The following is a 72089-nucleotide window of genomic DNA, read 5'->3' on the forward strand; positions in this document are numbered from 1 at the left end:
CTGCAATTTTCTAGGCTCCAGTGTGCCAAGTCACCAGCTGGGATGATAAAGTCAAAAGAGAAAAATATCCAAGGACAATGGCAACTTCATGGCACAAGAAGAGATCTAAGAAAACAGGCTCTTTGGAGATGTAGGTTGATGGCTCTCAATATTGCCATGACTCTTCAATTAATTCTTCTGTTGAGTTACAAGCTTTATGAGCTACACACACTACAAGTGGCAAGTAAACATCACAGCAGTGGAGTCTGGGATCATCTACCAAGACATTATTCCTGTGACTTGGATGGAACTCCCAGGGTTATGTATGTTCTTACGTGAGGCTGGGCCTTCTTTAGTCACTGTCTTGTTCTGTGCCCTCCTCTGTTCTTTCACTACTGCATCCAAAAATAGTTACGGTCCTACACTGAGTGACACTGGCCAGTGTCAGCCAGGTCACTTCTTGCTTCTGCTGCTGCTGATAATGACAATAGTTAATGCTGTTATGGTGCTTGCAATGTCCCAGACGGTATTCTTAAGCACGTTAGATAAATAACACATATCACATCTTGCGTATTATGAAAGGCATTCTAACTCTCTGCGTATATAATAGCTCAAAGGTTAGCCTTTATAACGACGTCTTCATCAAGTACATCTCTGCTACTGCAAGTATTTGTGTTTCTATCTGCAACTACACAGCTATGCCTCCTAAGGTTTTGGCAATTACATACTTTAGGAAGTGTGTCCTCCTTTTCTGTTATCAAAACCAGGTAAACCCATGCATTTAACTAGGGTCCCTGTGACTATGTCTATATTATATGCATTACAGGAGTTTGAAAACTTGTTTAAAAAGCTATTAAGCAGCTAAGAGTTTTGCTAGTCTGCTACAGGTTGCTATAAGATTATTATTTAAGAGTACATCCCAATACCCAACATTATCCCTGTCTTTTGCTTTTTTCTATGGATGATTTCTAATATGTATGAACGTAGAGAAACTAGTATAACAAAGCCCCATCTACCTGTCACCTGGCTTCAATAATTATCATCACCAGTTTTGTTTTATCTATATAGTACATAGTTTTTATTGTAATCCTATACTTAGAAAATTAGTGACTTAAGATGTTTCCAGATGACATAAGTCTTCCAGATGACCTAAGAAGACGAGGGGACATGTCTGGACTGCTAATGTAGAAGGAGAGCCTGCATAGAAAGAGCTTGGTAAACCTAGAAAAAGCACCCACAAGAAAACAACATTTGAAGGTTTGAGTGTATTAAAGAGGGCTAAAAATTCTCACCAATAGGTGGAGTTGTGATGGCGTAAGCCTTAACCTGTAGAGCATGGTGAAAGGGATGCTTTGCTAGTTCTGGATATGGTAGGTTAGAACATTGAGTCTTCCACTTTCTGCCTCTTAGAACACTCATTCCTGGGTTAATTCCTCTTGGAACCCAGCCCAAAGGCCATAAGAATCCCAAGCCATATGGAAAGGCCACCTCTAGGTGTCCCAGCACACAGTCCCAATTGAGTTCCTGACTGACAATCAGCATCACCTGCCAGCTCTGGGAGGGGCCATCTTGGAGTTTCTAGCCCAATCAAACTAGTGTATGAGATACATGGAATGACAGAACCACCTAGCTGAATCTAGTCAACCCACAGATTTGTGAGAGAGAATTTAAAAAGTAGCTGTTTTAAGCATCCAAATTTTAGGGCTATTTGATCTATAGCAATAAATAATTGAAACAGAGTTGATATTGGAAGTGCAGTCCTGCCATGACAAAAAATAAACAGGTAGCATTGGCTTTGGGACTGGAGGCAAGTAGAAGCTGGAAGAGCCTTGGGGAAGGTACGAACAGCAAGAAAATTGTTTTGGAAGTTGGAGAAAAGAGGATCCAAGTTATGTACTCGGAGAATAAATAGTGAAACTGTTGCCTCTGGTAACATGGAAGAAAGAAAAGGTATTTAATGAATTGTGGATCTGGCTAAGGCTGTTTCCAGAAAGACTGTTGAAAGTGCCTCATTCTATTGGCCAAAGCAAGTCAGAAAGCCTGCCCAGATTCAAGGACAGGACATTGGACTTCACTTCTTGTGAGGAGAGTGGCAAAGAATTTATGGCCTTTGTTAATCTATATTAAGGGAGGATTAATATCTGAAAGGTGTATATAATCCTAGTAGGTAGTGTGAGAGAGCTCAAAAATAACTGAATTCTGACTTAAGCAACATATGAGAAAGAAAAGGTAAGTGTATAAAACCCTTACCCCTTGAATAGAGTAATGGGTTGATTTAATTTTTAATGAGCAGGGTTTGCCAATTCTACAAACCTGCCCTTTGCTGCTGCTATTATCCTCGAAAGTAATCAAGTGGACCAGCCAGAATAATCACAGATATAAATAGAAAATTTGCTTCCACTAAGAGAGAAACAAACCAGTTTCATTGTTTTCTTGATGTTAAATTAAGCAGCTAGTCTGGTTTTCCCATTTAACAGGACTAAAATCCACATCCAAGTGAATTACTCGGCTCTGCTTTAAACAAAAGACCATCATTGTCAAGATATAGGCCGTTTCATTTTTATCACAGGAAGAGATGTTAAGGTAGGTTAATGTCTTTAGAAATTATTTATCCCAGAAAATCTCCTGTGCATTACGCTGAGGTAGCCTGGGAATTAGGAGACATTAATCTGAAAGAAAAAGTAACTGCTGTCTCCCTCAATAACAAGACACCATGGTTATAGCCAAATACCTAAATACTTAGGTCTTTTGGTCTTTACAGATACTGATACTCAACAGCTGTGTTCTATTACGTTGCTTGTGTGTGCCCCAAAGCTGGTCAACACACCTTTGCACACAGTTTTTATTTGCTCATGATCATTTGAAGGTTAATGAGGAGGTCCTGGGAAAAAAAATTGAAATGCCAGTGAAACCTACATTTAGACATGGCCTCCTTTTCCCATCTCCTCCCTGGTTTCCTAACAACCCCCTCTGCAGAGGGAAAGGTGAGGCTCTGGAAGCTAATGCTGGAGACCAAATTCAAACAGTCAGGGAAGGGAGGATAGGAAGGGAAGAGACGGTGAGATGGGAGAATAAGAATAAGGGGTGAACGCTGATTGCATAAACAGCTGTGTGCCCCTGCATTAATGTTCTAAGGGAAAAGGACAGAAAACCCTGACTTGACTTCATCAGATCCATTAATTCAGGGATGGTGAAGGTCTTTAACAGATACTCCAAGAACTTCCAATTTGCTACCTCAATTTTAAAAAACAGTGAAACTGCGGAGTAACAGAGGTCTTCAGGCAGCCTGTGTGTTCAGAAAAGCAAGCTTAGAAAGGACACAGATTGCTGTAAAATTTGGTAGAAAAGCTGTTAATTAACTTAGCTGGTTTTCCTGACCCACATTCCTCGCTCCACATGAAGACAAACCCGTGGCCCTCCCCTAGCACATGCTGTTATGTCCCGAGGTCACCAGGGATCTGGGGTTGCCATCTTGTCTCAGCCACACCCAGGCTCAGAACCTGGCAGTGAATGTGCCTAAGCACTGGTCTTTCCAGATACTTGGCTCCCTTTATCCTCTGCACCCTCCATGGCTTTCTCTTCTTTGCACATTTCTCTTTTAGTGTTAAGATTTCCAGAGTGCAGGAAATCTTGATTGTAGCCGTGGTGCTCCCTCTAACTCACTTATAATAGTAATCCCTTCTGCCATCATTTCATCGTTCCATCCCGTTTTCCCATCTATAAGTTGTGGAATTAGGCCTTACCTCTAGAGTTAATTTCCTATGATGCTACTATACATGGTCTGAGGACCCCCCAAACCCCCAATTTTCCTTAACCATAGCTCAAAGGCCTTGTGCAGAAAGTCAATATGACTTCTTTTCTCTTTTCCACAATGTGTTCTTTGTTTTGTTTTGAACACGGAATTAATTAGTCCAGATGAACAAAGGAACACAGTTTATGGAGAAAAATTATCTTGAGCATCTTACACAGGAGCTAGCCGGTATTTCTACAATATGTTTTCTCTCTCAGGTCAAAATACTACCAACAGCACACAACACAGTTGGAGGTGGGAGTACAACAGCCACTGAGTATGACTTTCCCCCCATATACCACAGCCATGCAAATATCTATTACCAAGGGGTAGGAATGATCTGTGGCAAGTGTTATTTGACCGGTTTAAAATATTTTGCTTGTTATCTGGGGATGGGGGGGTTATTGTTTGGCTAGGGAGAAATGTGGGAGAATTTGCTTTTTCGTTTACAGAGCGTGGTTATCTCTCCTTGTGAGGAACTGTGCTCATTGATGACTTTTCCCAGGGGCAATATTATCAGAATAGAACAAAAACAGAGCTCAAAAGAGTGAATGTTGAAGCTGAGGTGGATAAGAAACAACTATGATGCCATATTTACATGGTCTTGCGAGGGAAGAATTCAGCCAAGGCAGTTCAGTGTAGAGTGGGCTCATAAATGTTTGGTCCAGGGCCCATCTGGATGAGTAAGCATCATTTTTCTTCCCAAACAAGCTTTCCCTGCTTTGTTATTATTGTTATTATTTTCTGTTACCCTTTGCCTAGATTTCCAGGCTCAAAACGTGGGAATTGTTCTCTACATTTCCTCTATTCTCCTGTGCAAAGGATCTGTGACTCTGTCTCTGAAATGCCTTTTCCATCCACCTCTTTCTTCCTGCTGAGCCGCTCTCACCACCCTGATTTGGACCTGCATGTACAAACAGCGCCCCCACTGAAAGTGTTCTGTCTTCCTTAGGGCTCGTAGCCCTTGCTTTGCATCTCGCCTATGATATTTGTGAAATGCTGCCTTGCTTTGGCTTGGTTTGTATTTCTGCATGTCTTACATACCCTACTGGATCATAAATAGATGTCAGGCGATGTTTCTTCGTGTTCAATTTTCCACGACATTTAGCTCTCTACCTTGTACACAATAGAGCCTCCGTACAGTTCATAAATTGAATTAAAAAGCTAATAAATTCTTTCTCCAGATCCAGGAAGCCTATGGGATCTGATGAGAGTAACAGCAGGATTAAGAGTACACATTTGAGCCGTGGTAATAATATATTACAATAGGGTGCTATTTGTTGCTATTTTTACAGATTTTTTACATCATGTTACAGACTGGAAAACCGAAGCCCAGAGAAATTAAGAACCTGTTCAAAGTCATATAGCCCAGAAATGTTAGTATTATATTTCAGAGAGCCTGACTGCAGAGCCTCCGATAAAACAGGTTATTCTGTGCCTTAGTCTCTCTGAGTGTCTCCTCCAGATCATAAAGGGCAAGCTTTTCCTGAGGTATCCTCATGCTCTGTCTTCTTCTTGCTCCTGCAAAAGCCGTTGGACTCCCTGACCCTTGGAGTAACTGCCCTGGAACTATCATAAGAGTCTAAGGCTGGAGGGTCCATGGGTAGCCAGGACCTCTCTTCCTTCCGTTATGCCTGCTATTCCAAATGCATGGCCCTGGAGGAGAGTTGGAATAGCTTTGAGTGTCCCAGGAGGTGCCAACACAGCTCCTCGTGGCACAGGGCTGCCCTGTAGAACTCACATTCTGAGAGTAGGACTCACCTTCAGGTGGGCAGAGACTAGCAATACGCAATCAAACCAAGATCCAAATACCAAGCGGTGACAATGAATACTGAAGAGTGAAGCAGGATAGCGGAGAGGGAGTGAGGGGGCTGTTTTAGGTAGGGAGGTCAGGAAGGGACTCTCTCATAAAAGGCCAGTTAATGCGAAGTAAATGTTTTTAAGAGAACCCCCTGAATTTCTTCCTAGCCACTGATGACAAAGTTTTCATTTCATTTGGTGTTCGCCATCATAATAAGAAGGGTCAACCCACCAAAAATAGAAACTTAGGAAGTGGCATTTCAAGAGTCTGAAAGACCCTGTTAGGGTTAATAGGAGCAAACTCAGAAAGTGGGAGATGCTGTTTGGGACACAGCTCCTAGAGCCCCATATTATGAAAACATTGCCCCCATTAGAGGCCCTCTTTCTTCCTCACCCACATCCTAGTGCCAGGGTCCCCAAGCTCCCCTCATCTGGTGTCTGAAAACTGCGCCTCAATAAGGGACTAACGCACGCAACACACAGACGTGGCGCATACACACACATACATCCACGTAGAGACACAGACATCTATATACACACACAGGCACACCAGCATACACACACAGATACACATGCACACAGACATAGAGATACACACACAGATGCACAGACATACCGCATACACAGGCACGCCAGCATACACACACAGATACACATATGTACATGTACACACACAGACACACCAATATACAGACACACTCATATACCATACACAGAGACACATCAGCATGCACACACTTACACAGACGTATATATACTTGCACACATATACACATGTGCACATACACACACACACATACAGACACAACACGAACGTAGACTTCAAAGTCTTCAAGGCCTTCTCCTCTGGTTTCCAGAAGTCAAAAACTCATCCTAGAAAAGGGACAGATACACATACACGCACAAAATACACACACAGGCACATAGATGGACACATAGACACATATCACACAAACATACACAGTGAATGAAAATTATCTGGTTAGGGATATTTTTTTTTTTTTTAAAGATTTTATTTTTTCCTTTTTCTCCCCAAAGCCCCCCAGTACATAGTTGTGTATTCTTCATTGTGGGTTCTTCTAGTTGGGGCATGTGGGACGTTCCCTCAGCGTGGTCTGATGAGCAGTGCCATGTCCGCGCCCAGGACTCGAACTAACGAAACACTGGGCCGCCTGCAGCGAAGCGTGCGAACTTAACCACTCGGCCACGGGGCCAGCCCCCAGGGATATTTTTAAAATATTAAACCAAAGGAAAATCTCCTGGTACTAAATCTGAGGTAATTTGAGGCTTGACTAAGCCAGGTGGGGGAGGGAGTGGGGACTGGAGAGCCTCCTCACCAGCGCTCCTGTGATCGAGGCCCTGGCTGTCACCTGCTCCGTCCGTTCCCACAGACAGGGCTTCGCTAGTCAGCAGCTTTTCAGTTTGATGTTCTTATAACGTGGGTCTTAGCCTTAAGCTTCTCAAAAAGCCATTTCAGGGATATATTTTAAAGCAAATTCCAGTCTATTATTAAAACACCTGTTCAATTGGGAGACCATTCCTGACATATGAGAGATTATAAACTGGAGAAAGAAATGACAATACAATTTATTAGCCATCTCACAATTCAGTTTTGAGCAAACCAATCCCCTGCATTTCCTGTCAAATTATTATTAATAAAATTAATGAAAGTCTTTCCCTTTATACTTATAAAATTACACCAAATGCAATAGACTAATTTTTTACATGTCACCATTTTGGAAGAAAGCAGGAAGACAGGATAAAATAGATCATTTGTCTAGCCATTTTCTTGCATTGTAGCCTCTGACAATCAAATTTCGATGACATTCACAGATGCGTCCACTTCAGAAAAGCTCAGTGATTACAGCTCTGCTCATGTGACACGAGGAAATTCAAACAAGCCTTGTTATTTACCTAAACAGGTCTTAGTCCTGCTCCATATTAATTGTCTACAAGCCCCTGTAATGAAACAGAGGGATCAAGCCCAGTAACATGAGAGTTTTCATAATTCTTCCCTGTGTACATTAAGTCCATTAACAGAAACAGCCCAACAGCATCAGCTTCAGGTCAATGGCTTTTAAAACACGGAGTCCACACCACAGAGGGACTTATCCAAGAGGGGTGGAGAGATCACACAGAAAGTTGAAAAGGGGAGGCATATGTTGAAAAATAAGGGGGACAAATCTGGTTTAATGTGCATCTAAAGCTGAGAACCAATGATCCGAGGAATTATATTTTAATTGGTATGGGGCAAGGCCTGGCCATTAGGATTTTAGAAATCTCTTCTAGGTTTTTAAAAAATTTTTTATTTTAGTAAAATAAACATAACATAAAAAGTTACTATTTGCATGGGATATCTTTTTCTATCCTTTTACTTTTGATCTATTTGTGTCTTTGGATCTAAAGTGAGTCTCTTATAGACAGCATATGTTTGGATCATGTGTTTTATCCCAGTCTGCCAATCTCTATCTTTCAACTGGCGAGTTTAATCCACTTACATTTAAAGTAATTACTGATAAATAGGGATTTACTTCTGTCATTTTGCTATTTGTTTTCTAGATGCCTTATATCTTTTTTGTTCCTTATTTCATATATTATTGTCTCCGTTTGTGTTTTGCTGTTTTGTCATAGTGAAATGTTTGAATTCCTTTCTCATTTCTTTTTGTGTATATTCTATAGCTATTTCTTTGTGGTTACCATGGTGATTACATTTGACACCCTAAAGTCATGACACTCTAATTTGAATTTGTACCAGCTTATCCTCAATAGGATACAAAAACTCTGTTCCTTTACAGCTCCATCTGCACCCTTTTCTGTTGGCAGTGCCACAAAATTACATCTTTATATGTTATGTGCCCCAAAACATAGGCTAACTCTCGTAAATGCATTTAGTCTCTTAAATTATATAAAAAATATTTGGAACTACAAACTAAAGTTACAATAGCTTTTAGAATAGCAACTGGTTTCGGGTTTTTTCTTTAAATGTAACAGTCTCTTAAATCATGTAGAAAACAATGTGCAGTTGCAAACCATTGTTACAGTAATACTGGATTTTATAATTGCCCAAGTATTTACCTCTATTGAGATCTTTAATCTCCACGTGGCTTCAAGTTATTGTCCAGTATCTTCTCATTTCACTCTGCTGGACTCTCTTGAGCATTTCTTTCAGGGCGGGTCTACTGGTCATGAACTTCCTTAGCTTTTGTTTATAGGGGAACATCTTAATTTCACCCTCACTTTTGAAGGCAGTTTGTCTGATCTAGGGTTCTTGGTTGGCAATTTTTTCTTCTAGCACTTTGAATATATCAGCTCACTGTCTTCTGGCCTCTGAAGTTTCTGATGAGAAATTTGCTAATTATCTTATTGAGGAGCCCTCATCTGTGACAATTTGCTTCTCACTTAATGCTTTCAAGATTCCCTCTTCTTCTTTACCTTTTAAGAGTTTGATTATAATGTGTCTCTGTGTGGGTGTCTTTGAATTCATGTTACTTCTAAGTTCATTGAGCTTCTCGATATTTATACTTATGTCTTTAATCAAATTTGGGAGGTTTTTGGCTATTATTTCTTCAAATATTCTCCTTTCCCTTTTCCTCTTCTTCTTCTAGGACTCCCACTGTGTATGGTGTGTATGTTGATCTGCTTGATGGTGTCCCACAGGTCTCTTAGGCTCTGTTCACTTTTCTTCAATTTTTTTCTCTGTTCTTCAGACTCACTAATTTCTGTTGTCCTGTCTTCAAGTTTGCTGGTTCTTTCTGCCTGCTGAAATCTGCCTTTGAATCTCTCTAGTGAATTTACGTTTCAGTTATTGTACTTTTCAGCTACAGAACGTCTTTGTGGTTTCTTTTTAGATTTTCTATATCTTTATTGATATTTCTATTTTGTTCATATGCAATTTACTTGACTTTCTTCACATCTTCCTTTAGTATTCTGAGCATTTAAAAGATACTTGTTTTAAAGTCTTTGTCTGGCGTATGCGACATCAGATCTTTTTCAGGGACAGCTCCTGGTGGTTTATTTTTCTTCTTTGAATAGGCCATACTCTTCTATTTCTTTACATGCCTTGTGATTTTTGTTGTTTTTGTTGAAAACTAAGTATTCGAACCTACTACTTTGGTAACTATGGAAATCAGATTCTCTCCCTTCCCTAAGTTTGCTGTTTTTTATTTTGATGATTGTAGGCTGTCTCTGCACCAAGGATCAGCCTGACATGTCAAGTTAACATCATCTTTTCAAGTCTTTTCTGAGCCTTTCCCTGGGCAAGCACAGTCACTCTCTAACTTTTCCCATGTATGCAGTTGTTTTTGAATGTCCTAGTCTTTGATGTCTGGTTCCCAAAAGCGGGGAAAAAAGAAGGGAGCAGGGGGCAAAAGGCGCTGGCCCTTTAAATTCCCTGGAAGTCACTTCATCCTCTGGGAGAGGGGCTTGCAACAGTGAGTGGAGGAACAATGGCTGCCAGCCTCCTCATCTGCACCTCTGTGGTCAAAAGCAGCCATCAGAGCACAGATCCCTGATATTTGGAGGACAGGATCCTTTTTGCTCACCCTGGCTCCTGCAAACTGCGTGCAAGCTGGTCCAGGAACGTGCTGGGGGTAGGGGATAGTTGCTACTGTGCAAAGAGCTGAAATTAGCCTCAGTGCACCCTCCAAGTCTTACCCTGGAAGTGGCAAACCTTCAATAGACTCCAGAGTTCCAAAGTAGTTACATCAGGTAAGTTCTGCCAGTGCAATCATTGTCTAGGTGTGAAGACAGATTCCTGGTACTTCCTACTCTACCATGTTCCCAGGATGCTCTTTTCTTCCAGGTTATTTTTAACATAAAACAACATTTGAAAAGCATCTGGAGGGCCTGTTAAAACACAGATTCCTGGCCCTACCTGCAGAATTTCTGATTTACCAGGTTTGGGTGGTGTTAGGTGATGCTACTGGTCCATAGACCAGGCTTTAAGAATCAGTGATCTAAACTAGAAACCTTGGGAGTAGATAGGTGAAATGAGTAATCCTTCTCAAATTTTATTTTATTTTATTTTAATTAATTAATTAATTATTTTTTTGAGGAAGATTAGCCCTGAGCTAACATGTGCTGCCAATCCTCCTCTTTTTGCTGAGGAAGTCTGGCCCTGAGCTAACATTCGTGCCCATCTTCCGCTACTTTATACATAGAACACCTGCCACAGCATGGCTTGACCCAGCAGTGCGTAGATCCACTCCCAGGATCCAAACCGGCGAACCCCTGGCCACCAACGCAGAATGTGCAAACTTAACTGCTGTGCCACTGGGCTGGCCCCAACCCTTCTCAAATTTTAATGTGCATGTGAATCATCTGAGATTTGTTAAAAAGCAGATTTTGATTCAGTAGAAAGGGGGTGGAGTCTGAGATTCTGTATTTATAATAAATGGCCCCATGATGCTGATGCTGCTGGTCTGCACATCATACTTGGAGCAGCTAAGGATAGAGTGTAAGATCGTAGGTGAACTAAGGAGTAAGAGCTTTTGATGGAAGAGGCAACAGATATTTATTCAGCCCCTTCTCTCTATGTCAAGCATTGCAGTGCTTTCTGCCCGCAATTTAAATATGAAAGGGCAGGAACTTACTAAATATATTCTAGGCCTCATTAAACAACCTTCCTTGATTATCAAAATAACATATTAGTGATATTAGTAATATAGTGCTTAGTCCTCAAACTTATTCTGAGTAGGATTTCCATATGCAGAGAAGATGGGTACTCACCCCACTTGCCTGTGAGGTGAGCTGAAGCAGTTCCCCTCATGCTAAATGTTATTTAAAGCTTGGTGTTTCAGCTTAAAATGCTATCATAAACTTTACCCGTTCAGCTATATTGCCTATGTTAATAGAAAAAACATTTTCCCCAGCATGTTTAAGAAAAATCAACATTGAAAGAAGGCCCATTCTTGTCCTCTGGTCTTGTTTTTCTCTTGGAGTGTGTGTAGCCAGCAAAAGAATCACCATTTTAGTAAAAAAAAAAACACAAAAAACATTATTTGTAGCCACTGTTATGAAGAGGTTCAGCCAGGAAGCTCCAGACCCTCCCTGACTGAGCTCAAATTGGGGGTCCACGACTGTCAGCTCTGTAGCTGGCTTCTGGAGAGTTGCTTAACCTCTGTAAACCTTGGTTTACTGATCTGAATAGGAAAATTCAGGTAATGTTTACCTAATAGGGTGTTTATGGTATCTGTGTTCAATACTGAGCCCCGGGTTCTGACATAAGAGGGGCTTATTCAATGTTAGCTATTACGATTATTGTTACTATTTGGGGTAATAAGTAGATCTGGATTCAGGTCTTGCCCCAAGAGTAGCATGTTTTCTGGACATGTCACATCTCTTTTTAGGACATCAGTTTTCTTCTCCGAAAAAATGAGAAGAGAGTCAAGAGCGGTGGTTCTCAAAGTTTATCCGCATTGAAATCACCTAACGTTCTGATTCAGCAGCTCTGGAGTGGAGTTTGAGAAGTGGCATTTCTAATGAGTTCATTCTACTTCTATTGATATTTAGCAGAGGGTCAAGAACTTGTGTAATCATGTCTAAGAATTAGTGAAATGAAAGAATTTGAAGAACTCTGTGGCTGATTGGAGTCTTGGTGTTTCCACCCCACCCCCACATTTATAGATGAGATAAGAGGCTCAGAGAAGAGCAGCTGCTTGTCCACGTTAACGCACATCCAGGACCAACACCTTGATTTGGACTCTCTGTTCCTGTTAGCCCCACTGCTGCTGTTAGCTCGCACAGCACCTGGAAAGCAGTTCTTATGAACTTAGACCTAGTTTAACTAGTGTTTGAGCAAATTTCCCTAGCCACAGGGTGCAAATGGAATAACATTGAAAATAATACTTAACATTCATTGAGTGTTTACAGTATGCCAGGCGCACAGAAATAAACTGGCGGCTGTCACCAGCAATTGCCATTTGAGTACCAATAATTTTTTCCAATGACTTCTAAAAATCCTCAGAGATGTCTGACATGTGATCACAGACAAGTTGACTTCTTTGCCAAGTTTTTCCTCTCTTGCTTCAGGCCCCTTCAGTCTTACTGGCTGTTGAAGTTGTCTATGGAGGCTTGGCTGCCTGAGTTCTCTACCCTGGAAGTCTGATGTGCTGGGCACCCCACCATCACAGGTGCAGCCACGACTCTAAGCCTTCAGCTTGCTTGAGCCTTGTCATGTTTCAGGTGGATAGTGGAGTATCCCAGGGGCACCTGCCCAAACTAAACAGCTCCTGCTGCTTCAGAAAGGCACACCTTCAAGGAGATATGGCTGTCCAGCTTTCTGATGCAAACAGACCTTGGGTTTCCGAGCCAGATGCAGACGGTGGAGAAAATGATGAAGAGTCTTCCTCCTTTCTTTCAGCCCTATTGGTTTATTTGCTCTCTTTTTAGCGGGTAAACATTTGTTGGCTACCAGCTGAGTTTCTCAATTTAGTATCCTCAGCCTGATTTAGAGGGAATTCCTTTAAGAATCTGGCACTCCTAGAGCCAGAGTCAATTTTTGGTGGTTTCATGATTGTCTTTGTGATTTATAAATATGTTAGTGAGAACTGAAAGGCACTGAATCAAAGGACTGCTTAGCAATTATTTTTTAAATTTTTATTCAAATGAATTTTAAAGTTCCAGAAAAGCTGCAAAGACTAGTATGGAATTCATTTATATCCCTCACCCAGCTTCCACTAACATTAACATATTACATAACCATTGGACCTGGAAATTAACCTTGGTCAGTACTCTTAACTAAATTGCCTTTATTTGAATGTCACTAGATTCTCCACTAATGTGCTCCTTCTCTTCCAGGAATATCTCCAAGTTTCCATCTTTCTTTGAGTTATTTTTCGTCGGTCTCCTCCATTCTCTGATGCTCCTTGGTCTTTCCTTGCCTTTCATGACCTTGATACTTTCGAAGAGTAATGGTTACTTACTTTGTCCCACAATTTAGGTCTCTCTGATGTGTTCTTGTGTAATAATGAGGTTACAGGTTTTAGGGCAAGAATGATGTTGTGTCCTTCTCAGTGCATGGTATCAAGGAGTTCATGATGTCAAATTTCCTCATTCCTGGTGATGTTAACCTTGATTTCTTGGTTAAGGTAGTATTTGCCAGTTTCTGCATAGTTATAAATTTCCCTTTGTAATTAATACATATCTTGGGGAAGATACTTTGAGATGAGGCAAACACTTTTTCGTTCCCCCCTCAAACTTTTATCCATCAATTTTAGCTCCACTAGTTGATCTTATCTGCAATAATTACTGTAGCATTTGTCTTATGATGATTTTCTATTTCTCTCTCTTTCTGTCTACATTTATTATTTGTAATTCTTCATTCAGTTCTTTAACTTTGTCAATATAGACTTACGGATACTCATGTTTTATTCTGTGGGTTAAAATCCGGTGCTACTGTTATTTATATTGTTGTTCTCATTGTTCTACTTTGGCCACTGGAAGCTCCTTCAGGATGGCTCCTGTAGCAGAAACAATTCTTACTGGAAATTGGCATTAATATTATTCCTTTTTAATTGTAGAGTGCACATCTCGATAGCATAATAATCATTGAGAGGCTTGTTAAAATATAATCCTTGTTCCTTCCCACAGTGTTCTGATTCAAAGGAGGGGATTTGGACCCTGTAATTAGCATTTTAACAAAATCTTTGGTGGATGCTTAAACTAGTGGGCATCAGGACACGTGCGAGGAACAGTCTTAGAGACAGTGTTTCCATGTATATTCTTCAGACTTTTGTGTCCATATATCTTTATGTATTTCTACCTATCAATCTATGTACCTACCTTACGTGCGCGCGCACACACACACACATGCGCATATGATTTGTACTAGAAATAGTTTTATAATCTGCTTCATTTTCACTCAATAATTTCACGAAAGCCTTTGCATGATAATGAACATGCTTCTCCAGTACCATTTTCAATGATATTGTATCCAATGAGTATTATATATTTTATGTTTCATAGTTTGTTAGATTCTTTCATTATTATAAATAATACTATTCATATGTATCTCATATATAACTGATTATGTCTTTAGAGTAAATTTATAGAAAAATGTTGACTCAAAAGTTATACACAAGGTTAAATGTTTGGAAATATATTGACAATGTGGCCTCTATTGACAATACTTGATGGTGTCTTTTCCCCCACACTTTAACCAATGCTCAATCATGTTCTTTTTGTAAAATTGGTAGCCAAAAAGAAAAATGCATCTAATTATTATTTGAAGTTCTTTATTGTTAGTGAGGTTAACCTTTTTATATTTTTATTGGCCACTTATATTTCTTCTTAATGGAACACAAAGTTGAAGCTATACTTCTTGACCAAGGAAACTAAATGGGAAAGCAAAAGTTTGAGGAAGATTGACTTTGTGACAAAATCAAGGACTGATGGTGCCATTGACAGCTGGATAGAGAGGTTGTATGTCTGCTTAGCTACTGAAAAAGTATCACATACAGAAGTTGCATCCTGTGTACTCAACTTGGCATTTTTCACACTGCTTTATTTGTCTATTTATTTGTCTCCCAAGTTATGAATGGCGCATCTCTTAAGGACAGAACCTTATCTTGCTTGGTTTGTACCCCACCCCTCCAATGTCCATCTACTAGAGTCTTGGCCATCTAGTTGCATTCTCAGTACATTGTTAGCTGGAAGAATACAAGCATATCCCATTGATAGTCAAGCATCTAGTGTCATCCTTGCACCCAGATGCAAGTATCATTCACTCTGCCAACTCACTATTGGAAGATATATGGATACAAAAGTCTGTAACAGTATCTTTTTTTTCTACCAAAACCTCATTTATCCTGCTCCTGAGGGTAATTGTTGTCTGTTGGCTTAGTAACTTTTTCTGTTTTATCATTTATGCCCTGGCTGCTTCAGAAAAAAATCTTCAGTGGGTTAAATTAGTTAAAAATAATTAAATAAACTTTTAAAATTAAAGGAAAATTTCCAGGAACTTAGAATAAATCGGTTATTGCTGTTGGCAATAAAATTTAGTTATAAGATTTCTGGGAGCCAAGAAAAAAGGTAAACATGTTGAGTTGTATAATTTTTATTGCCTCTAAGAGGAAGCTGAGTGGGGAGAAAACTAGGGGAAAAAACATTTTATCACCAGGATCTTTATGTAGAAGACAAATTGGTAACATCAAGAACAATATCTCCTACTAAAGTTTTGTAAGAAAAAGAAAATAACACAAACACCCATGCTCTGCATATAGATTTAAACATTCTATCCTTGTCTGAGAGCACAGTAGTGTAGCCTAATTCAATGACCACATTTTAATAGAATATATAATCCAGGTAAATTTCTCTCAGTATCAAATTTATATGGGAACAGAGCTCTGAAAACCCAGATCCATGATAAACAAGGGAGCTGGGGCACAGATTATCTTTTGGGGTATTAACCTGTCAACCAGAGATGCATGGATTGGCTTCAAGATACCTGTGCATTCCCAAAATTCTTTTCAAAATATAGATACTCTCTGAGGAGAAGGGCTATATTTGGTTCATATTTTCAAAGAGGTCATTGATCCAACCTGCTTATGAACTACTTAATCACAGTAAAAGATAATCCTTAAATCATTTTCATTTGATTTAAATGTGATGCTTTCTGGATAATTTTAAATTCTCATTTCATAGTCTGAGAATCAGGAGGAAATATCATGGGATTTTTCTGGGGAGAGTCGTGGTGGGGGGAGTAAAAGCAGGATTGATGCTCTGGGCTTGCATATCCAAGAGAGCTGACAATGTCAGAGAGCTGATGGATATCCAGCACTGGCTTTTCAGGTGGGTCTCTGCTTATTGAATAACTCCAGGCCATAAATTACAATTGCTTCCCTTCTTTTCTAATTTCAAAATCTCTCATTAAAAATTTACAGTGGGCAGTCATCCAGCTATTTATGACTATGTCTAGACAACTGAAAAACAGCAGACAGTGGCAGGGTGGATTGGGGGTTCTCGCTCCTCTTGGTGACCAGTTCAGATCAGGCCAGAGCTGATCAGATCAATTAAGTGGAAATCAGATGTTAATGACACTGGTGAAATTGACCTAGGGGGAGAACCTAATCATCTCCTCTGGGGATGGCCGTGGCCATAGATGAACATCCATTCTTTTGTTCTAAGTATGCGTCAATAACCTCACTGTATTAATCTGCTTGGGCTGCCATGGCAAAATACCACAGAATGGATGATTTCAACAACAGAAATTTATTTTCTCACAGTTCTGGAGTCTGGAGGCCCAAGATCAAGGTGCTGTCAGGGTTAGTTTCTGGTAAGAGTTGTCTCCTTGGGTTGCAGACAGCTGCCTTCTCCCTGTATCTTCACATGAGTTTTTCCTATGAGAAGGTGTGGTGAGAGAGAGAGAGATCTCTGGTGTCTCTGGATCTTCTTATAAGGACACCTGTCCTATTGGATAAGGACCCCACACTTATGACCTTATTTAATCTTAATTACCTCTCTAAAGACACTCCCTCTAAATATAATCACATTGGTGGTTAAGGCTTCAAAATGTAAATTTCAGGGGGACACAATTTAGTCCACAACAGTCACTGATTAAATGAGACAAGGCCTGCGGAAAGCTTCTTGTGCAAGTTAGGTTACACCCTATTGCTTTTAGACAATATGCCTTAATTACCTCTGTGGCAGTGAGACCCATTGGTTAGCTGTCTTTGGGAAGGATTGTCAGTTAACATTCATAGATTGTTCAGAAATCAACTATGTTTTATGAACATTGTTACCAACAAAACACCTGGAGACAGGCAGAAAACACTTGGGATATTTGAGGGGAAAGATGGACAATGATGAACCTCATGGCTGCTGGAGGAGTCCTACTTTCAGAGATGGAAGCCTGGGGTAAAGAATGTCTTGTAAGCTGTGTCAGTGGAGTTGGGTTGAAGCAATGTGAGAATGTGTGTTCGGTGCCCAGATTCTTCCCATAACGGTATATGCGTCTGTGGCTCATGGGGTAACGGGCTATGTGTAATCTTAATGATGTGGCAAACTGGAGGACTGTGGAGACACAGGACATTCTCACACTGCATGTGGAACGATCATACGATCCTCAAATTTTGGGAATGGTACACTTACAGAATTGAGGAAGACTGATAGTCCCCTATGTTTGCTTGGAGCATCATGATTGAGGAAGCACTTCTGTACACTTACTGCCTGGTCAAGGCTGACATCAGGTGTGGACACCTGGACAGAGCCGGGCTGGCCAAATTCTCTCTGCTGTGGATTTGGAATTGGAACTGAAAGAAATTGGTTAATCTTTGCTGATGTCTGGAACTAAGGGCATATAAAACCCAGAAGCTATGAGAAAATTGTAGCTAAATGGACCCAGTGAAAGCTGTTTGGCAGAGATAGAAGAGTGAATTAGATATGCAGAGAGTAGCAGACATGGATTACGGAGAAGGGAGGGAGAAAGCACGCAAATGCTCGAGAGATGGGAGATAGGAAGGCAGACACTGAGAGAATAATGACTCAGTTCCTCATGGACACAGGCTAATGCTAATTGGCACGGCCATCTCTGTGGGTAGGGGGGTAGCAGCAGTTCACAGAGTAGCAGAAACGTCATTGTGAGTTTTGGAAACTCCCAAATGGTTTTTCTAGTTTTACAGTTCAGACTCTGGTCTAACACTTATTTCACTAAACAATACTGCCTTCCAGAACACATATGAAGCTATAAACCCTGTAGTTTAATCCTGAAGGTTTATCTCAGCGCTGAGAATCTATTAATCTATGCAGTAAAAAGCCTTTCAAAATGACTCCAGACATTTATATATAGATCCCAGAATCTGATCCTTTGATCCAGTGTTCCACACAGCTCGACTCTATCCGTGCATCTGTTCAAATGACTTGCTCCCAGGAAAACCCCTTTGCCTTCATCTAACAGCCTCTTGAGATTTCCTTCACCACATATTTTTTGGTTGCAAAGTCAAGAACTTTCTAGAAGGACGAAGAAGGAAAAGAGAATGAGAGAGTTAGGATAAAATTCTATTATGCAGAGGGAAAGCAAAGGCTGCAAATACTTTTATTATTTGTATCCCTGTAGACTTAAAATAACACATAAAAAGACAATAAAATCCTAGGATTTTGCATCCAAGAAGGACTTTTGAAATCATTAAATCTGGACAACAATTCTACAAGTGAGAACTCTCGGTCCTAGATTTGAGAAGCACCTTTAACAAGATTATGCCTTTAAATAATGGCAGCCTGATAAAGTGAATGTATTGGAAAGGAAAATTACTGAACTTCTCCTATAGTTGTCTAGTGCTAGAACTGGAAGAAACTTCGAGGTGATTTCTTGAGGCTCCTTACTTTGTGGATGAGTGCACTGAAGGTTAAGAGGATCAAGTGATTTACTCAAGGTCCGAGATCTGATTAGCACTGGAGTTAAAATTTTAACCTGGGTCTCAGAGTGCTTTGATGAATGTCTTTCTCCCCTTAGATCATTGACTTCCAAGCATTGTCTTATTTTAATTTAAGGAATAGAATTGTTGCTTAAATAATTAATATTGGCAACTGTAATTGGCAATACCTATAATCCCTTCAATGAAGTGGTGTTTGACAATTCTTCTCTCAACATAAGTACGTTATGTTGTGCACCCACACACACGCACACACAGAGTCATACCTGTTTACTACCATTCTACACCTTGTGGCCCCAAGGGACACTAAGAAACCTTTAAGACTCTACAAAGCAGAGCTTGGGAAGCCCTATAATGCACCTGTGCCAAGACAGTCCTCAACTCTATAACACATGGTTTGGGAAAATTCAGGCTTTAGAAGGAGAATGTGTCAGAGAGAATGCATTTTCTCCAAAAGGTTGCCCTGTAACTTACAGATTTCTAAAAAGCAGCATAGAACAAGGGGGAAGAAAAAGGATCAGAATGAAAAAGTGATAAAAACCAATTTGAGATCTGGCCTAGGTGACTGATTAAAAGTCATTATTTATCCTTCTAAAAAGGCAGAAGCGTATGGAGTTGGTCTGTCTGTTGGCCTGAGGATCCATCACTAATCCATAAACGTTTGGATGAGAAAACTGGTTGTCATCAGTCCCCAACATACGAGTCAGATGCAGACCACTTTATGGATTCCCAAGTTGCTTACTAATCTTCCAAACGTCCTTGCGTAGTAGGGGACCGGCTGACTTCATTCAGAAATGAAAATATCTTCTTTGCATGCGTATGTTTGTTCCCATAAAGGCATGCCAGCAACCCTAAAAAGGACTTTCCTGGACATTCTAAAAAATGGACGAACACAGACTTGGGTAATGAGGACTAGAATAAGGATTAACGGGAAATTTAACAATCTAATACAAACGAGAGGCAAATTGTAAGGAATGGAGTTAAAATGAAGGATAAGAGAATGACATTTCTTTTACGACTAGCGAGTGGAGGAGTTCCAAGCCTGGCTTCCCCCGTTCGTCTCCATCTGTCAGATGTTATACCAAAGGCCTATTCTAATGATGTTCTTAAGCTACTTTGAATTGAAATGTCACTAAGATAGGAAATAGAGATTTTTCTAAAATTAAGTTTTTGTATTTGTCCTTGTATACTGAAAACAAAAAGCCGAAAATTTTAAAAATTAGAAAAATTTTAAATGTCTTAAAATGCATTTTTTCTATGAATAAGAATGTGATCTTTCTGATCGAATTAATATAAAAGAAGAACACAAACACAAATATTTTTAAAAGTAATTAAAAAGGTTAAAGAAACACAGATAAAAAGAAATAAAAATAGTTTAAGTTTAAATCTGGAAGGGATTGACCCTAGTGTCAGACTGAAAAAGATGTAGAACCTATTTTCAATAAGACATTTGTACTTAAGATTTTAAGATTTTAAACCCTCCAAGTAGAAACTGGCCTATTTGGAGCTCAGACTAAAAAAATCTTGCTGTATAATTCTGGTTCTAATATGCTTTCATTTGGTCTACATTAACTTACTCTTACAGAGAAGAGAAAGCTATTATTGTGTTAATCTTGCCCCCTGCCCCCTCTTTTAGAGCTCCTAAGAATTCTGGTTATAGGCTCTATAGAAATTCTTGGACAAATAGATTTCTGTGTAGGAAAATTCAGAAGCAAAGGATAAATTCATATCATGCTTGTGAACAGTGTAATTAAAATTAATACACTGTATCGAAGTCACTCCCAAAAGGACTTTTATTTCAATATCTGCTTTTATAATTTCAAATAATTGCAAACTGAAGTAATAAATGTATTCATATCCAAATTCATTTGGCATGACTCTAAACTTAGAACGAAAATGAGGAAGGTTTTCAAATAAGCAATGTGATTATCTTTACTCTATCACAGGGAATTTTCATTCAGATTAGTTGGGATAACTAATTGTGTACCTGGGCAGAAGAATTAAGTGTAATAATATTGCTATTACATCTTAATAGGATGAACCAACAACAGTTTACATGTTACATCAGCATTTTTATTCTTCCAAAGAGGAGAAAGCATTTGGGAAATGTTTCAGAGTTAGTGTGCTGTGGTGAAATGAACTCGGGAAGTGGAACGAAGAAAAAACCATTTGGAGTCCCATATGTGTCATTTATTAAGTGTGTGACCTAAGTCAACTCAGTCATTTGGGGCTCAATTTTCTCATCTGTAAAATGAAGAGATTGTACCAGAGAATTACTCAAAGACTCTTCAGAGCTAATGTGTCTATGATGACAACTATGAATGCTCCTAAAATATATTTTAAAATCAAGATCATAAAATGGAAATTATGTATCAGTGAATAACTTAGCTACAACAAAGGGCTACAGATGGCATAAACTCTCTATATAATGAATATACAAATGGGAAAATATGATTTAATTCCCATATTTGAAAAAAATCAAGAGGAGACATAACTAAAAACCTGGGACATTAATACCAAATATATGAAGAGTGCAACTTAAAAAAACTTTTTGTCTTAACACACTAGAATTCCATATTAAGTATAACTTCTACTGGAAAAAAAAATGGAAAGAATTTGAACTTTTATTGTTTGGGGAATTTTAAAGAAGAAGTTAATTTTTTGTTCTTTTGATTTAAGCCTTTCATGTAATTATACAAGTTGAGTTGATAATTTACATAACATTACATTTTTAGATATTTGATAAAACATTGAATATTAATTTTTGCAGTTTTCCTCTACATCTTGGAGCCAAGAAATATATTTTTTCTGATCTCAAGCATTTTCTCATCCCTTTAATGTCTTCTAGCTACTGGGCAGTGGGCTTATACTGCCTAAATGATAAAAAAATGCCCTGCAGGATTTTCTCAATTAATATTTCTTTTTTTCCTTCTATTTTTGGTGAGGAAGATTGGCTCAGTGCTGAGCCAATCTTGTATATTGGATGCCACCATAGCATGGCTTGATGAGTGGTGTGCAGGTCCACACCTGGGATCTGAACTGGTGAATCCTGGGCTGCCGAAGTGGAGCACTCGAACCTAACCACCATGCCACCAAGCCGGACACCAACTAATATTTCTTGAATGAATAAATTCTAGTCCTATATGTCCTTCAACGTTTAGTCTCCGTCTTGTCACTGTTCCCCTCTATCTCCTTCCTTTGGAGGTGAGGGTAAGGTTTCTTAGGACAGATTGACTATAAGCCTCATTGTTACTTCATTTGGGTGACATAGACACTTTGTTGTCTTGTCAAAGCTTTATCCTTCCTCCAAATACCATGCCTGCCGCAGAGTAGATGCTCACTAAATTTTCCTCATGCAGCCAGAGTGGGGAGGGAGAAAGGGTCTTCTCTTCACTCTCTCCCACCCTCCATGTCAGGGCTGGGTTTGGGTTAGATCATTGCAAGCCTTCCAATCTCCTTTTCTTCCTTCCTAGAGTGTTTTAACTACAACTTACTCTTTGATCCCTTCCTTGGAAGGCAGGATCCAACTAATGGTGAGTTTAAGGGAAACAAAGCATTTATAACAATATTTGTGGTGGGAAGAGAGAAAAGAGTATGTACACCCAGTGAGCCTCTTCAGTCCAACAGCACCTCTCAGGGTAAACCCAGGAGACTCCAATGCAATGAGGACTCTAAGCAATGTGGAGGATGGGCGTGGGGGAGGAAATGGAAAATAGGCCCGAATCACTGACCAAGAGAGTAGGGTGGGAATATTGAATATAGTCTTTATGGGTCAAATTTATTGGAGTCAGGTCTTAGCTGCTTATCATATTTGATGAAGAGGACTTTTTGTTCCAATGAGGCTTGCTTCTGTCTGATTTGCTTGGCTTCAGTTTGGCTTCCGTGCAATCACTCTCTCCTCCCTTATAGCCCTTGTCTCATGGATAAGGTTGCCAAGTAAAATACAGGATGGCCATTTAAATTTGAATTTCAGGTAAATAATGAAAAAAAAATTAGTATAATTATGTGCCAAGTGGTCCACACATGCTTATACATCTTCTATTTTTATTTGAAAAATCTGGCATCACTACTCAGGGCTCAATCAACCTAGCTTGTCCTGTGATTCCATTTTCTGTTCTTTCTCCTGAAGGACTTTGTGTTCTCACTGTTAATTCCATTCTTAGTCTCCAGATCCATGTATTTACTACAGGCGAGCTAGCGCCACAAACTCAATTGATGGTTCACAAATGTCTTTTGTGCCAGACCCAGGCTGGCACGAAATTGAATTCAGTAGACCATTCTACCTCTCTCTGAGACCAGCTGTTTGTGGACCCTCCAAAGGTAAAACCAAGAGTATTCCCACATATGTCAAGCCATTAGCAGAAGCCCTGGCTCCATAGAGTGCAGTTAATTGTGATGAAATAGAGGCACAGTTCCTCCAGAGTTTGAAGCATGCAGAGGCCTGACTCTCCTCTAAGGAGGACACATTCCTGTCCTTGGTTTGAAGGAAACGGCTCAGTATAATTCCCTACCTTCTACTAGGTAGTAGCTGGTCCCCTTAAGTTATGGCACCATTTTAGGGATTGGAATTGAGGCCTCAGAATTGGCTAACATGAACTTCTCAGAGGTAGTGGCAGTTCCTAGTGTCATAAGGGATGCACATGTGAAGCTTCTGCTCTTGCCACCATGCCCATGGCAGTGTGCCTCAGAACCAGGCAAAGGGCCAGTGCGATGTTTTGCTTTATTTCCATTTTATGTGTGTTTTTCGGGCTCCTCTGAATAGAGCATCCCTAACAGAGGTGAAGGACACTGCATTTTCCACTTTTGGAAATACTTTGTAAAATGAAAGTAGGTGAAAGTTTACCTTAACAACACTCCCAAAGGGAAAAGAAGTCACAAACAGACCATTTCAATGTGAAAGATATGAGTAGAAAGGAGAAAGGGCAGTGCCCACCTTTAAACCGCAAAACGGTGTGAGCCCATTTCTTGGTAGGAAACTCAGGCCTTTTTATCTCCTGTGTTGGAAGTCAGCTTCTCCCACACTGTCGGCCTGGTGGAGTCATTGTGCCTCCTTCTCCAAGTACAGAGAGGGCATGTCCAAGATGCAGCGTTAGAGTCACTTTCCTTAGGGGTGTTTTGGTGCCAAGCATGCACAAGTCCCACTTGTCATCCTTCTGTCATCCTGGGGACACTCATTCTTCTTCCTCAGATATTTGTTTAATGGCCACTTCATTCCACAACAATTGGCTTCCTTTCTCTGTCACAGGACATAGGAGGCGTAAGTAACGTGGAAGGAGCTGGAGGGAACAGCTCAGAGGCCAACTTCCCCACGAAGCCTTCTTTGGTCCAACACTAGAAGTAACTACCTTCTGCCTCATTCTGTTCTGTCAGTCATTTACCACATTTTATTCCTCCCCACCCCACTTAGGTATAAAACTGGACTGTGTGATTCCAGAGAGCCAGATTCATTTCTTATTGACCTGAGACCTTGGTTTCTTCCCAAGAGGGACTGGAAGAGTGCCCTGTATATAGAAGTGATTCAAAATATTTATTTATCAAAAGTAAGCTGCTGGTAAATTTTGGTAGAAATAAATTATCCATTTACTATGCATATCAGATTAAAAATATTGCAAATCTTACAATGTAATCATATACGCCTTGTTCCATCAATTGTCCCCTCTCTTTGCATACTGAAGTATGCTCGTTGAAGATTACTACTTTTTGTCCCAGTTTCCCAAAGGGCCCACCGGTATCCACCCACCAGCAGCAGCAGCAGGACTTTTCCAGTGCCTAGGCATAGTTCAATGGAACATCACCAGGATTTTTGTGGGTTTTTTTAAACATAATCTGCAGTGGTCACTTGTCTCAAAAACTAGGAATTGTAAGAATGTTCCTCCCAATAAGGCTGGCATTAACTTAGAAGAATACATTGTTTCATGGATTGGGGTTGATATAATTCATTACAGAAGAGTTTGAAGTATTTGAAGGATCATACGTTTTTGGAGGGGAATTATTTCCCAAAAAGCCAACGGCTTGTGCTAAATGCAAACATATGAAATATTTTATGATGAACCGCCTGGCGTAAATCCAGGCCAGGTTAGTCATCATTAGACACAATTAAGTTTAAATGACCTCTGTCTGTACCCAGTAAAAATGTATCTCTTGACAGAAATTTCATGCAACACTGTACTTAAAAAACAACTTCTCACCTACCATCCATCAATTCTCCTTTACCGCTTCATTCCGAACTCTGCTCAAATCCAACTTTCTCTATGAAACCTTCTCTTTATTAAGCAGGTTGGAGGCAGGCTGGCCACTGCCAGTAACCACTCCCGTAGAACTTTGTTAACCACCTGTGTCATGCACTCCTCATGAGTTAAGGAACATGCCCTCCTCTTCCTTCCTCCCTTAGCGCTTCGGAACAGGAGATGCTGCAGCCAGAGCCACAGGGCTCGGGTGGCTCCCTCCATACAGCTCTTTGATCTACGTGGAATGGATCTACTGTCGCAGTGGACACTCTTCGGTTGAAAATAGCAGAAAGTGGATCTGCCTAACCTAAACCAAAAGGGATATTATTGGAAAAATGTGGGCAGCCTAACAGGATGACAGGGCAGCCCAATGAACGTGCTTGGGAGGACAGGGACCAAGGCAGCTGGAACTGCTTGACAGCCCCGTGGGGCTCCCACTGTTTTCAGACTTTGCATCCCTCTGCTCCTAATTCTGCTTCCATACAGAAAGCTTTATGTTGCTCCATATTGGGCAACCAGCCCTCCTACCTCCTTGTCATCGGGAGCACAGGGCACTTGAACAGTTCCATCAAGGAGCACCCTCACGTGACACAGGGATTTAGCCGAATAGAAATAACGGTGCTATTGACAAAAGACAAGGAACTGTTTGCTAGGTAAGTGAAAAATCAGCCAGTAATCACCACCCATTTACTGGAGATAGTGGTATAGGAAGTTCTGGAAGTCACTTAGGACACCTGTTGCAATAAGAGGCAACGTAATAAAGAAGAATGAGCATAGACGTTGGAGTCAGACCACCTAGCTTTGCTGCTTACTAGCTGGGTGACCAGGCCTTTCTGAGCCTCCATTTCCACCTCTGCAAAGTTATCTACCTCATGAGGTTATCGTGGGGATTGCATTAGGCAATACGTGAAGAGGACCTTGCCTGGTATCTGACATCCAGTGGGCATTCTAAATACTACTGCATTTGCTTTCTTTGGTCTATGGTGAGCCTTACTCCACAGCAATTCTAAAATCAACTCTGGAGATTCATGCTTGCTTTCAGGCAAGTATTCTCTCTTTAGAAAACTTCATCCACTTTATGATATTAACAGACCCCATCCCTATTTCGAGTCATTGGTGCTTTCTTTAATTTAATGGTGTGTTGTGTTCTTTTCCTAATTCTTCCACTTGAGTATTTTATCTTACATTTTGTTGTTTATCATCTTTGCCATGTATTTTCTTCATATTTTCCTTTTTATTTAACTCAATTCCACCACCACCACCACACCCCCACCTTCCCCACCATACACCTGCTCTTCTGTGTTCCCCATGTCAGCAAAGAGCATCCTCATCTATCCAATTGCTCACTAGGACTTTGTCATTTTCTTAGGTATCCTTGACATCTCTCTTTCACCATCTTGCCCCAGAGTCCATCAATCACCAGGTCCTATGGAGTCTATCTCCTAAATATTTCTTAATCCATCAACTTCTTTCCACATCTACCACCAGCATCCAAGCCACCATTGTTTCTTAAATGGACTACTGTAGAAACTTTTGAGTTAACCTCTTTCTATTTATTCCAGTTCTCCTTCCATCTTTTCTCCATATAACAGCCAGAATTGCTTTTCTAACCTGAAAACTGTTCACATGTTCCCCCTGCTTGGAACCCATCTGAGTTAGAAAAAAACCTCTCCTGTGTTTCTCCTTTTATAGCTCATAATACTTCTGACACTAGATATGTAGATGTTTTCCCCACATCAAGCAATTCTCTGTGACATTAGCTGGGTGTCCTGCAATTCAATTCAGTTCTGAAACTAATCAGAGTTTATGCAATTTAAGGTCTCAGTCCCACAAGACTTTCTCCCACTTCAGATGCTAATTGCAAGTACGTAGTGTGTCCCCTGGTTACCCACAACTTCTGCGCATCTTGGCTGCAAATTGGAGTCTCCTACGCTCCCCCTCCTTGCATTGGATCATTTGTCGGAACAGCTCACAGAACTCAGGGAAACATTTACGTATATTTATCAGTTTATTATATAGCAAAGACTTTGATAAAGTCTACAGATGAGCAGTCAGATGAAGAGACACATAAGGTGAGGTCTGGATGGGCCCTGAGTGCAGGAGTTTCTGTCCCTGTGGAGTTGGGTTTACCACCCTCCTGACATGTGGATGTGTTTTCTGAACCAGGAGCTCCCTAAACCCTGTATGTTGGGGATTTTTATGGAGGCTTCATCATATAGGCATGATAGGTCATTAACTCAATCTTCAGGCCCCTTCGCTTCCTGGACGATAGGGCATGGGACTGAAAGTTCCAAGCTTCTAACCATGGCTTGGTTTTTCTGTTGACCAGCTGCCATCCAGGAGCCCACGAAGAGTCACCTCATTAGAACAAAAGACATTCCTGTTACCCAGGAGATTCCGAGGGATTTAGGAGTTTGGTGTCAGATGCTCCTATGACTCAGGAAATCATAAAGGTCTTAGGAACTCTTTGGCAGAAACTGGGATCAAAGAGTAAATGTTCAAACAAAAGATTCTCCTAGCGTCCCTGTTTACAAGGGTTTTAGGAGCTCTGTGTTAGGAACCAGAACAGATATATATTTCTTCTTATTTCATATCATCCAATGGCTTTCCTTTACTCTTAGGATCATGACTAAGATCCTTAACACAGCCAGCCAGGCTCTGCATGTTCTGGATCCTGTCTACTTTGGTAACTTCATCCAGGACCCTTTCCCGATGCCCACAGTGCTGCAGCCAGGCCGCTCTTCTCTTGTTGCCTGGGAAGTTTCCCTACCCATACTTCCTACATACAGACTCCATGCTTCCAGCTGCTTCTGCCTCGAATGTTCATTCTCCAACTAACTTCTGCTCGTCCTTCAGGTCCCAGCTTAGATGTTAGGGTCCCAGGAATGCCCTGCATAACCCCCCGTCCAGATTAGGTTTGACAGCTAAAGGCATTCTTGGGCCTCTGTGCTTCATCATAGCTCTCATCCGATTCCAATAAAGAATAATTGGTGTGAGTTTTGGTTTGTTTATTGTGTTATCACACCCACCAGGCAACAGACTCCAAATGACCCACCAGCAAGGACTAGCTCTGTCCTATTAACCACTAGTTCATGCTCAAAAATATTTAGTAAATGAATGACTCACTGTATGAGTGAATGATTCCAGCTAGGCACACATATGGCATAATGGTTGTGAGCATGTATGAATAAAATAAATATAATTTAGGAAGAAATTTTTTCATCTAAAAATTGTTCTCTATATTCATCAGAGGCTTAAATAGGACTGTGTCTATTTTTGTTTATACCTTTATTTTCTTCTGGCTTCAGGTAATGCAATGGGATTGATTTCATTTCATTGCTTTATATATTTGGTATAGGACTACCACCAAAAATGTCAAACGTTTTTGTTTTAAAAATCAGTAAAGGGCCTGGCCCCGTGGCTCAGTGGTTAACATTTCACATACTCTGCATTGGCGGCCCAGGTTCATGGGTTCAGATCCTGGACATGGACCTACTCCACTCACCAGCCATGCTGTGGAGGTGTCCCACATACAGAAAAAAAAATAGAGGAGGATTGGCATAGATGTTAACTCAGGACGAATCTTCCTCAGCAAAAAAAAAAAAAAAGAAAAATCAGTAAAGACTTTTTTGGTTCTTTCATGTATGCAATTATTTTTATTAATTTATTAACAGCTAATATTTAACAGGGACTTGCCAGATACCAGTCACCATGCCACGCCCTTCGCAGGCATTTACTCCACCCAACCATCCTACAAGTAAGGAATTACTATTATCATCCTCATTTCACAGATGAAGAAAAAAAGACTTAGGGATGGTCAAAGTTGTAAAAGGTCACATGGCTCTATTTCATAACTGGCCCTTGAACCCAGCCCTCTTCAGATTATCTCAAGCTCTCAGCCACTCTGCTATACTGAAAGTGAAACTTACTGTATTCAGCTCGTTAGGAAGTTGTTCTCCCCAGTATTGTCCTTTCAAGATATCCCTGGGCATTGTGAGGGCCAGTAAGTGGGGGAGGTTACACACAGTGGTTCCAAATCTAAAATGATAATAGTGTCTACTCTTATAGAAGTCTTCAGATGTCCTGTGTACGGTCTTGAGCATTTCACATATATTATCTCATTTAGTCCTCGTAAAAGAAATCTGCTACGTCTCATTATCCCCTTTTAAGGACGAGAGAGAGCAGGTTTGTCAAGGCTAGTTAAATCTTCAGAAGTCCCACTGCTATTTAAAGGCATAAAGCGCAATTAGGATCCACGTCCTCTGACTTCCAGCCTCAAGGTCAAACTCCTAACTGGTCTGTAACCTGCCCTTCCATCTTCTCTAAAAATGCCTGCGATTTTCAGTCAGTCCTTCTGAAAAGTGATTCTTGTTTGAACACCCCTGTTCTCATTATTTGGTAACATTTTCCACTTAATTTTTGGAAAAATCCAAATTTCTAAATCTTGGATGCGTAGGTAGTCAACGAATGTCATTGTGTGTTATGGTTCTAAAATGTAATTGTGGGCTACCTATTGTTTACTCTGTTAAAGAACTGTGTCTCATTGTCTTTTAGTCTTAAAATCTAAAGCTTGTATATATATATATAGAGAGAGAGAGATCTATTTATCTGTCTATCTAACTACCTATCTATACTTTTTTACTGTTCCTTCAAAGCCAGTATCATATATCTATATGTGTATGTGTGTATGTGTATATCTATATATATACACACCTTTTTTCAAAGATCTTCCCTTTAAAGCTATTTTGCTTTATCCAAGTTTTTTTTAACAGATCACATTTAAAAGTTTTCTCTATAGTTGGCTGTCATTCAGTTCTCACCTGTCCTGTTATCCATGATGCCAAGTCACTAACACCAAAGGTTGCCAGTGAGTCCATGGGGCGGTTTGAGGTGGGGGAGATGAGGCAAAAGGCATTGCTGTTACTTAGAAGGAACCATAAAATATATGTTCCCCTAGAATTCAAAGCCACAGTGGAACTTTCCCCCTCCCCCTGTCATTTCAGGACCTTCCATTTACAGACCTCTGTTTTGGTTTTAAAAACTATATGAAATGTCGAGTGTGCCTCGCTTAATATAAGAGGCTTCATCCCTAATGCAGGAAATTCCCTAAACTTGCACTGTCTGTGACCTACATTATAATAATCACGCTATACTTTATTTACCACTCAGTCAACTTGCTTGTGTGGATGACTATATAACATAAATCCTTATTCAACTTTTATTGTGTTTCTTTCTGAAGTCTTGAAAGGACTTTAAAAGGACCCTAGATTGCAGTATTTATTCCAGTATTTGGGTTGAAGTAACAGAGCAAGTTTATTTTCCTTTTCTAAAAATGCCACCGTTTCGTTTCCATCCAGACTGCTCGGAAACAATATTTCCCAGCGGGACCTCAACAGGAGTCTACTGAAACTTGTGTTCCTAAGCAAAATTTTGCAAAATGTTCCCATTCATGCCGGGGATGTAGAGACAGGTCTCAGCCCACTAGGTTCTCAGGCCACCTCTCCTTGCAGAAGCCCGCGTGTGCGAGAGCTCCCTGCCTGGTGTCCTGTTCGCGCCTGACACCGGAGTCCCCTCCATCTTCTGAGGGGTTGTGGACTCCTTTCCTCTACCTACTGTGTGGAGCTGCACATATCTGTCCAACTTGCTCATTAGCACTTAGCCAGGTGGCACAGAAACACCGGGAGTCAGGTAGTAGCCATATTGAGACACGTTGACTGCCATGAACATTGGGGACCCTTTAGGTTGTGCTATTGACGTTCCGTAGATCAGCTAACCCTCCTTATAGAAACCTTGAGGAACTGCAGATGGGGAAGCAGTACCCACAGCAGGAGGAGGCTCCTCCCTCTAGGGATGGGAATGAAGACATTGATGGTAATAGGCACCATGTGTTGAATGTTTTACTAGCCAGGCCTTGTTCTAAGAACTTCCATCCATCACCTCATTTAATCCTCTCAGTAATCATGCTAACTAAATACTATTGTTACTATTATCCCCTGGCAGTCTGCTAAGTGATTTATATGCATCAATTCACTTAATTCTCACAAATACAATGGGAAGTATGTATGATAATGATTCACACTTTTATGTATGGGGGGGCTGCGAGTCAGAGAGATTTGGTCCCTTTCTGAGGTTGCACATTGTGTGAAGTCTGATTCAAACCTAAACGGTCTACACCAGAGCCCACACTCTGGGCTGCAATACGATAGCTCTGTAAAGCGAGTGCTTAAATCCAACAGCCTGGTGGTGGTAGGTTCTGAAGTGAGATCAAGATCTTCAGCCTGTCCGTGGAGTGTTTTCTCATCTTGCCCTGAGCTTTGACAGTTTCTAAGATGGTTCTCAATGCTCCCTGACTCCTGGCGTGCACATCCTTGGGTCCTTCCCTTCTCTGAGTATGGGTGGGACCTAGGGGCCTTCCTTCTAAGGAATAGAATATTCCCCAACAGGGACAGGATGTTACTTCCAAGATTAGACGAAAAAAGACTGTGACTCCCAGCTTGCTTGCACTTTTTCTGATGGGCAGCTCTTGCTTGCTTGCTTGAATGGGGCTAGCTGTCATGCTCTGCGCGCCCTATGAAGTGGCCCACGTGGAGGACAGTCTCCAGCCAACAGCCAGTGAGGGACTGAGGTGCTTTGTCCAATATGCAGCAAGGAATTGAACTGCCAACAACCGTATGAGTGAGCTTGGTTGTGGATGCTTCCCCAGCCCAGCCTTGAGATGTATTATGGACTGAATGTTTGTGTCCTTCCAAAATTCATATGTTGAAATCCTAATCCCCCTAGTGTGATAGTATTAGGAGGTGGGCCTTTGGGAGGTAATTAAGGCTTGAGAGTGGAGCCCTCATGAATGTGATCAGTGACCTCATAAGTAGAGACTCAGAGAGCTTTCTCCCTTTTGCTGCCATGTGAGGGGACAATGAGAAGTCAATTGTCTGCAACCAGAAGAGGGCTCTCACCAGAAGTGGACCCCGCTGGCACTTGATCTTGGACCTCCAGCCTCCAGAATTGTGAGAAATAATTGTTTATTGTTTATAAGCCTCCTGGTCTATAGCCCTTTGTTCCAGCAGCCGGACTGAGACAAGATGACTGCAGCCCACACCAATACCTGGGTCCCAGCTAAGCCATGTTGGGATTCTGGACCTACAGACATTATGAGATAATAAATTTTGTTGCTTTAAGCCAACAAGTTTTGGGGTAATTTGTTATGCAGTGAAAGATAACTAATACATGCCACTTTGGGTTACACAAAGAAATAACTCCTATTAAACTCAAGATTTTATTAAGAAGCCAAGGAGTCTGTTGAGAATCATCAAATTCCCATGTTGAAATAAAAACTGTGTTTAATATTTACCACTAACTGGGTACTTACTAGGTGCCAAGAACAATGCTAAGTCCGTTCCAAATTCAATATTCAATATGAACACTTAATCCTCATAACTTTGTGAGGCCATTTCTAGTTAGTCACAACTCTATTTGTCAAATTATATTTCATAACGGTGTTTTGATGTTTATTTTCAGCTGTCTCCCCAATCAATCGTTTAAGCTCTTCCTAGAGATGTCTTAACCCAGATCTTGCCTGGGTTCTTGGTCTCCCTGTACTAGCCGAGCTTGCTGAAGGTCTTCTTGGTGTTCCCACACTGTTCTGATCTTATCCGTTGAGATTTCTCTTATTTTGATAAGGACCAAAATCACACTAAGAAAATGAGCAGTCCTTACTTTTATGAATGCGCGTTGTGATTTAGATCCAGAATCCACAGCTTACTTTTTGTACTACAGAGGTCTGCAGCTTCAGACCACTTACTGCTGGAGGATGAGTTCCTCATTATTTTTATGACCATGCAAGGTTTTGACTATTTCCATTCTGAATCCTCTGTGTTTTGTTTATGGGGGACCAACACGGTTGGGTGTGTGCAAACTCCATCTTCTTGATGAGTCTGTAGACTAAAATTGGATTGCTCTCTCTACATCCCAATAGTGGGCATGTCATCGTTCATTATGGAACGCCCCTACACACACACACACACCAGTTATAATAGATGAGGGCATTCCTGTTTGAATGCTTGATGATCACTATAGACCCAATGTGAATCAGTTAAACTGAACATGTTAGTTCCATTAGTTGCTTCTTCGAGTTTTTCACACGTGCAGAGAGGCACCTGTTTTGAAGAAGCTACATCACTGTCAAGATCCTCATATGCTCAGCTTCCTGGATTCTTCAAGTCTCTACAAACGGTGTCCTCCGGATTTCACACCAAGAGCAGAATTGAATAAACCACATAGCAGATTCGTTATGTGGCAAAAATCAGTGTATTTTCAACACATATGCATTTCATTTGCCCAGTGCAATCTAGAGATAAACTTTCAGTCCCTTTATATTTTACAATAAAAAAAGGATTTAAAAATTGATGTTTAGTTTTTTTCTCCTTAGATAAACATTTCTAACATAATTGCTGAGCTCCTTAGATTCCATTGCATTTATTTTTTCTGTATGATTTTTATTGGAAGTTCTGTGTAAGTTCAGGCACCAGGCCATTGAAAAGCAAGGAACACTTAGGCATTAACAGTTTCTTTGAGTCTCGTGCCAGATAACTGTTGATATGCTTTAACTTTTAAACCCCCTTTCTTCCCCTTAACCTTTGCATTGAAACCTTGATTTTTGAAAGGATTGATTAATTGTTGGACAGAAAAGCTGGGAAATCCTCCTTTCTTGGGGTTCTCTGCAAGGCTTTTCTCAAAACCCTACATGGATGGATGCAGGAATATTAAAACAATGATTTTGGCATCATTGTTCCAAAATATGGCCACACATTTTTCTACTGTGGGGCTGTGTTGTAACTCCAACCCGATTATCATGAAAAATGAATGGCTTTGATGTTTTAGTGATCGATATGGATTGCTAAAATACAAATAGCACGGCTCCTGCAGGCCAAGCAAATTGTGATGAATAGTTTTGGAGAATGCGCTGGACCACTCTAGTTCTTATAAGGTTTGGGGGAGGGGAGCTGAGGAAAGATGAAGGATAAAGAATGACTCTCAAGTCTTGGCTTGGTGATGGGTGGAGCCATTCAAAGAGACAGGAAATCCAAATGTCTGTTTTCAATGACAAATAGTGGATTTCTCTTTGGATATGTTGAGTAGGGGGCTGCCTGACAGACCTCCAATTAGAAATGTCTGGCAGGCAGTTGAATATATTCGTCTGGAGTTCAGGCAAGTGGTCAGAACTTGGAGTTTGTGGGTAATGGATGGGTTTAAAGTAATGAGAGAACGTGAACATTTATGGATTGATATGTTGCTATTTTTAGAAAAGGAGATTTAAAGTTACAAAAGCCGTGTGAAAGAAAAATGCCTTTGGCATCAGTATCTGTTCGAGTTGCATGTCCATAAGCTTAACTGTATGTGACTCAATCCTTTGAAAATATTTATTTAGCTCTTACACAAAGGCTCAACTTACTACTGAGAGATTATCTGGGCACTGAGGAAGCGTCTTGCTCAGGTTCCAGGTGTGGATAATTAACCTTGCACATCCGATGGATGTTTGTTCTACGAGTCATGCTTCCTTCTATACCAGTATTGAAACAACTATAAATTAAAACCTGGCATTATTATACTTATTTTATAAGCTTTTGTAAAAGAAAAAAAGACAGCAGGCATATAATAGATTACTTTGAGATGTTTGCTCAGCTCACAACACCACCTTTTTTGAATTGTAATTTCTAAGGATAGCTGTCACGGTTATCTATTGTCATAATAATGCCATATTTTTAAAAAAACTGCCCTAAGACATCAATGGTATACAATACATTTGTGTTCACAAGTCTGGGGAAAGCTGAAGATTGGCAAGTGGCTGTGCTGATCTAGCTAGGCTTTCTCAGATGTCTGGGCAGCAGGTGGCTGTCAACTCAGGCTGCTCCCCATCTCAGTGTTTCTGTAAGCTTGCCCTGGCATGTTTTCATGGCAATGTCAGAGGCACAAGAGAGTGAGCATGAATGCAAGCACATTTCAAGCCTCTGCTTGCATCCTATCTGTTCATATCCCATTGGCCAAAGCAAGTCATGTGTTAGACCCCGGTGAGAGAGAGTGGCACGTGGTCCCACCCAGAGCAGGAACGCACTGCAAAGTTGCATGGCACAGGGTGTGGGGCTGAGGGCAAGGGAGAGAAACTGGGCTAGCGCTGCAATCTATCACAATAGCCTGGTTCCCGTCCATGAGAGTAATTCCCTGGAAGCAAGAATTAAACTGTCTCTCCTTTAGTCTACTTGTGATCAGTTGGATCAAAGGCAGTCACTATCTAAAGCTAAGAATCTAAGATGTAGAGATGCCAAAAAATCTCTCCAGATGAAGTCGAAATTCCTATTATAGCTCCCTATAGTAAAAGTTTCCTTTATAGTAAAGGAAATAAAAGGGAAACTATAGTTTCCCTGATAGTAAAAGTCAAGGTTTTCCTAATATCCAAGAGTGATTTCCACTGTATTGTCCTTGATAATACTATACAAAGAGAATCCCTTTAATAAATATATAAATAAATATTTTCATCTATCTGCTCAATGCTGTTTACCATTTTTATTGTGTTCTGGACTAAAAGATATATTAAAATATGGCTTCTGCTCTCAACATGCTTAGGAAAAAATGGGAAATAAGTCACATATACGGCAAGGTGATATGTGACTGTAATCAGATCCAGTCAAAGTTCTACAGGGCTCAGCGACATCAAAGACAAAAAAGTCAACACATGTTTTGAGCCCTGTGTCAGTTGCTCTACATTTTCCATTTCTTGTAATCCTCAACAAATATACAGTAAGTATTTTTACCTCCATTTGGCAACTAACAAACTGAAGTCTGGAGCCTTTAAGAAACTTGCTTAAACTCTGCCCACCTACTGGACATCTGATCAGATGGGAACCTTGCTCTTGCTAACCTCAGAGCTCAGGTACTCCTCATCAGGCAAACTTGCCTCCTTCTGATAGGAACGCTTTCTCCAGTATTCACAATATTGTGATGATTCACTGGGAAATTTGGATATGAGGTTATCTTTTTGTTTGTTTGCTTTTGTTTTTGCTGAGGAAGATTCACCCTGAGCTAACATCTGCTGCCAATCTTCCTCTTCTTGTATGTGAGCCACCACCACAGCATGGCTACTAACAGACAAGTGGTACAGGTCCAAGCTGGGGAACCAAACCCAGGCTGCCAAAGTGGCACACGCCAAACTTAACCACTAGGCCCCTGGGGCTGGCCTGAGATGATCTTTTTAACAGAAAAAAAGAAAAGAAAAGAAAAAAGCTATTCGGTACTATATCAACTTAGTATTGTTAAACTTTTGAACTGAGATTACATTTTCAACCAATCCTTGTTATGTAAAATGTTTTAACGCATCTTTTTATTTCATTATATAAATTCTGTTTTGAGTACCAGTCCATATGAAATACTTTTAATGGCAGAAACAAGATGTTGGTTACATCTTTATGATTTTGCTGATGAAATGAAAGTCTTCCAAGTATTTATAATAAATTCTGCGCTTTCTACCCTGTGAGAGTAATTGGTACTACAGAACATTTAAGGAAACGAAGCACCATTGGCAAACATCAACTCTTCCACACAAAGCATCCAAATGACTTAGAAATAGGCTTCATGAATTTAACCAGGCAAGACATATGTTAAAATAATGGGGATATTACTGTTGGTTTCTCAATAAATGTATAAAGAAGAAACTTGCTTGAACGTATAATTGAGTATATTAATTATTAAACGTGGTCATTAACTCATTGTTAATATGGTTATTAAAAATTAACATCTGATAGATATTGAAATGTTTGAACATTTAGCCCTAAAGCAGGATAGTAAACAATCATATCAAATATTTTTGCTTTCAAATAATAAATGTCTTCAAATTGAGTGTGGAATATATAAAGTATATTAAAGCAACATATATAAATAAACTTTGGCAAATATTTTTATTTCTTTTAACTCCTTACTTCGTCAAAATTTTTGGTTTTCCAACTCTGGACACAAAAGCTACAATGAAAATTTTTGATCACCTTTTATATCTGATGCATAAATAAAATATAGACTTAGCCTTTTGTTAGCCTTATAAGTAGATACTTTCTTAGGAGGTTTATAATAACAAGAAACATGAGCTCTTAAATCTGTACCACTGTAGACATGGGAAAATATTTTAAAGATACCAAATCTCAGGCATCTATAAAAACTATATGCTTTAAGACTTGTGTGTTCATATAATATATCCCTTGTGGGCACGTGAAGGAAAATTAACACAGGAATTCAAGTCAGAAAATCATGTTTCAAAATTTGCCTCCTTTACTTCTAATCCTGGCTGCACATTCAACTCATCTGAGACAGTTTTAAGACATATAGTAACCTGGGCCCCCTCCCAAGATGCTAAATTGATTGGTGGGGCCTGCACCCTTTGTCAAAGCACCCCCAGGAGGCAATTCTAAGCGTACTCTCGGTTTGGGAAACATAACACTAAAAGGTCAAGTTGCTGAGCCTGAATCTTCATCTGGAAAACAGGATGACATTGATTGTTGCCTAACCAATTTCTCAGGGTTTTTAGAGACTCAAATGAGATGTATATGTGTGTTTTGTCCGCTTTCAATGCTCGACCTTTCAGCTCTGTTAAGTTGGTTTAGTGAACCAAGTGGTGTTCTACAAGAGTGTTGGAGTGAGTGTGTGTGTGTGTGTGTGTAAGTGTACAAGAGAGAGAGAGAAACAGAGAGAGACAGAGAGAGACAGAGAGAGACAGAGTGATTTATCAATTTTGATGTCATTTCTTTTCCGTTGATTTGTCTTATTTTTCATGTAGAACACAATTTTTATTAATGGATATTTTAGAATCATACTAGAAAGATTTAATATGCAATGCATGGTTCTCCAGTTAGTGTAGGTGAACTAATTTTATCTCTATAGGAGCAGCTTTTCTGATAAATCTTGTTTCAGTCATTCTCTATTTACAACTAGTATATAAACTAGTATAAAAACTAGTTTTTATTTCTACTCCCTCTTGAAAGTATTTATTAAAGAAGTTTTTTTCCAGAATGTGTAAACAATACATGCTAACAGATAATAAGCTGAAAAATATAGAAATGGAGCAAAATAAAAGTAAAACAGCCGTGATCAAAAAAAAAAAAAAACCTTGCTGTTGACATTTTGATTTGCTGATTTCTCCATTTAATACTTTAAAAGTTATTTGTATAAGAGGTTTCCATTAGAAGATAACATTTTGTCTGTTATATATTTTGAAAATATTTTCTTTTTTGTTTGTTTATTTTTATTGCAGTAACTCTGGTTTGTAACATTATATAAATTTCACGTGTACATCATTATATTTCAATTTCTGTGCAGATTACATCATATTTACCACCCAAATATTTTCTGATTGTATTTCCAGCTTGTTTACTTTTCTTTCTTTCTTTCTTTCTTGTATGCACTGTTTAAAACTTTTTGTAATCAAACGCATCGACTTTTTCTCTATGATTTTTATTGCTGTCATGTTGATGAAGTTCTTGCTTGATCCAATGTTAGACAAATATTCACTATATTTTCTATTTTGTTTGTGGTTTTTTGAGTTAGCTCATTGATGCATTGTTACCACAAAACAAGGTTCATATATCACATATAGGTGTAATTTCAGATAGTACAGGTATATAGTTAAATTTCCCTGAACAATATACGGATACATTTATTCTTTCAGTTTTCTTCTAAGCTTATCAGTTCAATCAAGGAAAAAGTCTAAGATTGAGGTTAGTGTGTCTCTGAGCTTTTTAAACACGTTAATTTCCTTTAAAGAACAAATAAACAAACATAGTGGAGACCTTAGGCTCAGAGCCCAAACAACAGCATCAAGCTGGCGTTAAGAAACATCGCTTCTTGTGTGTTGAAGTTATTTTACAAGCACTTTTTATTTTTGGCAATGATGTAAAGATTCTTATAAAAATAAATGTATTTCAACTTTAAAAAGTGTATTAATATAAAACATTAAATGAAGATGAGTGGAGGTGACATGAGATAGCAGAGTGATTAAGGAGAACCCGGTGGCCTGGGTCCCCATCCTTCCTATGTCATTCCCCAGGTAAGTGCCCTAGGCATGTTAGGTCACCTTGCTGAGCCTTGGGCCCTCACTTGTAAAATGGGGACAATAATAGTGGCTACCACATAATTGGTTGTGAGAATTAAACTATTTTCTGTAAAGCACTTTATAAAAATAAATATTATCATCCTTATTAAGATACCTAAAACTTGCTTAACCCATATGTAATTTATTTTAAAGATTGTTTAAGGAAATAATTCTCAAACTTGGGTGTGTTTCGGAATCACCGGGAGAGTTAACAAAGAACACAGAAGCCCAGGCTCCTTGAAAAAGAGCCAGGCCCAGGCACTGGTATTTTTACCAACTTCGTTAAGGGTTTCTGACACCCAAAAAAGTTTGAGAACTACTAGAACTCCATCAGAGAAGCACTGATGAATGTTAGGAACTATCCTGAAATTCTTGGCTAATTGTCTGTTTTCCCAGGCTGCTGCCATTTTTAATGTTAGATATAGTCCTGAGAGTATAGAAAAAAGCCAATAAATATTTGTTGACTGAATAAATGAATGAATGAACAAGTGCACAACTAAATTAGTCAATACAGAAGATTATCAGATCTTTTCTCAAATACAGTTTTAACCTTAAGATCATTCAATTAATATCCCAAAAGATGTTAAATCCCAAAGGATTTTTGAAACTTGATAAAGTTGTTTTTAATTTCATCTAAAAGAGCAGTCAAGAAAATAATTTAAAAATCAAAATAATGTGGGAGGACTTTTACCATTAGGTAATAAAATATATTATAAAGCAACTATAAGTCGTGTGAGAGTAAATCCAGAATTATCAGCGTGATTAGTAGGAAAGAATGGATAGCCATCCAAATTCATTTACATATAAGTATTTAATATATGAAAAATATGGCATTTCAAATTCATAGGGACATGATTTTTTAATAAATGATGCTGGCAATGTAATCTATAAAGTATATTTAAAAAGAAAGAAAGAAAAATGAGAAGTACCTATACACCAAGATGTATTCCAGCTGTATTAAAATTATACGTATATCAAAGTAAAATCATAGAACTAAAAGAAAATATGGATAAATATTTATATAATATTGAACAGAGAAGGCCTTTCTAAACATAAAACCAAATCTGTCCTCATAGAAAACGAAAATAAATCTATGCCCCAGAAACAAACACAAGCAATAAATATATATGAAACTAGGAAATACATAAACACAGGGAAAATGTTCATTATCACAGTCTCTCAAAATCATGCCAATAGAAAGAAATGATTTTAAACCACCAAATTGGCAAAGATTAAAAATGTGAAAATATTATCATGGAGACTGGGAATCTGGAAATCTGCAGCAGTGTATTTCAGAGTTTAAATTTTCGTAGCATTTTGGGGAAAAACTCGGCAAAAGTTTTTCCAAAGGCTTAAAAATGTATAAACTCTTGTATCAGTAATTTCTTTGGTAGCACTGTAGCTTAAAGGAAGTTATCTAAACTATATAAAGATTTTGATAACAGAATTTGTTTCTCTGAAAAAGATGAAGAAAAGGAAACAACTGAAAGAATCAACGAGAGGAAATTGGCTAAGGAAATTGGAGCACATTTTTAAAATGAAACAATATGAAATATATATGATCGTAAAATGTGCCAATAGAATCTGTTTTGTCAAAGAAAAATGTTCACAATCTATTTCTTCATTGAAAACAAAATGTACTTTTTGTCAAAAGGAAAATGACACAACATTCAAGGGACATACACTAAAATCTAAGCAGGGTTAATTTTTGTTTTTGCAATGATTAACAATGATTATTTTAATATAAATACTGTTAGAAGAAAGTAGCTTTTCTAACTCACTGAAGTCAATCTTTGTTCATCTGTAAGACATAGCCTGGGAAAACTAAACCCAAACTTATTGGTCTCCTTTAATCTAGTGCAATAAATTAGATGAAACTAATCTTTTGATCCAGAGTCTAAAGCTTAAAAGGAAACTTTTAGATCTGATAGGCTTATCTCCCCTGAAGATAGATAAAGTTTACCCATCTCTATAGGAGAAGATTCCAGATTTGATGGGGTGACAGTTTTAGAATCAGAAGAACTAAGCTTGAATCCTGGCTTGGTCTTGAGGAAGTAATATAATCCCTCTAAACCTGTAGATTCCTCATCTACGAAACCAAGAAAATACTTACACTGCCTATAGGAGTGTGGTAAGGATTTGGTTCTCAATGAGGTCATGTAAGTGAGTGTGTGTGTTTAAGAATTTAAAAATGCAAAGTTGCAAGTCAAAAATAGAAAGCCCTGAAAGCCATTTAAAACCATCCCCGAATCAAGAGGACACTATTAATCTAATGAAGGCATACTTACTCAGATGGGGGTCTGAGTTTTGGCACCTACACAAAGGTTACCAGCAAACTCCATCCTGAAGGAACCTGACCCGTTATTAAAAACCCCATACCATTCAACAATTAAAGCATTGTATAAAGATAAATCTAGGAATCATGTTTCTCCTCAAAAAAGCACACAATGTAAAAGGAATAATAAAACCCAGTGATTTAAATCCCTATAAAATTAATGCATTGTATATGAAGAATTAGCATAAAACATACTGACATTTATAGAATTGTTTCCAAAATACACTGAAGGCATTCCTTGTTAGGGAAAACGGTGGTTTGGAATCATTTCCTCATGTGAGCCATAAAAAGTCTTATACTTCAGTACTTTTACTTAGCTGCTTTAAACCACAATTGAGTTCATGTAAATTGGAGCTTAGTGCTCAAATATTTTTAATCTCTCTATTTCCACAGTGGAGCCAACTACTGAATTCTAAGTCTTATAAGGACACTGCAGTGAAATGAATGGTTTGCCACCAATGAAAATAGGTAGAGAAGGTACAGATTATGAAGAACAGTCATCTTTTAAGCTAAATTTCTAAGCTTGAAATGTGCAAATCAACTTTTTGTAAAGGTTGCACAAATTTGCAAATGTTTGTAACCAAGTCAGCAGGATTGTTGTTGGCTTTGTGTCAGTTTAATCGGCACTTTATTAGTTGGATCCGCTTGTTCCACTTAAAACAAACTACCCTAATTTTCAATTTTCAAGACAAATGCCAAATAGAATTGTCTCTTACCTCTGAGATGGAGCGATGAACCATTTTTTTTCCCAAGTTGTCCCATAGGAATTTTTATTCTTTTAAATTGTGGTCAAATACACATAAAATTTGCCGTTTTAATGATTCTGATGTGTTCAAAGATGTGCAACTGGACTGGAGCTACTATGTGGTTCCAGAACTTTTGTTACCCCAAAAGGAAGCCCCATTAGCATCACTGCCCATTGCCTTCTCCCCTAGCCCCTGGCAACTAGTAATCAGCTTTCTTTCTCTCTGGATTTGCCTACTGTGGATAGGACCTATTATCTTTAGCCTAACTGTGATGGATAGTCTTTGCCACTCTAGAGCTGTTCGTCACTCTTCCATTCGGCTCTGGACCTTGGGAAACTAATGTCCATGGGCTGCACTAATGAGGCTGCCCTGCCCTCTGGCTTCTGGTTGACTTTGGCTTTGAGGAAACATTGCAGGAACATCAGAGAACAGGACAAACATGTATTCCCTCAGCTGCTTCCCTTCCAGGCATGGGTCAATCTGGCGGAGGCCATTTTCCTCTTTACACACATACACGATAAATATAGAATAAATATTATAAAGAAATTTACTTGCATAAATTTAAAGCTGTATAGCCCATATACAATAAATTTGTGTTGAACAAAAGAAAAGTGAATACATAATTGTGAAAAATAAAAACTACGAGGAAAGTATATTCTATGACTATGATCTAGGCAGGAAAAAGATACTTTAAAACAGAAACACCCAGAAAAGTATTTTTAAAAGAGAAATGCAACATGTTATAGATATATTTTGGCCTGATCTGTGCCTGGCCCATATTGCAGAATACCTTAAATTTCTAGAGACATTATTAATGCTAGTTATTCAGGACTCTCCCTTGAGTTTGAAAGCCATGCTCATAGAAACTTTGTCTTTGAGATGAGGTCAAGGCTTACATCGTGTTTGTAGTTATTGAAATCCCAGGCAGTGTTCTGCAGTGGATAGTATGTAATCCTTTATGTTATGACTGAATTTTTTTTTAAAAGATATGTTTTTTGGTGAGGAAGATTGGCCCTGAGCTAACATCTGTTGCCAATCTTCCTCTTTTTTCTTTCTCCCCAAAGCCTCAGTACATAGTTGTATATCCTATTTGTAAGTCATTCCAGTTCTTCTATGTGGGATGCCGCCTCAGCGTGGCTCGATGAGCGGTGAGTAGGTCCATGACCAGGATCTGAACTGGCAAACCCTAGCTGCCGAAGCGGAGCACGTGAACTTAACCACTCAGCCATGGGGCTGGCCCCAGAATTTCAACTTGAATAAACTCAAACTGTTTGGCGAATTTGCTCTTTGAAATGAGAGAGACTAGAAATCCCACCAGTTTTAAGAGAATTTAGTCAACTTTGGTATTAAGAGAGCACAGCAACTTTCATTTTGATTCTTAGTTTGGAAATGTCCTTGTGTCCCTTTTTAATTTTATTTTATATTTTGATCTTTTGAATTTTGAAAAAAAATAAGGACACCAAATACTTTACGTGTTAGCCAATGAATAGAAAAATCTTGTGAGAGAATTTTGTGTAAGGCATAGCACCCTATAATCACCCCATAAAAATAAGAAATATTTACAAATGCCAGGTTTTCAGTAGTGCAATAAATATGGCAATGACTTAAGTTATTCAGTACAACTTCTAGGGAAATATACACATAAGGATCTTAACACGCTTTGTTATTCAAGTCTGAATATTAATCGGAACTTTACAGAATTACTGAGAGGACCAACAAACTGCAGTGGCTTTCAACTGAGGTCAGTTATAAATCTTCCTGGTCTTGGTTTAGACCCAAGAATCATAGCAAAGCTTTACTGCCTCTCAAAGACTTTTCAATGAGATTTTTTTATAAGGCATGTTTCATAAACTCAAATATCACAAATCTGTATAAATGACAGCTGTTTATCCACTCCAGACTGAGAAGGAAAAGCAAAAAGAGGAATTCCGTTCTGCCAGTAGAAAGAGAAATTTACCAGAAGGTTTGCCCAACAAAGAAGATCAGTGGATTCTGATACAAGCAAGTTTCTAAATATAACCATTACCCTATAAAAACTAACATATTGAAAAGATTAAATGAAAACCAAGTTAATGATGATGTCATTAAGCAGTTCATACGCGGGAACTATCTCAGTAGGTAAAGTGAGGCTGCATTAACGAGCCACTGCAGAAATAAAATCAGTTCTTAGCACATAAACTTGTAACACCTTGAGAATTTAGGCCCAGAACTTTTATAATTTGTTTTATGCCCTTAGAAGGTAAAGGTTTATAGCTCTGAGGTCATACCTTTACCAAGAAGTTTCCTTACGGATATCTAACTGTGGATTATTTAAAAGTCTGTTTGTTTTCGTTTTTTAGGACATTTGAAGTGTTTGTGCCACTTTGCTTCTCTATCCGTGTCAAACACCCTAAAGAGGTCAAAAGGATGAGGATTGTTAAAGACGACTCGTGTTCTAATTTCAAAAAATGAACTTAAAATTATATTAAGGCAAATGCTTCCTTTTAGTAGTGAATTAAAGAAATTATATACATGTAGCAGATTAAGCTTTCATTAAATGGTCAATAGAATTAGAGAAGGAAGTAAATAAAATGTGAGATTGAGCAAATGTAAGCTCTAGTCACCAGATACATGAAGAACAAAGAGACTGCATCCAGCATAAACATGCGAGGAGAACATTACTTGAACTCTTGGATCCTGTCTGCGTGTTTTGATAAACCGCAATGAATCTACCAAAAGAAAATGTAGCATTGGCCCCATTTCCCTGCAGTGTTCTACAAATACAAACACGAAAAGTATAATGTATTTTTAAATGCTCGAGATAATAAAGTTAATTGATAGCATTTGGTGCTGCTCTGTCTATTAATTATCACCTTTATCTAAATCTCTTAAATGTCATTACAATTTATGTTTCTACAATGGGACTCCTAGGAGGGTTCCATTGTAAAGTAATCCCAAATTGACATCACATCCCACTGAGAGGTCTTTCCTGAAATAAAAAGGAGATGATGGAAGAGCATCTCTATTTGATAAAAAGAGAGAAGGTAGGAGCAGAAGGGAAGAGGGAGCCGGGAAGGGACTCAAGGGGACGATCAAAGTTAGGGGGCCATGTGGGAAATTGATTGTGATAGCAGAGCAGACGAGAGAATGGAGGTAAGGGCTCACACAAACCCTTATGTTTAAAATATCCTCTTGTGATTGTTACTTTTTGATTAAAACAACTAACAAACAAACCCTACTGTACTCTGTTGGAACCTGATACTCACCAGGCGATTTTTGTATTTGAACAAATTTTTATTTGTAAACGGAGCTCACATTGATAATGGTGAGTCCTACACTTGGAGCACTATTGAAGGGTAACAAGGGAAACAAAGTCACAAGTGTTTTTACCTTTTCTTATTATAAATTATATCTAACATTCTACTAAAGACGATAATGAAAATAAAGAATAAAGCCACCATAACTTCTAATTATACATACAGAAATTGTTGTCGGTATTGTTTTCTTTAAATTCATTGGCCTAGTTTTAAGTACTCAAGGGCCCCAAGCAGGCGGTAAGTCCCTGCTAGCCCTCTTTTCTGGGAGGAGCTTTGTCCTAGAGCCCCACTGTCTCAATCACTTCAGGTCAGTTGGGGAAGCATTTGTCCTGATCAAAAGTATTCTCAAGATCTTACGAAGATCGAGAAGAAATAGAATTTTTCATAAAGAATATTGTTTTAGATTTATCTTGCTTTATATTTAGTTAAACTCAAAGTCATTTCTCCCTGTACCAGATCAGAACGATTACTTTTAAAATAGCTTTTGGGAGAATCTTCAATTCAATAACCATGTGTGGGCCTCTTTCTCTCTGTGAGATGCCTACATGAAGAGGGTGGATTTCTTGACCTCGAGCAGCTTATGGCCTAGAAAAAGAGGCAGAAATGTACATACCAACTCAACTTACAAAGGCTATAATGGTGGGGAGGAAAGATTGATCCCACCTAAGATGATGAGAAACTCTATGCAAACAGGTCATGAAGTCATCTTGGGTTTGGATCATGAAGTTGGCGCTGACACACATGAAGGAGGCCTTGGGTCTTATGTACTTCTCGACCATGACTAAGGCCATATTTATCGCTAATCCTTAGAAGTTCCGAGACTTTCCATTACTGTTCCTATTCTTTGTTACAAAAGTTCAAAAACACCTGGCTAATTCAGTGACTGAATCAGCCAGATGCATTGTTTGGTTTCTGAAAACTGTGTTTAGTTGTTCAAAAGGAAGATATTGAGTAAGCACCTTTGGAATATATTTACAGAATAACTGGCTGGGCTAAGGAATTATAATTAAACTGTATTTTTCAAATGCATAGTTTAATCTTTATATTGCCTGAAGTGACTAAAAATGGATCAAATTTCAAAAAAATACAAAACTCATTGGAATGTTGACCTAATTCCCTTTCTGATATTTGGCCCTGTCTGGCAAAGGTGAGGTTGACCAAAAAAAAGAGTTCTGAGGTGCCCTGGGGTATAATATCTGTATTAGTTTTTAGAAGAGAGCAAAGGTTCAGGCAAATGACACTTGAAACCTGCCTACGATGGTGTTCTTTTTATCATTCATTCTCAGTTGAAAATTTTGAAGCTCATGAGCTAGGATGATAAATGAAAGGAAATGATAGAATTGAAATGTCCTCGTTTCATTCAATTTCCTCAATAAGTTTCTTCCTACTTTAGAAGAGTGACCACCTCTACTTTTAATTCCAACTCAAAACTACTATTTGGGAATTCAATGTTCTGCTCAATGATTAGCTTACAATCCTGTAACCCTAACATGGTAGCAAGTCAGTCATGGTTATAATACACCGGGGCTTTGATGCTCCTGAATGTGGTGGTCAACCAGCAACATCAGCATCCCCTGGGAGCTTTGAGGAACGCAGATCTCAGGCTCCAGCCCAGGCCCTTTGAATCAGAATCTGCTTTTTAACAAGATCCCCAGGTGGTTAATATCCACATGAAACTTCAAGAAGCACTGCCCCAGAGTTTTGACTTAAAGGGAAAATAATAAAGAAAAATAGCATATCCTGCAGAAATTTAGAGCTGGCCTTGAAGAGAAACAGTGCCACAAGTGATTAAGGATCCATGGAAGTTTTTGCATCTGTGTTGTTTTGCCTTGGTATTTAAACATGGTGATTTGATCAACAATCGCTTCCAAAAGAGAAGAAGCATCATTTCTCTTTCCTCCACGGAGCTCTTCATGGTTGTACGTCACTGTTTTTGATAGGCCTGGCCTGCAGTTTGTCTCTGAGACAGAGACAGAGAAGAATAGCTCGCCGCTGACACAAACAAGAGAGTACAGCTCAATAATTCAACTGCCACTTGTCAAGTCTTCCTCCTTTTAAATTCATCCCTGAAGATGCCACAGATTCTGGCTATTTCCCACCTGGCCCCTTGTGGACATTCAAAGGGCTCGGATGAAAGCTGCTGATAGGAGCAGCCAGGACAGTGCTGATTCTCATGGCCCAGCAATTGTTGGCAGCTTCTCTCTGCTCACCATTAAGGGTTCTTCTAATCCATCAATGGTTCCTTTTGAACTTTGGCTCACAGATGAATCCCATGCCAGAGTACTTAGTACCTCCAGCTCCGTACTCTACAATGCTGTGAGCCATGGGATTGACTTGTGAGCTCATTCACTATCATTCGAGAGAAATCAAAGTTTTACGCAGATGTGAGTACAAGAAGAAGAAAGAACCTTATTCACAGTCTGTGCTTCTCAAACCATCATAAGCTCCAGGGAAAGAAAATGAGATGCTGACTCCACCTGAAGATAGCCAGGGGGAAGTCAGCCAACGAACCAGATGTTAGGATAATATTTATTAAAGGCAGGGGCCTAAGCATATGAGTTTGGGTCTTTTATCTTCTATTGTACTCATCTTACCAGTGAGTATAGCCATGTGTCTCTGTGCGTGACTGGATAGAATGTTATTGAAAGGCTCATGTTTCAACAATTGTCATGATTATTCATGTGACCTGTAGCCCGTGGGTACCCAAATAGACTGCCTCTCCTGAGGAAATCTCAGTCAGTCAAAACAAGGATAAGGGCAGGTCACAAGCAATGAGCTCACCTGTGTGCAGGTAGTGTGTAAATTAGCCTCTTCTTTGAAGACGTCCAGCAAAAGTGCGTGAAAGTTAAGATGCTGGGGTTCTAGGATTTTTCCCTATGAGATCTTGGGACTAGTGTTTTATTCTCTGAACTTCGTTCTATTATTTTTAAAATGATGAGTTTTGAATTAATGTCCCTAGGAACACTGTTCCGAGGAAATTAAGTGTTCATACAAAACAAAAAAGATGTGAGGGTTTACCATGTACAAAGCTTTTCATAGTCGATTAAGTGGAGAGAGCATTGGATTCAATGCAGGTGAATGGGCCGCTTTCCTTCAAAACATCTCAGTGTCCATTACGCGTTAGTGAGGAAGGTGAATCTCCAAGAGGAGACACAGCATGCTGGATCTCCCCAGATCCTTGGCCTGGGTTCCTCCTTACTGTGGTCGATCATCTTTATCCCCTGGAACACCCTGGGGGATGCCTCCAGGATGACCTCCAAGATTTGTGACAGGGCAGACATTTCATGATTATGTGATCTTGGGGGCAGCCCATGTTCCTCCTTCATTTCTTCCTTCATAAGACTGTCCAAAAGCGTTTCAGTGGTAGGAAAGCCGTTTATATTCTGGGGCACTGCATATCTGGTCTCTCTTGCCTCCCTAAATGTGTATTTGGGTAAAAGCAATTATTTCACAATTATAAGCCAACCTTGAATGTAGAATAGTTGAAATATGAATTGACCGAATGGAAGAAAGCTGCTATCACTGTGAAATAAAATTCATGCAAAATTTATGCCAGTGGTTTAAAATGAAATCATTTACTTAAAAGGGGGAAAAATGTCTCTTCATCTATTATTAGACAGTTTCAAAAGTTTCTGCGGCCTACATCCTAAGACCTGAATCTTGTATCCTTTTTCTCTAAATAAATAATATAGTTGTGATAGCAATTAAACAGGACCATTTTATTGGTAAAATATTAAAATTAGAAATTGCCTAGGATGTTTGTACTAAAGTTGTGTAACTGAGTGTTCATACACAGGAAAAAGGGCCAGTTGACTCTAAAATGTGTCCTGCTAAAATGAATCATTATAGAATAGTATTTTAAATTTTGAAGAATTCTAGGTTAAAAGAACTCCAGGTTAAGAAGATAGTAGACTAAGATTCTAATTTCTTATGGTTTCTAAGAATTGGCCTCTAATTAAAAAGAAATAATAGGGGCTGGCTCTGTGGCCGAGTGGTTAAGTTCACGCACTCTGATGCAGTGGCCCAGGGTTCAGATCCTGGGCCTGGACATGGCACCACTCGTCAGGCCACGTTGAGGCGGCATCCCAAATCCCACAACTAGAAGGACCTGCAGCTAAGATATACAACTATGTACGGGGGGTTTGGGGAGATAAAGCAGAAAAAAAAAAAAGGGAAGATTGGCAATGGTTGTTAGCTCAGGTGCCAATATTTAAAAAAGAAAAAAATGTAAAAATAAAAAAAAAAGAAATAATAAATTCCCAATCCAGTTTTAATGGAAAATGATGCAAATATATTCGGATTACCATTTTCAGAGGGCTCTGTCAAACTCCAATCTTATTGGCATTTTTTTTTTCTTTTTCAAAACTATCAGTAAACTTCTCTCTTTTTTTGTTTTTTGAGGAAGATTAGCCCTGAGCTAACATCCGCTGCCAATCTTCCTCTTTTTGCTGAGGAAGATTGGCCCTGAGATAACATGCATGCCCATCTTCCTCCGTTTTTTTATCTGTGGGGTGTCTGCCACAGCATGGCTTGATGAACTATGCACAGGTCCACACCCAGGATCCAAAGCGGCAAACCCTGGGCCACCGAAGCAGAGCGCACGAACTTAACTGCTCTGCCACTGGGCCGGCCCCAAACTTTTCTCTTTTTAAAAAGAGAACTCCTCCAGTTCATATCTACTTTTGGGGAAAATTGTTAAGTTATTTACCTTCAAAATGAGCTATATCCCGGCCTTCGTAAGGGTGGTTCCTGAAACCAGTCTAATTTTGACTACTCATTCCTGGCTAGAGCATATTATTACTAGAAGAATATGTGCTGACAGGCAGAGACAAAAAGGTCACGGAGAAGGTCATTTTTAAACAGAAATGTGATTTATATACTATAAAGCACTCTATTATTATTAGATAGGAATGGAAGTTCGGGGAAAGAATATGGGACTTGAAAAGTCTCTTATTTCTGAAAGTTCAGACAGATTTTAAGGGGAAATTGCGCCATGAATTTCTATTTCACCAAGAATGAGGCTGCATGGTGAGCAGTGCAGACAAAATTAGAGAGCGATGCATTAGCCAAAGTCAGGCTAGAGAAAAGTTGTATTTATACGCGTAAAAGCAAATGTTGTCTTAAATTAGTAATTATTGGTTTTTAAATGTAAAATCATTAAACATGGTGTTTTACGCAGCTAAGAGCCACTACCTTTGCAGCTGTCAACGTTTTGTATTGTTTTACTTTTCTGTTTTTTGGGGAGTGGGAAGGAGAGGAGGGGAGAAGTGAGAGGCAGAGAGAAAGAGAAAGGAGGGTGGGGGGAGAGGGAAGCCTTTATATAGTTTCAAGTCAATGTTAGAATATGATAGATTTTGAAGAGTCAAAACAAGCTTTAGACGTATATACTAAACACTGAAAAACAAAAGAAGGGCAATAAATTAAGATGACATCACAAACCACAGAGTGGGCCCAGTTCCTTTCCTAAAGCTGAAGATGTCTTCCTGGCACAGGCGAGGTTTTCTGCCTGGAGCGGTACCCAAGTTCTTCAGTTTATCCATCTGCAATCGGTTGACTATGTTTCACAGTGGTGATGGATTATACTCCGCTTCCTCAGTCTAATCCTTTTCATTTATTTATATTTTATGGAGAAACATAAAAGGCTTCTTAGAAAAATCCAACTGTTTTTGATAAACCTTGTCATGTGCAAATAATGGAGCCTTGTCAAGGCCTGGCTTTTCTGGAAATTTATACCTTCTAATAATAATTAAAAGGGAAAAAAAGGAAAATCAGAAACAAATAAGAAATATATTGAATTGGATTCAAAGAATGTTTGTGGCTTGGAATCAGTGGCACTAAAACTTTTTCTATCAAAAAATATTGAAACATGGCAGGGTAACTCACATCCATGGTCAGTCTGAATTTTGGATTTTTCAAATAGTGAAACCATGACTTCAGTTTTTAAGCCTAAGGAGGGAAAAAAACATTTAGTTCTCAGTGAAGCATTATATTAATAGTCTGGACCAGGAACACAGCAGTAGGATGGACTGTGCTCCATGAAGGACCTTAAAATAGGCTAAAAAAAAAGTCCTCCACAAGAGGTTTGTATTTATTTCTAAAGAAGTAAAACTTATATGAACAAGGGCACGTATTGTAGCTGTTCGTGGAACATACATATCTGGGTTTTGAGTTTTCAAAGTACTTTTTCCAGTGTTTGAGAAAGTAATATCTCACTAAATATTTTTTTAAAAATATCAACAATAATTAGGAATGTTTACAAATTAAATATTCTGAGAAAAATGACCAATTCCATGTTAATTTCTATCTCGACTTTCTTGTATATTTCTATTAAATCAGTGGAAACTCTTCAGCTAATTACACAAATTCTTTAATAGATTTCATTTGCTTTGAAATCCATAATAGAATATGTTCCCTATTCTTATCTTTTTCCCCACAATAATGTAGGACTTCTGTTTATAGTAGTCGTTCTCAATACTGGCTGTTTATTAGAATTTTCTAGGGAAATTCTGAAATTATTGATGCCTGGCTCACCTCAGACCAGCTGAAACCAAATCTCTGGGGATGTGTTCCTGGACATCTGTGTTTTTAAATTGCCTTCAGGTGATTCTAATGCATGGGGAGGTTGAGTCCCACGGCTCTATGGGACTATATCAGAATCCTGTTAGAGTTAAATATTACCATGGGACCAAGGACCTTGTGCTCATTTCCACCCTTGTAGGGGGTGGAAGCAGGATAAGGGTTGGGAATTCAGAGAGTCCTGAGTTCAGATCCAGGCTCTGTTGTTTATTTAAAATATGATCTTGACCTTGCCTATAAAAAGAGACTGAATAATAACTTTCTTAAAGGGCTATAGGGGAGATTAAATAAGGCAACTTAAGAACGCCGGGGATCCTTGTGATGGGCCCACACTATATCTCTAGTATGGGTGGATCTGTCAGGAGGGCATCCAGTCCATGCTGGTGATGAAGGACATCACCTGTCTTTGTTGAAATGGCCTTGGAGGACAAACATAGCAGTAAATGGAGGAACTGCTCTGTGGCCGAAGGGAAATATTATCACTTTATTGAAAAAGGAAAGCACTTCTGAGACACACCCCATGTATCACAAGAGATGGGAGAGTCTTCAAGCTCACCTAGAACACTCACTGAGTCAGAAGATGCTCCCATATGGAAATCAGGAGGCCAAAAGGGGTGAATACCTGTAAGCACCTCCCTCCCCACCCCAGATCTTCTTGCCTCTGCAAAACAAGGGAAGAGAGATTTTACCAAGGATTCTGATACTTCTGTGAGGGGCTGACCGAGGGAGAACGTGTATTCACAGCTATTGTTGGGACCCTCCAGTTCCCGCCTGCTGGTGTGTTCCACGTTGGCTTAGCCATGTCAGACAACTTACAGAGGGCTGCCCTCTATAGATATTCCACAAATGCTGCTTCCCTCTCCTTCCCCACCACTTAATTTTCCCCTTCGTGATCTCATTTTCATATATCAGTGATGGGTATCCCCATCTCTTGAAGTCTCCTTTGCGTCCCTTTTACAACCTAGAATAGTACACCTTCCGTGTAGTTGATTGCTCAATGCGTTTTCATGGATTGTATTAATTCAAATTAATTTATTGTCTCACAGTTCTGGAGGCTAGAAGTCTGAGATCAAAGTGTCAGTAGGGTTGGTTCCTTCCGAGGGCTGTGAGGGAAAGATCTGCTCCAGACCTCTCTCCTTGGCTTGTAGATGGCAGTCTTCTCTCTCTCTCTCTCTTCGCATTGTCTTCCCTCTATGCACGTCTGTGTCCAAATTTTCTCTTCTTCTTATGTGGACATCGGTTATACTGGAATGGGTCCTGCTCTAATGACCTCATTTTAACTTAGTTACCTGTGTAAATACCCCATCTCCAAATACAGTGACATTCTGAGATAATGAATATGAATTTTGAGGAGGGGACACGATTCAGTGCATGGCATTGACTACATCATGGATAAGTGAATAAATGTTTGGTGGTTAGAGGAAGAATAAATAAATTAATGTATAAAACTATTTTCAAAAGTTCAGCAAAACTAGAGGCCTTTTTGAGTTTTCATATGCAAACAAAATCTCTTAAACTAAAAAAAAACCCTTGTAAATTAAAACTTTTATTTCAGAGGTAGTTAAGAGGAAACTTGTTTGCTTTTGTTTTTAGAACTTCTAGAAGCATCTCTATGAAACAAGCATATTCAGAAACCCTGAATTTTACATACAGTCTTTTAAAAATATAATTCTTAGTTTTTTCCTGTAATAGCAAAAACAGGATTGAATGCCCAAACATAAGTATTGTGGGTTGTTGTCCTCTTTGCTTAAATACTTTCCAACTAGGTACTTTAGCTGCTGTACACGTGTTTTAACACAAGGATAATGCCTTTGCCATTTTTAATCTCAGTCATCTCTTTCCTTATCTCTGTTGCTAAAATGATTTCACATTTAAATTAGTTTTTAAAAGAAATATTTTGACTCCCAATGTGAGCACTGTAGGTCACTGTCTTGGGGCATCCAGGAGTGGCTAAATTGGGAACAGGTTAAATGACCTTAAGCCTACATTCATTTGGGGAGCATCATGCAAGCTGAAAGAGCAATGGATCAAGAATGAAAATATTAGACCACCCCTATTCATTTCCAAAATGCCTGGGGAAATCAGTGGATTGTTCTGGCCTGTGGCAAAGACATGGAATCTAGTCATTGATGCTTCCATCAGCTGTATATGGTAGATGGTGAGACCAAATAGATGAAAATAATCACAGCATGAAAAATACTTTTCCTCTGGAATCAGAACTATCATTGAAGACTATGGCTTCGTAGAGCGTGCCCTGGTTTTGATGGTGAAATTTTATATCTGAATCATTGTGACTAATATGCACATTGTAAGTAGGAAACATTTCTAAGTTTAATGGAGAAGATAAAAATTAGCAAAATTATGAAACCTCTGAAAGGTATCTCTCACTGTGTTTGGAATATTCACCAGGATGGGCTGTGTAAAATTTTAACAATGTGTATGTGCATCACTTTTGTGTTATAAGCTCATTTAGCAAAACCCAAATATTTTTAATGTACCAGGAATAATAAGTAAAATAATCTATTATCCATCTAGTTCATTACCCTGCTTTCTAATTTTTTGTCTCATTTCCTTATTTTCTCTATATAGTTACCACTGGTCTTTGAAATTTATAGCAATGACTCTTATACTGGAGTTTTTAGTGATCGCATAAAACTAGATTTTGGCACCATCAAAACTGAATTTTACTAGAGATCTGTCAAAATGGTCTTTTAAGATGTTAGTCATAATCATTTCAAACTAATTTTAAATCCTTATTGTAGTTTTCATTTTAGCCATATGCATAGCTCTGGGTACAGATAAGTAGCAGCTAATCAGAAGCATTCCAGAAGTTACTACAAGTGAAGAATATGTTTTAAAATAACGATGGCAAGGTCTCCATATTAGACATAAGTCATTCTGCAGTATCTAAGTTTCAGCTAGATTTAGCAAGGCTTGGTGGAGGAGGGAGGGGAAGGGAAAATGAAATTAGCCACTGTTCCCAAAATTTGTTTAAAGAGACAAATTTTTAAATTGTATTAAATCTTCTGAAATTTTGGAATTCAACTTTTTCCATCAATGACATACAACTTCCCTAGAAACTACCCGACATGTCCCTCCATAACTCAAAAATGTATTCCATTTTCCATTCTGCCACCTTTCATCATAAAACTGCCTTCATCCACTCTTAGTGACACAATATACTTCCACATGCACCACTGCTTCCACACCCTGCTTAGACTCTAATTGGTTTTGAAATCAGAACATTTTCAAGTTAATTCACATTTGCTAAACTTTTATTCACATGAGTCCATTGGAAAACGTATCTTGGTAACTTCCAATGAAAAAGGAGACCCTAACAGGGAATAGGGGCACATGGTATATACAAGAAGGGTTCAGTAAGTGAATGCTTTTGCTATTCATATGGGGAAAAATTCAAGAGGCATTTTGAGATTTGAAGACATGACTTCTCCCTTCAGATATGTTAACACTTAAAGAAAAAAAAATGCAGCCTTTGCACTTGGGCTTGACTAGCAAGCAAGGGACTCCAGATGGGAGAATTTCCAGGCAGGTAAAGTTCTCACCTGGCAATTTGGAAATTGGGGTTCTGAACAGCTGAAAAGTCAAATAGATCTGCAAACCTCTCAGTGAACCCTAGCCAACTCTTAGACGCGTTTTCAGCAAACCTGGGCTGAGTTTGTAGAAATTCAAAGCAATTTTATGGTTGCAGATGGAAACCAGGCCCAACTCAGAGGTTTAAATGAACCCGAAACTCAAGGGCCATCACAAGGGGTCTGAACCCAAGCAAACCAAAACAAAGTAATGATTCCCAGGGAACACTGGGAGCCCTTGAAGCATTGTCTTGGCAGAATGAGCACAGATTTGTTTAATATTATTCAAAAATGGTAAGTGAGAAAATTGAGAAAGATTTCCTAAATGGATTGCCTGGAAGGTCTGTATTATTCAGATGCAAAACGAAGGAACTTTCAGGCTTTGCTCCCTTTGCACAAAGAAATTTTTCAGAAAATAATTGAGAATTTTTAATTACTACAGCAACTGTGTAAGGAAATTAACAATTGCTCTTCCTAAGCTCAAAATATTACAGGGGTAGGGCTGTAGGACTTGAGAGCAATGGTTGTCTGTCACCTTTGTCCCAGGAGTAAAGAGTATGAGGACTGAATCATTCTGGCCATAGTCCTTGACATCTGGAGTCAGACTTCATTTCGAGTGTTCTGGTTGACCACCAGGTTCCAGATGACATCGGATCAGCGCTTTGCATGCTTGGTGTAGCTGAACATCCTTCTTATTTTGAGAACACCTGTAATCCAGGCAACTAGAAAAATAATTCTTTGACTTCTGAAAGGTGTTCTTGGCTTTTCCTAGGGACTTCTATAAATAACAATGTCAACAGTTTACATTAGAGGGCTGTGTGTGTTTGTGTGTGTGTGTATCTCTCTTTCAGTCATGGCTTCTGGGGCATCAAGGAATTGTAGTCTGGAAAATAATTTTTATGAGTGGACCAGCTTTTAGTTCCCCAAGAAAGTCCATTAATTTTTCATTTTGATGACGCATGGTTTCAAAAGTTATTAAAGATTAAAGTATCCAAAATTGTGTATCCCAATAGAAGAGAGAAGAGTTATAATGACTACTATGTACTAGAAACTGAATATTCTCATTTGATATCTATTTCTTAGAATTTTTGTGGAAATTGAATGAGAAAACATCCAGCTCCCGCTATCCAGTGGGGGCTTGATAATTGTTAACTTTCCTCATTATCTCCATTATCACCATCATCATCATCCTCACACATCATTTTTCTTCTATCAGGGCTCCTTGCCATGAACACTGCTGCCCTCAACTTCCTTTGACAAAAAGAAATATAGACAGAGTGTGTTTTCCATGCCTCTACCTCCCGTTTTTCATTCTTGGCCCCACTTCCAGAAGCGCTGTTTCCAACCCATCCACTGGGTGTTCATAAACATTCTTATGCTCTTTTTACCAACTTTTCTATTAACATTCTTCTGGATAGTCTCTAATTCACACTTGTCAACCATTTCTTTAGAGAAAATGGCTACTTGCCTTCAGGTATTCCGTTAAACATGAGATAAATAAGTTATTTAATATATTTATAACAAATGAAATTAGAATCTCTGAGGTTGGGACCCTGAGATTACTTTTTAAGGCCTTTCCCCCATCCCCCAACCCCTGTGATTCTATAATGTAGACATGGCCGAAAACCACTGCCTCACAAAATTAACATAACTCTACCTACATTACAGAGATCCAGAAATTCCAAATAATTGAGTCTCCACATGTTCATTTAAAGATGGTTTTGTCATAGCATATCTTCTTGCAATGGGCTTTCCAGTAGGGAGAGAAGGCTGATATTTAACAGGCATCACACATTTTTATGTCAAATTCCTATAGACAGCATTATTTGACAATCTGGTATCCTGGGAGATCTAACAAGTTCTCACTCAAGCAATGAATGGACTTTGGATTGTCAGTCGTCCATAGATGATGGTTTGTGAGTCATTGACCCAGGAGTTTTAGTTTCACTATAATGCAAAGTAAATTGAAGAGCAAATTTTTCTCCCATTACCTAAATTGCTTAAAGAGATATCTATTAAAAAATTTATTTAGTAATCATTTATTTAATGATTACAATGGTCAAGGCACTGTGACTATAGTTAATATGCCCTGTGTTAGAAATACGGAGAGGAATGGACATTATTCCTCTTCTTATGTTCTCAACAGAGAGGAAAACTTTAGACTGTTAGGGTCTCAGTCTTGTTCGAACCGCAGTCCCTAACTTGGAAATCAGAAAGTTATGTTCTCTAGAAGAAAAATATATATTAATTAAGATGATTATGAGGCTTTCTGTCCTAGACCAACTTCCAAAACTCCAAGAAACATGGTCATCTGTATGGAGTTTGGACGATTGTAAAAAATATAGTCATCCATTTTGATATGGAATCTAACTTAGCTTGGATTCCCTAAAAACAGAGCCTGATGCAAAACTTCCAGGCAATTCTAAAGCAGAGGGAATGAGTGGAAGGTGAATGAGGCAGGGAAAAATGGAAAGTAAATACAAGATGGTGTGTTATCGCGATGGTCACAACTTCAAGAGTATACAGCCAGTCTCTAGGCAGACCGCATGGAACCACTGCCCCTGGAAACAGTTCTTCATGGTGGAAGGTAGGCAGAGGAATTTAGCTGACATCTCCTTCACGTCTCCTGTCTCTCAATGGTCAGGGTTCACCTCTCTGTCTTTATGCCCCTAAATTCCCAGGTTATGTTTCTTGGGACCCTTCTGAAGCAAGATCCCATGTCCTGCTGTGCCGTTCCTCCAGGTCTAGAAATAGTAGAAAGACCCAGAGCCTCCCAAGGCCCAAATAGACACCAGAGCTGCTGAGCTTTTAGCCTCACCAGATGTGATGGGAGTCCTGCCAATGCCTGTATCTCATCTTTCAAGAGGCTGAGACAACCTGTGATATTGAAATGAAGCAATGGTGGTAGTGGACAGGCCTGTTCTTGAGCAAGCAGCTGAGGGCTCAGGATGAAAGCCAGGCAAATCTGAGGAGACATAACATTGATTCTGACACACATTCTAAATCTCCCAGATAGGAATAAGGATTGTTATCTGGTGAGCCTGATGTATTGGTGTGTCACCTTTAACCACCATGAAACCCTCCAACAGGGTAAAGTCAACCGAGAATGGTATGCACTATAGCACTGTTGACTTCTGTTACCCTATTTCCCTCTTGGGACTTGGATCTTGCTTGCATCAGGTCACTGAGATGGTTTTTTGGTGGGTTTTTTTTTTTTTTTGGTGAGGATGATTGGCCCTAAGCTAACAGCTGTTTCCAATCTTCCTCTTTTTGCTTGAGAAAGATTGTCACTGAGCTAACATCTGTGCCAATCTTCCTCTGTTTTGTATGTGGGATGCCACCATAGCATGCCTTCATGAGCAGTGTGTAGGTCCACGGCCCAGACCCAAACCTACGAATCCTGGGCTACTAAGTGGAGCGTGCGAACTTCACCACTACGCCACTGGGTCAGCCCTTCAGGTCACTGAGTTTTGAAACAAAACCAAAGCGGCAGCAGTGTATCACCAGTTCAAACCCCAGTTCTTCTTCCATTTCTCTAATCACTTCTCAGTCTCTAATACTGACTTCTTCCCCCTCCGCTTACCCTCTAAATATCAGTATTTCTTAGCGAAGAATTTCCTATACTTTGTCCTAAAGGATGCTCTTCCATGAATACATGTTGCCTAATCCCACCCCCAAATCATCCTAGGTCAAGTGAGTTCACAAAATGCTATTTGCCCTCATTTGTTTGGTTTTTAAGTTTGTTTCCAGGTGCCAAGCATTGCTCTGAGCCCTTTCATTCATTATCTCATTTACTTCTCCTGGCAACTCTGTGAAGCAGGAATGATTATTACCTGCCTTTTCCAGACAAGGAAACTGAAGCACAAAGAGGATCAATACCCCTCTAAGCAGCCAACATAGGATCTGAACCTCAGCATTCCTGTTCGACGGTGTGTGCTCTTGAGCATTATAGCTAATGTGCTCATTATAGGAGGTCGTTCTATAATGAAAGTTGGTTAACCTTGCTCAAGCCCATATTTTCTAAACATATTTGCCCAATTTATTTTATTGTGTTTGTTGTTGAGACAAACCTACTGACCCTCTGAAGGATAGTGTTCCTTAAAACAGAGTTTGGGGATTCCAGTAATGCGTGATACTTGGTTCTTGGTTATTTCATATCCTCATCCTTGGTGATCCCTTGTATGTCGTCTAGTGGCTTTGGATTGAAGATTCAAAAACACAAGAAGACACAGGGCAATATACTTAGGACTTCGCAGTTTTCAGGAAGCTGCAGTCAGGACCTCACAGGGTCGTGTGGTAACAGAATGAGTTTCGCAATGTTTGCTCACATCTCAAATGGACAGCAGCCTGCTTGCCCCTGGCGGCTAGCCCAGCTCGGGATCTAGCTCACAGCCACCCACTTCAATGCCTTATTTGTAGGTCCCAGTTGCTTGTATTAGTGCATATGAGAGTAAAAGAAAGTAGCTGAAGCATAACCAAAAGTACAACCAAAACAGCTTCCGAGTTCCCATCCTGTCAAAACTCTGAATCAGGTGGCTGCAAGTGTAGTCTGCCCAGTCAGCAAGCAAAGGAGCTGAGAGAATTTGCAGGGAGAGCCAGCCCTAATAGCGGTGAGTCCAGACACACTCATAAGCCAGCTCAACCTGACTCCAATCTGAATGCTACCAGTGAATGAAATCCACCTCTGAAAACTACATCTGAAATGGTTCTCAAGCATGCCTGCCCTCCTCCTTTACCACAATCACTGTCATAGTAACAATCCTCATCATTGCTTGTCTATATAATTACAATAACTTCTTAATTGGTCTCCCACTTCTGGTGTCCTTCAGGTCTATTTATCCTCAATAGCTCTGTGAGTGGTTCTTGTACTTCATTGTGCCTAAAAATCATTTGAAGAATGTGATGAAAATGCAGAATGCCAGCCCATCTTCAGTTCCATTTATTGAATCTAGGGGGGACCCAGTAATCTAAGAAATCTTTATTTCTTTTATTAGTCAACCCCATGTAATTTTTATGCAGGTTGCTCTCCTTTTGAGAAATTGTTCCAGGCTGTTATCTAAATACAGTGATAACACAGAGTGATTTTTCTCCACAAAGAGATGTCTCTCTTTCTGCAATAAGAAATAGGTATGAGCTTGGAATGAAGATGAGGAGAGACATTTAGATTCACAAGACAGAATATGGAGGTCAAAGAAAATTTTACAGTCTAATCTAGATACCAGAACTTGTTCTGATACAATTTTCCTAGAAGATCTGGTGAAGTGACCATGTAACTGAATAAAAATGACTGAATTTTTAAAGCACAGGCTAATGGTGGTCTAGAGCTCCCTATCCAAGTGTAAAGTTAGATGAGGTAGCCACAACTTGGGCAGAAACCTCCGCTTTCTCCATCCTCTTTACTTTAAAATATGGTTGTAGATCAAGCAGTGTGATCCTTGCAGGAGTGAGCAGGGAAAACATCAGATTGAGAGAAGACAATTCTCTAAAAGACAAAGCCACTTTTCAATGACATCATCGACAGAAGCAGAGGCAGCAGAAAACAGATCATCTCATTTTTTCTCTTGGCCTGTAGTCCTCTGTTTGGAAACACGATTATTCCCTTTGGACTGAGTTACACTGCATGATTCTTAGACTACTGAGGGAAGTCAGGTGGAGGTCTAGAGAAAGGGGCTGGAGTCCCTGCTCATCTGAACAGTGGAGGCTTAAGGAATTAACTTCAATATTAAAAAGAAGTATGGTATTATTCATGCTCCAAGCAACAAAGCAAGGCACATCCCTGAGCATGCCATGATCCTACTTAAAAATGATCAGTGTATCTCCATTGCTACTCTATATATTCTGGTGCCCCAATAGGACATGAACTGTTCTTCACAACTTTGTCAACAAATAGTTCTAGCTTCATCTGCCTCACTCTTAAGCTCATGCAATTTGGTCATATTGAAGGATTTGCTGTTTTTTAAATTGCTATGTTTTCAGATTTCCACATTTCTTTTCTCTTGTTCTTTCCTTCACCTGAAAATTACAACTACTCATTCTTTAAAACAAAAATTAAATGGAAGTTTCCTGTTGAATAAATAACCAAATGAATGAATTTTCAGATGAAGGAACGGATTCAGAAAGATGCAGTCTTTTTCCCAAAGCCGTGGAGTTAATCGGTGCTACAGATGTGGTTGGAAGCTCAGTCTGATCCCAATCTCTTTCTTCATAGGCCAGTGGCATCCTCATTCAAACTCTCATTGATGCCACTCTGATCCAGTTCATCACAACAATTGTTTTTGTTGGTGGTGGTGTTAGTGCTGTTGAGTCAGTTCTGACTCCTAGCGCCCCTGTGTACAGCAGAGCAGAACCCTGCCTTGTCTTTTTGCACCAGCCTCTCACCTTCCAGAGCTATATCAGATAATGCTTTATTGCTATTCATAGGGTTTTCATGGTCAATTTTTTCAGAGGTGGGTGGCCAGGTCCTTCTTCCTAGTGTGTTCTACTCTGGAAATTCCGCTGAAACCTGTCCACCATGGGTGACCCTGCTGGTATTTGGAATACCGGTGGCATAGCTTTCAGCATCATAGCAACATGCAGCTGCTACAGTATGACAGCACCAGACAGGTGGTATGGTTCCCTGAGTGGGAAATGAACCCAGGCTTGGACGGTGACAGCACAAAATCTTAACCACTAGACCACCAGGCCTGGCTAACAATTGTTTACCAGTACCTTAGGTGACCTGCCCCAACTCAGATCTCACCTGATCCATTGCGTGTATATTGCCCCTGCAACTTAGGGGTACCTATTTGCTACAGCTCCTTCCACCTTCCACAGACCTTGGATGGCCCTGGCACTAACTGTGACAAACTAACTGCCAGTTAGAATAGACCTGGTCAGTTCCCTGATGACTTTATTGATAAGTTACATGTTCCAAAAAGAGACTGACCGTTAAAAGTATGCCAAATTTAAGACTATTGTATTCCTTAGTTATTTGCCTTACCCAGGGGCACGAGAGCCCCTGAAGGATGCTCTGTTCCTGAGGAAAACGAAGGAAAAGGCCATTTCATCACCAAAGAGCACAGAAGAGGTGGCAGGGAGTGGGCGTAGATAAGGTCCACTCTGTTTACTGAGCTACAGTTTCAACTTTAGAAATCCCTCTGGTGAGGTAAATTTTGTAAAAACAGAAGAAATATAACTTAAGCTTGAAGGGTACCTGGAGAGAAAAGAATCTGATTTTAGAATTTAGGATATGAGTATCTAGCTTGCTGGATTGTCACTTTATTTATGCTCTTGCTTAACTCAACTGTAGCTTCTGGGTATTTCGTCTGTCATTAAATACCAATGGTGCAGCCAGGAGAATAGAAAGTGAGATGCTGCTTTGTTTCCTTTTGTTGCCATTCAGCATTTCATCTAGTAGCCCCAGGGAGACCTCTGGCTGCATTCACAATGATGGTGACAGGAGTTTAAATAAATGCAGTAGGATCTCACCGATTTGCAGTGGAGTAAATCTGAATGCATGAATGGAAAGTCTCTTGGAGGGTTCTTTTCATGGATGTGAAAAGGAATCATTGATATTTCATTTTCTTTAGTTTTATATTGGGAATAAAGTTAGAGAGAGAAAATTACAGGCAAAGACGTGAGATTCTTTCACTAGAACTTCAGCTAAGTTCCTGCCGCTTTCCATCCATCCTGTTAGAAGGTGGAAAACACAGATTCCTAAACTGAGCAAATATAAAGACTTCTATGACAAAATTCATTAGAAGTCATAGCTGTAAGGGGCCTTAATGACTGAGTCTAACTTGCTGATGTTGTAAATAAGTCACCTGACCTAGAGGGGTGTCTTTCTCAAGGTCACACAACCCATGGGTGGCACCTGTAGGTCTGGAACCCAGGTCTCCTAACTCCTTGCCCAGTGATTTTTACCCCATGCTTCATGGACTCCTATCAACCTTTTTAGTTGACTCCTTCCCTGGAGTCGGGGGAGATATAGGGCAGGGTTGGAGAGCAAGTTCTGGCTAGAAAGTATGCATGCATAGCACTAAGAGACATGTGCCAACGGAATCCTCAGGGAGCATATCGTATCCATGAGGACTAGATTTAGTCTCACAAATTGGGTCCGCAGGAATATAAACAGTCCCTCCTTTTAGACAAATTGGGGACTGAGATGTTGAAATCAGGAGCAGCAGCATCAGGAGCCTGTATTGGATACTGAGGCAGGGCTCCCTGGTCTCTGGACTTTAATGAGAAGAGTTGAAGAAGGTAAGTAGATCTGGAGGCTGAATGGAAGTGACCAAATTAAAAGAGCAAGACCACAAATTGTCAATCTGAGGCTAGGCTGAGTGGGAGCATCCAGATACAGAAGCAATGAGATGGAAATCCAGTGGGAGAGAAAGTTCAAGTGTTAATTATCCATGGAGTTTAAATCCTGCAGGGCTGAAAGGACAGCGGTGGCACCTTTCTATGTAGCTCCCCACCTTAGGCATGTGCAGAGGTACATCCTCCACACTACCAGATTGACACAACCATTCGGAGATTCTCTCTGCTTCAGCTCAGAGGAAATCAAATTCCTATTCTCTCCCGCTCCTCAGGCTAAAACTTGTGGGCTTCTCTCTTTGTGATTATTTTAGCCTATTGGCCAAATGACATGGTAGGAACCAAAGGATTTCCATTATTATTCATGACTTCATAGGAATTACTGTAAAAGGACAGTTGACTCAGCATCTTAGCTTTAGCAAATGAGTTGACATGAAACCAGATTATTTTTTTTCTTCTTTATGACCTGCTTTTCTCCTATAAAAGTAAATTGAAGTAGTTTTAAATGTTATACTTTTAAAAATTTGTATAGCCCCATTCAATGACATAGTTCTCTCTACCTTCCCAAGAAACATCATGAATTAATAGTTTAAAATCTTACATAGAATTGAGATCATGTCATTTTAAGGTCATGCTTCCATAAAACAAATATCAGTCTAATTTTTGTGAACCTCACTCCTCAATTTCTTCCCTGAGATGTTGTCTTTCTCCTTTGCCACCTACTTTGATTGCTGACTTACATATTTTTAAACACAGTACGTGGGCAATTGCTGATTAGATGTCATTTCCAGCTATAAGGAGGACAGATCTGTATCCTAACTTCTCCCTTAGTGTGTACCCACTTGTACACCCAGCCATATGACCTAGCAATGACTAATCCATTCTCACCTTGCATCATATAAGTATTGAGATATTGCCTGAGTGGTTCTAATGAACCTGATATTTTAGGGCTTATTGACAGGAGGGGTCCTTATTCTACGACTTCTACTCCCATAGAGCCATCTTGGGATAGGATACCGTGAGTCATAAGGAGGACAGGACAAGCGAGAATGGTTGCACAAGTCCTCAACTCTCATTGTTATGAGAAAAGCAATTCAAAATTCTGGACCCTATTGATCGGTGGTCAGAACCATCATATTTTCAAGAAAGATCTGAACAGTACTCTGGTAGCTATGGTGCAGGATTAATTCATTGCCTCGTGATTTCCATTTCTTGTTTATGTTCATTTTCTTCATTGCTTTATTGTACTCAATTTCACCCTTTATTTCCCACATTGTTATTGTTAATGGAGTAATTGATGAAGTATGCTCTGCTAAAGTGATGTGCATTTTTTATAGCTGTCTTCTCTAGGCACAGTAAAAACCTTAAACAGCCTTGAAATTAAATATAATATATTTGCATCTGTATAGTTTTTATTTTGGCATCTGGAAACCATTTAGCCAGTTATTTATTTGAAAACTGGTCTTAGAGCAGTAAAAGATCATGGACTGGAGCTGTGTCTATACTGAGCTACCGAATCAAAGCCAGGTTAGAAACTATGATTGAATCCAGCCAGGCTGCTGACCCAGAGGAGAAGGGCTGTTCCAACACAAATTGGAAACTTCACTGATTCATGAAAGACAAGAACCACAACATCCACCGCCTGATTTTCAGTTCTAGCTCCAACCAGCATTAGTATGTAGACAGCAACCAGTAAATTCCTTGCTGGTTTCCATGATTGCATTTGAATCCCCGTCATCATGGGGATCCTGGGAGGGGATATTTCCTCCTCCTTAGGGGAGCAAAAATATGAACAAGTAGAATTCGCTATCAAAAGCGTATGTGATATGTTTTCTACGAAATTAATCTCAGGGGATTAAGGAGGGAAGTTTCATGATATGAGATGATATCCGAAAATTTGAAGAAAATGCAAGGCACACACAAGGCCGGAGTTTTTAAAAGACAAGAAATACATATAAAATATATGACAGTTTTGAAAAAGCAGTTGCCCACATTTCAAAATAAAGTTATAAAGTCAAATGTCTCTCAGCATCCTGCCTGTTACACAATAGTGTTCAATAAATATCAGCTGCTCCTGCCTTATCTCCTATCCCTTCTCCCTCAGCCCTTATTTCTTGCTTACGTCTTCTTTTTTCTTTTTTATTTAAAGTTTTTTGGGTAGGCTTATTTCTATGGTAAATTTTCATAATGAATAGCAAAATTATTGGGTATACAAAAGTGTGGCTTGTACTCTATTTTTCAGAAATGTTTTGGCTGTTTGTGCTGAGGTACATTTTGTAGACGATAGTAATCCTTTATGACCCTATTACATTCAAACAGACTCTTTATGAAGGAGGGAGTATAATGTCAGGTACCACAATTAAAAAGGAATTTGGAATACTGGGAAAGATTTCAACCACAGGCTTAGGGAAACCCCTGAAGGGATGAAACCAAAGAACCGGATGAGTCATTAATCCAGATCCTGTCTTCCCATAGCTGAAGAAACTGAGGTGAAGAAAGGGGAGAAGTTTTATTCCAGCTACTGTATTATCCTTCCTAATTCATGCCTCTAAAGCATACACAACTTCAGAGCTGAATCTCTAGGTAAATGAGTGCTATATGTAACAGTTCCCAGTGCTGTACCTTGCGCAGTGGATACTCGGTAAAATGTTAGCTCCCTGTAGTGAACAGATTCTAAGATGACCCCCAATTATTTCCATTTTCTAATATTCATGACTTGTTAATCCTCTTCCTCCTTCCGTGTGGGCTGGACCTGTGATTGCTTCTAGCACAATTCAGTAAAAGTGATGACAATTCACTTCCATTTATAGATTGTGTAAGATTTTGACTTGTGTCTTGCTGGCAGACACTCTTCTTTGCTGGCTTTGAGGAAACAAGATTCCGTGTTCTGAACTGTTTTATGAAGAGGAACAGGTGACAAGGTATTGAGCGTGGCCCCCAGTCAACAGCCAGCAAGGAACTGAAGCCCTCGATCCAACAGCCTTCTAGGAACTGAAACCTGCCAGCACCATAAAGCTTGGAAGCAGGGCCTTACCATTTGAGCATTCGGATGAGACCCCAGCCCTGAGCAACACCTTGATTGCAGTCTTGGGAGAGGCTCTAAGTCAAAGGATCCCTTTGCCTATTATATTCCTGGTCCACTGAGACTGTGAAATAATAAATGTGGGTATATCATTTTAAGCTGATAAATTTTGTGGTAATTTGCTACACAGCAGTAGGTAGCTAACACGTGCCACCATTTCCACATTCCTCCCCAGTATATGAGACGTTTTGCTTCTGGAGCCCTGTGAAGAAGGTTTCTCAATCTCTGCTAATAAGTCCCCACCCCCACCACCATTACGTCTCTGGATGACACATTCTCTGTATTTCACAGTCCGTGTTTCTTGTTGTTTTGCCTCTGTCTTCTCCCTTGAACCCCAGCCACCAAGCTGGGTTTCTGGACTCCTTTCTTCTGCTACTAGACCAGCCTTAAGAAGACGGGATTTTCACCGACTACTTGCTGTGTTCATTTGCTAGAATATATGCCCAACTTTGCTTGAATATATGCTCCAGATCTTGGACTCTATATGAAGAATGTTCCTTAGATCTTCCCTGCCCCCCTTAGATTACTCTACTATTTCAGATCCTTGTCTATATAATAATGGCTGTGTTTCTAAACCCATATCCTCATACTTTACCTAGATTTTTTCAAGTGCATCCAAACTCCTGATCTAATCCACAGTGTTCTATCATGTAATGAAAGTATTATGAACAATGTCTGTGCTATCACCTAATCAAAGGCGTGGAGGCAAAGCTAAGAGTAGACTTCAAAATTTCTTATGCCTTTTCCAGTAATCTTTCTATAATCTTTTGCTGCTTCCCTCAAAAGATGAAAAGACCACAGACCATCTGGCCCAGACAAAATAAAGGTACTCAATGACAATTTTCAGGTATATTCACTAAGGTTGCTGCTTTTTCATTTCCAACGGAGATGGAAGAGCAAAAGTGCTTAACCTATGTACCATATACTAAAAATTATTCATTATGGCAATGTGCTCTTGAGAGTGGCTATGAAAATTCCTTCTAGAGTAAATTCCTTTCTACCTAGGATATATTTAGTATTGCATATGAAGGCAGAAAATGGCCCAAGTGACCTCAAGCATTCAGCACAATGCTTCTTACCTAGTAGGAACTTAACAAAGAGTTTAAAGTGAAAAGATATATCTATCTTGAATTCTAAGATAAATGAGTCATTAGCAGAAACAGAAACTACACAAATAAAATCCAGGCAACAGCACAACTGGTATTTAGGTAGATAACAAAATCTATTATCTGTAAAGTTGGAAAATCATATTTGAAATCCTACCTGAAACTATTTTACTTAAATGGTTTGTGTTGAGACATCTACCTAACTCAAAACACAGGGCTACTTCCCCAAATAAGTTAAACATTTGAAAACACCATGTTAAAGACTGAAAAGATCAGGGCAAAGTTATGTCTGCCTCTTACTGGAAAATGATCAGTTTTGACAAGTCTGCCTCAGACAAGATTGCGACCATTTTATAACCACACATAAATGTGAAGTATGATTTTACCAACAATAATATGGTCATTTAAGTGTTGGGCAATCTTACTGGCCAATTCTCAAGTGATCAGTGATATTAATAACTAATAGATCTTGTGTATTTAGCAGGTGTTGGGCATTATGATAATTGTCTTCTATGAATTATCTCAATTAATCCTTACAGCAGCACAATTACATAGAAATTATGCTTACACCCATGTAACAGATGGGAGAAACAAAAAGGAGAGAGCTTAACAAACTTTCCCAAAGTCACATAGTTAGTAAGGAGTGGAGCCAGGCTACCATCTAAGCAGTCTAATTCCAGAGAATGTGCTCCTCACCACTGCAACATCCAGCCCTATGGTCAATCTGGTTGTAGTTCCCAGCAAAGCATTTCAGCCTATTGATTACAAAGCCGTGTTAAGTATTTGTTGAATACTTATGATCAAGCCTTTGGAGGATGCAATACTGAATAAGATATGGATCCTGTTTTCAGGAGGTTTACAAGTTACCATTATAACCTACTTACAGCATCACTAGTGAAATTACCGGAAAGGATAAAAATCTCATGATTCTCTGAAAGTTGAGACGCCCTTTCAAAATTAACCATTATATGTTTCATTTAGTGGACATCATCAGTGCCCTGCACATATCTCCTTGCCACATACCAGTCCAGCACGTGCCAAAAGTCTCCTACGGCAAGTACCCATGATTCCTATTCCCTGAAGGCTTTCCTATGGTCCTTAATGTGTGAAGGGCAGGCAGAAAATTCCAGGGAGTTCATGCTTTCTGGAGACGAGCTCAGCCAATGACTGACGGAAATGGAAGGTAAATACTCCAGCTTCCTCACCCTTCAGATGGACTATTTCTAAAGTGTAATCTACAGTATCTTCTGGGGTTTCCCAGTAAGACTGAACCTTAGTTGCCCAAAGCGATAATCTGCTTGATAATGTATATTTTATTGATTCGTGTCCCTTCTCTGCCTCACTTCCCATTCTTCTCCTAGCACTTTGTAGGATCACCTCCGTAATAAACTACTTGTATTCAAATCTTTGACTTAGCCTCTACCTCTGGGGGAACACAACACAGGACAATTTGTGAAGTAATGCAATTTCAATAATATGGAAATTCAGTGTCTTGTTCTACTTCTTAGCACTTTCCTTGTTGAAAACCAGTGTTTTGCTCTAAGATTGGCAGGTTTGAAAACGTCAGGTTTACATAAAGTTTGTTGAATTATTTTACGACAAAGGAAGTGAAATGCAATGGGAAATTGTTGAGAGAAGAGAAGATTGAAACATTTTTGGTGTGTTTCTCAAGCCTAATAAATCTATTCCAAGACAGCCTCCAGTGGCTGTCAGAACTCAAGGCTCTGTGTCTTAACATATCAAGTAGTGACTCCAACCCACAGAGAAGAAATTCTTCCTCATATACTGTCAAAAGAGATACCGTTTAAGAGGAGTCAAGTAGGGGCCGGCTCCGTGGCCGACTGGTTAAGTTCGCGTGCTCCACTGCAGCGACCCAGGGCTCAGATCCTGGGTGTGGACATGGCACCGCTCGTCAGGCCACTTTGAGGCGGCGTCCCACATCCCACAACTAGAAGGACCTGCAACTAAGATATACAACTGTGTACAGGGTGGGTTTGGGGAGATAAAGCAGAAAAAAAAAAAAAAGAGGAGTCAAGTAGGAGAGGGACAGAATTAGGACAGTAGGTCAAAGAATGGAGGAAGCCGGGTATAACGAAATGTTCCAAAAATGGAAGCCAAGAAAATTGGATTCTAGCCCTCCTTTTGTCCCTAAAAAGCTGTATCACTCTATGAAAGCCAATTCATTTCTTATAGCCTTATTTTCCTGCAAAATGATGCTTGATTAGATTGATTTCTTTTTAAAATTATTTTGGTTTTGAATAAAATTATATACTATCCGACTAGTAGTTGCCTGGGGAAGACGGGAAGGGAGGTATGGCTTACAAAGGAAGACAGGAAAACTTCTTGATTTGCTCACCTTCTTGATTGTGGTGAAGTTTTCACTAGTCTATACATATGACAAAACCATCAAATTGTACATTTTAAATAACATAAAGCTGTAAAAAGAGAAATATATACTTACTGGAAATTTTTCATACAGTGTATGAGTAAATTCCCCTTTCTTTTCGTGACCCAGTGTCCCTAAATTCACTCCCAAGAGATTAACTATTTTTAAATATTTCTAAATGTTTGAGTTGTTCAAAGTTTGGTTCAGATTTCTCTTCTTGATCTATACTCTCTTCCTAGGTGATATTATCAATCACCTTGGTTTTGAACTCTCTCTCTATGTAAAGGACTCCCAAGTATATAAACCCAGGCTAGAACTCGCTTTAAGCTCCAGACCTACAAATAAAATTTCCACTAATCCCTTCCATTTGGATGGATAATTTGGTGTTGTTAGTCCTAGCAAGCCTGTGCACAGCAGAGTGGAGCCCTGCTCCGTCTGTCTGCTCCATCTTCTCACCTTCTGGCACTGTGTCAGACAATCCTTTGCTGCTATTCACAGAGTTTCATGACCAATTTTTTTGGAAGTGGGCAGCCAGGTCCTTCTGCCTAGTCTGTCTTAATCTAGAAGCTCCACTGAAACGTGTCCCATGGGTGACCCTGCTGGCATTTGAAATACTGGTGGCACAGCTTTCAGCATCACAGCAACATGCAGCCGCTGCAGGATGACAACCCAGTGGTGTGGTTCCCTGACTGGGAAACAAACCCGGGCCTTGGCAGTGTGCTGTATAGTAACCACTAGACCACCAGAGTTGGATGCCTCATTGACAAGTCAAATGTAACATGTCTCCAACTACTCTTAATATTTCCTTATTCACGTCCTCCTACAGTCTTCCCCACCTCTCTAAATGGCACCATCAAATACTCCCTCAATTAAGAAACCTTTCTGATATCTTTTAAAAATGCAAATCAAATCACATCTCTCTCTCGCTAAAATCCCAAGAAGTGATGCTCCTCATAACTGAAATAAAATCCAACTCCATCTCATGCTTTGTCACGACTCTGTTTCAGTAATTCTCAAATAATGATCTGTGGATCCCTGTAGGTCCCTGGTCCTCAGGGCTCAGTTTGGTCCAAGCTATTTTTGTAACACTACTAAAATGTCATTTGCCCTTTTCACTCTAACATATGCATGGGTGATGCAAAGGCAATGTTGAGTAAAACTGTTGGCCCCGAGCATGTTTCAAAGCTGTGGCACCAACCTATACTAGTAACCGTTATATTTTTCTCTGCCATATATAAGCAGTTAAAGGAAAAAAGCCAATTTCATACAAGAATATCCTGGATGAAACAATTAAAATTATTAATTTTGTAAAATCACAACTCTTGACCATGTCTTTTTAATAGTCTGTGTAATGAGATGGGAGGTACACATAGAACACTTGTGCAGCTATTT

This window comes from Equus quagga, chromosome 17 (assembly GCF_021613505.1).
Source record: "Equus quagga isolate Etosha38 chromosome 17, UCLA_HA_Equagga_1.0, whole genome shotgun sequence".
In the NCBI taxonomy this organism is placed as follows: Eukaryota; Metazoa; Chordata; class Mammalia; order Perissodactyla; family Equidae; genus Equus; species Equus quagga.